This window comes from Anomaloglossus baeobatrachus, chromosome 3, assembly GCF_048569485.1.
Source record: "Anomaloglossus baeobatrachus isolate aAnoBae1 chromosome 3, aAnoBae1.hap1, whole genome shotgun sequence".
Lineage (NCBI taxonomy): Eukaryota > Metazoa > Chordata > Amphibia > Anura > Aromobatidae > Anomaloglossus > Anomaloglossus baeobatrachus.
In genome coordinates, this window is record NC_134355.1 from 353,026,002 (window position 1) to 353,098,090 (window position 72,089).

Here is a 72,089-nt window from a genome sequence, read left to right on the forward strand (position 1 = left end):
TATGATCGCTGGTGCCCAAGTGCTCCCGGACCTGTAGATCTGAAATTGTATCCGGTCTATTTGACAGGACCAGATCTAGCAAATTATCTCCCCTGGTCGGTTCACCTACCATCTGAGAGAGGAAATTGTCTTGAATGGTAGATAAGAACTTACAGCTTTTAGCAGAACCAGAAGATTCTATGTCCCACTGTATGTCTGGATAGTTGAAATCCCCCATAATAAGAACCCGATTATTATTATTAGCTGCCTTTTCAATTTGTTCCAGCATTTCACCCTCTATTTGTTCAGGTATGTTAGGAGGCATTATAGCAAACTCCAATTAGCATTTTTCCATTATTCCCCTCCCCATGTACATTTACCCATACTGACTCTACATTGTTGCTGTTCCCCTCAATGTCATCATACAACACAGGTTTTAGGTTAGATTTGATAAATATACACACCCCACCACCTTTTTGGCCTTTCCTGTCCTTCCTAAATGTACTATAACCCTGTATGTTTGTCACCCAGTCATGGCTTTCATCCAGCCAGGTTTCCGTAATGCCCACCACATCATAATCTATGGTTGACATAAGAGTCTCCAATTCATTCATTTTGTTTGCAAGACTTCTTGCATTTGCCAGTAGACATTTAATCCTATTAACACCTTTATTACTCCTAGCCTCCCTACATTCCTTGCATGTCCCATCCCCCCCTAATCCTTCATTGACCCCTACCGTCTCCCTGTCTCTATCTGCTCTATCTATCCCCTTATTTGCTCCACTACCCTCCCTCCCCCCCGATCCTAGTTTAAAAGCTCCTCCATCCTTCTGACCATTTTCTCCCCCAGCACAGCTGCACCTTCCCCATTGAGGTGCAGCCCGTCCCTACCGTAGAGCCTGTAGCCGACTGAGAAGTCGGCCCAGTTCTCCATGAACCCGAACCCTTCCTTCCTGCACCAATTTCTAAGCCACATATTTATCTCCCTAAGCTCCCGCTGTCTTTCTAGTGACGCTCGTGGCACCGGTAGTATTTCTGAAAACACCACCTTGGAGGTCCTGGACTTCAGCTTCTCTCCTAGTTCCCTGTAATCATTTTTAAGGACCTTCCACCTGCCTCTAACTTTGTCATTAGTACCAATGTGCACCATGACCGCTGGGTTTTCCCCAGCCCCACCCAGCAATCTGTCTATCCGATCCACAATATGCCGAACCCGAGCACCCGGCAGACAACACACTGTTCGGCATTCACGGTCTCGGCGACAGATGACCCTGTCTGTCCGCCTAATTATAGAGTCCCCTACCACCAGCATCTGTCTGGGCTTTGCTGCACTCCTATTTCCCTCCTTCCTACAGCAGTTGTTTTCCTGGTTGCTAGGAGCAACGTCCTGCTGTAGTGACCCTAGTCCAGGCCCTTCATTCCTAATATCAGCCAAACAGGCATATTTACTAGGTTGTGCCAGGTCAGGACTAGGCTCCCTGACACTTTTCCCCCACCTCTTCTTCTAACTGTTACCCAGCTACCTACCTCTGGGTCCTGATCTTCCCCACTTCCACCCTCCTCCATATCACTGGCCCCAGCCAGAGAAAGCTCAGTGAGCTCTAAACTCCTCTCCAGGTTTGCAATGCCCCTTAGTGTTGCAAGCTGCTTATTTAGATCAGTTACCTTGGCTTCCAAATACGCAACATGCTTGCATCGAGTGCAGACATATTCACCCTCGAACGGCTGCTCAAGGCATGCATACATCTGACAAGATACACACCTGGTAGCATTGTCCATGGAGCACCTATCAAATGGGGATCAACAGTAAAGTAGAAAAACAAAGAGAAAAAAACGAAAGAAACCCAATGGGAAACGTATAAGGATAAATTCAAACTATGTGCTTGTGTCAAACTATGTAATTGTGTTGAAACTATGCACTTATCTTAATTTCAGCACTTTACTTCAGTTCAGCACCTCGCTCGCTCAGCCCCTCGCTAGTACTGGCTGGTTTATATAGATGTACATTGACTATCAGAAGCTGCTGGAAGCTTCTAGAAACAGGTGTGACTAATCCTACTAATTAAATCACAAGACTAACCTTTTTTTTTCCCCTTTTCACAGAATCACAAACAGACACACAATTCCCTAATGAAATTCAACAATTACAGTTATCACCACTATGTAATTGTGTTGAAACCATGCACTTATCATAATTTCAGCACTTTACTTCAGTTCAGCACCTCGCTCGCTCAGCCCCTCGCTAGTACTGGCTGGTTTATATAGATGTACATTGACTATCAGAAGCTGCTGGAAGCTTCTAGAAACAGGTGTGACTAATCCTACTAATTAAATCACAAGACTAACCTTTTTTTTTTCCCCTTTTCACAGAATCACAAACAGACACACAATTCCCTAATGAAATTCAACAATTACAGTTATCACCACTATGTAATTGTGTTGAAACCATGCACTTATCTTAATTTCAGCACTTTACTTCAGTTCAGCACCTCGCTCGCTCAGCCCCTCGCTAGTACTGGCTGGTTTATATAGATGTACATTGACTATCAGAAGCTGCTGGAAGCTTCTAGAAACAGGTGTGACTAATCCTACTAATTAAATCACAAGACTAACCTTTTTTTTTTTTTTTCCCTTTTCACAGAATCACAAACAGACACACAATTCCCTAATGAAATTCAACAATTACAGTTATCACCACTATGTAATTGTGTTGAAACCATGCACTTATCTTAATTTCAGCACTTTACTTCAGTTCAGCACCTCGCAGTGTTTACAAGTGTATCCAGGCGACCGGATAAACATCCCCACACGTCCACGTACAACAAAGTGGCAGCCCCGTGCTTCTGGGCACGTGAATAAGGATATGTATCCGGCACCAGAGAAAACACTGGAAAGTAACAATAAAGATATTCTCCACGCCCCATATCGGAGGTTCTTACACCGGAAGCACAGGTGACGCAAATATCATGTCGCTCCCACCAGGGCATCCCCATCAAGTGACTCATAGGGGGGGGGGGAGATTCTGTATGTGTACATGTATGTATAACCGCGATGTTCGCATTACCGCCACGCCTCTAAGAAACGCGATATGTAATTACTGTAACAGCGCGCCCCATTCACTAACACCGCACCAGAAGTAGGGTGACGTGAGCATCATATCGCTACCATGGAGACGTATATCACGTCACTCAAGGAGGCGCGGCTGTCAGATACATATAGAACGATATCTCCAGCAGCCGTGGCACAAGTGCCAGCGTTTGCAGATGCGTCACGGCCACCGGATAAGCGTCCCCACACACCTAAGTGTATTAAACGTCACGGCCCCACACACGTAAATAAGGATAAATGTATTGCACCAAGGGGAACACTGGAGAGTGACAATACCTCAAAGGACATAATGTGGAACGCAATCCACTCGCGGTTGCCACTATGGCGCGCAAGTGAACACTAAAACCCTTGAGGAGGTGGAGAAGGAGTTGGACACTACTTATCTGGAATTAAAAACAATGTCCTCGGCTGAGGAGATTGCAGTCTTTGATGCTATGATAGCTACCAGTTCTGAGGAATGGGAGAAAACAATCAGGGAGACTCACTCCAAAAAGATTGCACGGGACATGGCAGATTACCAACAGCTTAAGGTCTACAGATGGCGTAAGCCAACACCACGATTTGTTCGCGGGAGATCTGTGTCGGTGTCTACGGTCTCGTCCACGGGTGAGGTGTCGGACCAGTCCGTGTCCCCTATGACCACAAGATTTGGGGCCAAGAGAAAGGGAGGCCCAAAAGCAATTGGCAATTACAATAAGAAGCCCCCAGTGGTGGGGAACTCCGGTGGTACCCCTAAGGTAATAAATTTATCTCAATATACTTTCTCTAGGTTGGAGAATGCGGTCCTGGCTCGGGGCCTCACCTTTTCACCCAGCTCACGATTTGATCCTTTTACAGCCGTGAAGGATCTACACATCTTTCCCCGGGCACTAATGATGAAAAGGTGGTTTCATGATGATGATCTACAAAAAACTTTTCCAACAGAGGCTGAACAATCTGCTCTGCGTACTCTCGAAGAACTATCGGAAGAGCATTCTTCTAGTGCCCTAGGTAAGATCCCTTCACGGCTGCGGATCAGATCAAAGAAATTCCCCCCCTTGTCGGCTTGTCCCAATATTGACCTGTTCGTGCGGCTCGTATCTAACGAATTCTCTAAATTCCCCACTAACATCTATAATGATAATCTTACAAGGGAGGAGAGGAGCTGCAGTGACAGGATCAAAAAATTGGATGATATTGTCATCAAACCAGCCGACAAGGGTGGGAATATTGTGGTGTGGCCCTGCGCACTATATGAAAGGGAAGCATTTAGACAACTAAGGGTGAGTGATTGTTACCAACGTCTCACATTCAACCCTCTCTGCAAGTTCACGAAAGAGCTACAGTATCTGCTGAGAGAGGCTTTGGATAGTGGGATCATAGAGAGGGGACTGTTTGACTCACTGCTTGTTGCTGAGCCTAAAGTTCTGACACTGTATCTACTGCCCAAAGTGCACAAAGACGTAAACATGCCACCTGGGAGACCTATAGTGTCGGGGGTGGGCAATTTTTTAGAACGAGTATGCATTTACATTGATTCTTTGCTCAAACCCCTAGTAGAATCTCTCCCCTCATATACACGGGATACGAGTAGTTTTCTTCAAAAAATTGACTCCATACATGTAGGTGAGGGTTCCCTGTTGGTCTCTTGCGATGTCGAATCGCTCTATACGAGCATTCGACATCGCGATGGTCTACGGGCGACCTCGTATTTTTTGTCTATGACCAGCATGTCCGGAGTGGAGAGGGAGTTCGTCATGAGCCTTTTGAGTTTTGCCCTAACACACAATTTTTTCTTTTTTGGGGGGTCCCTGTACCTACAGCTCCAGGGTACAGCGATGGGGGCGGCTTTTGCGCCCTCGTACGCTAATTTATTCCTGGGGCTGTGGGAAAGGGACCTCCTCCTGTCAGATACGTTGTCATCGGTGGACCGCATCCCCTTTTGGACACGGTACATCGATGACATCTTTTTTATCTGGCAGGGGGATGCCCAAGAGCTTAATTTATTTATTCAGAGTTTGAATACGAATGAGATCAATTTAAGGCTAACACATAGGTTCAGTGATGTATCCCCCGAATTTCTGGATGTGCTAGTCGTGCGGGATAGATTGGGCCAGTTACAAACTGATCTTTATCGTAAAGATACTGCAGTTAATTCGGTTCTGTATGCTACATCTGCCCATCCCGCCCATGTCATACGTGCGGTTCCCGTGGGGCAGTTCCTCCGTCTGCGGCGGATCTGTTCCTCGGATTCTGCATTTGAATCAAGGGCTTTGGAGCTCAAGGACAGGTTCCGCAAACGTGGATATAGTAATAGGTCTATTAAAAAGGCCTATAATAGAGCCAGGAACTCCCCACGGGTCGAGCTATTATATGGCAACCAAATGAAGAAAACCTCGAATGATGTGAGAATGATTACCCAGTAGCACTCACATTGGGGTAGGATGATGGATGTGATGTCTCACTTTTGGTCTATTCTCACTGTTGATCCCATTCTAAGGAACTATTTGCCTGATAGACCGATAGTTGCGGCCCGTAAGGCTAAAAATTTGAAGGATATTCTGACTTCCAGTCATTATGACAAAAAAGATAAAAGTGTCCTCCCCTTTTTGCCGCTCTCTACTCTCACTCGGAAGTCTAGATTTGGCTGTTCACCTTGCGGCTCGTGTGTTGCGTGCCCCAATATTGATACAGTCACTGACTTTACCTCTTCGGATGGGAAAGTTTTCAATATCAAGAGAAAAATCAATTGCCTGTCTAAGGCTGTTGTATATTATGCTGTTTGCCCCTGTCCGCTCATCTATGTCGGCCTAACCAAACAGGCTCTTAAGGTCCGTGTGATAGAGCATGTACGGGACATCCAGGCCGCCATGAATGAAGTGGACGTTGAGGGCCTCAAAACAATACCTAGACATTTCAAAAGGCATCATCACTGTAACCACACTTTATTGCGGATACGAGGGATCGATCAGATAATAACAGGGATTCGGGGCGGTAACATCAGCCGACTCCTTGCACAACGTGAAACGGAGTGGATATGGACCTTGAAAACTCTACAGCCCGATGGGCTGAATGAGTGTTTAAGTTTTGTGTCCTTTTTATAAAAACATTCTAGATTATGGCCCCTTTCTTCGGCCTTTAGTAGCAGGAGGGCGGCACATCTTGTAATTGTTTATTTTCTGTCCCATTTGCTTTGCTCTGCACCATATTGGTCTTGATTTTAATTGTTTTTAATTTTTTCTTTTAGTTTTGTCCTATCACCCATGTTGTATCCTGATCCCTATGTTATCCCTGTATGGAACTGGAGAAGTCTACTACCCGTTTGGAACTTGTTGGAAAACTGCATGGAGTCTATGCATTACACATGGACATAAGTTTTTACATACCAAGCGGAATATGATGTACGGCTCTTTATATATTGGTTGGACAGAAAGTGTGTACATGTGTATACGGGGAGTTCCATTCAAGGTTTTTCCATTTGATAGAATATATGAGATATATGGTCGTTTGATATACCTCCCCTTTTTATGACATCCCCCGCGGTACCGGTGCGCGCGGGTGTTCGCCCTGGTCGCGCTGTGCGGCTGCTGGCGCGTCCATTTGGGCTACTCTCGTGGCAACTCTGTTCCCATTATTGTGGCCTGGACGTGCCCGCTGCGGCTTGGTGCCTTCTGGGCGTTCACTTGCGCGCCATAGTGGCAACCGCGAGTGGATTGCGTTCCACATTATGTCCTTTGAGGTATTGTCACTCTCCAGTGTTCCCCTTGGTGCAATACATTTATCCTTCTTTACGTGTTTGGGGCCGTGACGTTTAATACACTTAGGTGTGTGGGGACGCTTATCCGGTGGCCGTGACGCATCTGCAAATGCTGGCACTTGTGCCACGGCTGCTGGAGATATCGTTCTATATGTGTCTGACAGCCGCGCCTCCTTGAGTGATGTGATATACGTCTCCATGGTAGCGATATGATGCTCACGTCACCCTACTTCTGGTGCGGTGTTAGTGAATGGGGCGCGCTGTTACAGTAATTACATATCGCGTTTCTTAGAGGCGTGGCGGTAATGCCAACATCACGGTTATACATACATGTACACATACAGAATCTCCCCCCCCCCCTATGAGTCACTTGATGGGAATGCCCTGGTGGGAGCGACATGATATTTGCGTCACCTGTGCTTCCGGTGTAAGCACCTCCGATATGGGGCGTGGAGAATATCTTTATTGTTACTTTCTAGTGTTTTCTCTGGTGCCGGATACATATCCTTATTCACGTGCCCGGAAGCACGGGGCTGCCACTTTGTTGCACGTGGACGTGTGGGGATCTTTATCCGGTCGCCTGGATACACTTGTAAACACTGGCAATTACGCCACGGCTGCTGGAGATACCGCCCCATGTGGGTTTGACAGCCGCACCTCATTGAGCGACGTGATATACGTCTCCATGGTAGCGATATGATGCCTACGCTACCTCACTTCCGGTGAGACGTTAATGAACTGGGCGCGCGGTAATAATGAATACATACCTTGTCTTCTGGAGGCGTGGTTGTAATGCGGACATCGCGGTCACACACACATGCACACACCCCTCTATGAGTTATTTGATGGGGATGCCCTGGTGGGAGTGACGTGATGGTTGCGTCACTTCCGCTTCCGGTGTAGCGTCTCTGATATGAGGCGTGGATAAGATCGGCACTTGGAAACATCCTCCAATCAGGATGTTTGTTGTATTGTATCAGGAGGAATTTCCATACATTTTAGGATGGGATTGGTGGAGACTTAAATAGATGTGATTGGGTAGTTACCATTTAAAAGGGCAGCTGTTTTAATCAGAGACCACCCCCGGAAGAAGGATTGACACCGAAACCTATAGGTCGGGGTTTTGGGCTCTCACTACACCCATAGGTATGTTCTAATGACTGCAGTTGATTCAGGGCTATGCATCTATTTATTTTGTACATTGTGTTCATTATATTCTGGATTAACTGCATAGGAGCACTGTTGGTTTGCTTGTAATCAGTCCAGCCTTGGGCTGCCTACTCTATGAGTAGGCCCTGGCTGTGTACTCATGAACTCATTTACTATGTGCTCCTATCTGCCTTGTATGTGGTGAGGGCGCCATCTGCTGGCATATACCACCTGTCTCTACTTTTTATAGATTGTCTATTTGCTATCATGCTTTTGTATTAATAAAATTCAAGTCTTTTGCATTAAGTCGTTGTACAGATTTGTTCTTTCTTTGTATATTATACATTTGCACGCTTTTAATGTCTTTCTTGTTTCACTAAAGATGTTAAGCATGGTTTAACCAAATACATAATTAAAAAAAAAAAACGGTGTTCCCTTTTTTTGATAACCAGCTAAGTTAAAGCAGACAACTGTGAGCTGATACTATCAGGCTGGGAAGGTCCATTATTATTGGGACCTTCCCAGCCTAAAAATAGCAGTCCACAGTGCTCCAAAAGGGGTATATCACATTAGATGGGCCACTTCTGGCACTTCTTCTTGGTTCTTTTTAATTGCCCTGGTACAGTTGCAATTGGGGTAATGGTAGTTGGGGTTGATGTCAGCTGTGTAGTGTCAGCTGGATTCAAGCCCTGGTGTTAGTAATGGAAAGGAGTCTATCAGAAATCCCCATTACTAAGACAGTAAGTTAAAAAAAAAAATATTTTAAAAAACACACTCCAACTCTACCCCTGGTTCAGCAATTTATGGGTAAAAACCATGCAGATCTAAAGTAGTCCAGTGAATCTGACACTGGTAGAAAATTGAAAGACAAAGAAGATAGAAAGAAAGACAAGATACTGTCCCTCGTTTACAAATTATTAACAAAATAATCTCCGCTCCTACATAGTCAATGGCATTCATACTACTCCACTGATTCTGTAGTACAATCTATGGAGCCTCATTCTGATAATGATGCTTCATAGGTCACTCTTGGTCAGGCTACGCTCTGTGACTGTGATGAGTGTCATTACTGCTTTCACCGAGTCACAAAGAGGAGAGGGTGATACCCAGAATGTCTCATGAGAGATGAGATCCGTAACTGAGTAATGTCACCGCTTTTCAGATACTTTGATAGTCCCTCCTGATTGACTGTGATATACTCTGTGATGTGATAATGGAAAGGCATTATGAGGAAGCTGAAGCGGTCATTTGTAAGGTCATGTGAATCCTTCATAGCTGATGCAATTTTTGGCAATGTGTAAAATTGTTGGGGGGGGGCCTTTCGCATGAATTAAATAAAACAATTTTGCAGTCACTGGGACCTGTTAATTTCATGAAAATCGACACAAATTTGATTTACATTAAATTAATTTGTTTATTTCTAGTTTAACAAAGGTCCCCGATCCATAGATATCAGCCCCAGCTCAGGTGTTTCAAATCCCCTTGTATCTATTTTGACAGAGTATTTCCAGGTGAGTTGATGCACACGGCATTTGTGGGGTGGTGCTCAAGTAGGGTCCAAAACCGTCTCAAGTAGATGTAGAAACTTGGTACTTAAGATAAATGTGAATAGTGGTCTTTTATTGAGCAGAATTTGTAGGACCAGCACAAGAACAGACGTTTTGGTCAAAGACCTTCATCAGTGCAGGTGCAGAGGGTCCTCAGAAGGTATAGCAACTTGGCAACTGGCGTAGTCAGGTATGACGCGGTGTCCACCGCTGTTTATATGACCATTATCCACATTTATCTTGAGTGCCAAGTTTCTACATCTACTTGAGAGTATTTCCAGGGACCAGCACTGTGTATGAAGGGTTCTGGTTGATTTTCATCATTTCAATACCTAAGCCATGCTCATCTCTGTCTATACATTGGCTGTGATAGAACTGTGTGGGTAATAACCATTGCACATCATAGCATAATTAAAATAATTGAAGTTATAATTATTCTCAGCGTGTCATGTAACCTGGCAACATCGTTATGTGCTGCCATTCACCGTTCAGTTTCTTTGACATCAAAGTAACTGAAATAGATATCTAATTTTACATTGGCGTGCCCTTTATGTGGTCTGTGTCTGTGACAGGATTCAGTCTTCACAACTGCAGATATTTGTGTCATACATGTCGTTTATTAAGACAAAGGTGGAAGGGGACTATTAACAGTGCAAGCTCCAAGTAATCTTTGCTAAATGACATTTTTTGGCTCTTCCAAAAATATAAATGTCACTTATCTAGTGAGTTTCGAGATATTCTATAAATCTAGTCCTAGAAAGAGTTGAGAATCAGCATAGGAGCCTTACATTTATTGATCATATAGGAATGGGGTGTCCTAAACTAATCACTAATTATTCAGTAAGTTTTTTTTGGATAATCTTCCCACCAATGTTAAACTCTAGATTAAATTTGAGGTTTACATACAATTTCTGTTCACCGTTAAATGCCCCTACTTAGGTACAGTTGGAATTCTCCATGTTCTTATTGTAATTGTAAGGATTGCACTTTCTCAGAAAATATATCATGCACTATGGTTGATTGATGAATCAGTGTGACATTGTATTTAGATGTCACAAAGTGTTTTCGAAAAGGAAGATGCTTCAAAAACATCACGGGATACTGGAAATTGTAAATTTTCCTTTATCATAAGTGCTCTGGCTGTCTTCTGTCTTTTATTAATACTAAAAGAATAGTTAGAATACACATAAAATAGATCCTGGCCTTCTTTTGAAAATTCATTATGAGTGCTGGAACAAGTGAGATATTGTTACAGACTACAAATTGCAGCCAAAAAGTATAGGCTTTTCCAAGAGTAAAGACAAATCATTTTAATGTTCCTGTGAATTGCCTGGAAACACTTAGACTGTGAGAATACACTTTTTGGGTGGTTGTTTTTCAGGTAACTTTTAGGCAAGCTCAAATGACTTCTAATTATTAAAACTGTTTAAAATAAAAGAAAGTGTTCTATGCGCTGAGTTTTAACACTTGTAGCCTTTTAAAATGCTGTTAATTTGCTTCTGTCCAAACTCTAAGAAAATGCAGAAATACATTTTAAAGGGAATCTATCAACAGGTTTTTGCTCCTGTCACATCCGTGCTTGTTCCATCTATTCCTGCTTTGCCCTTGGCTGACGCAGTGACTACTCAGTAGCCCTGTTTTGTTCCTGGGGCTTATGCTCTTGCCAGTCCAGAAGCTATGGAGTTAATTATGTTAGATTGGGTGTCTTCCATCAGTCAGCACTGGGTAGGGCCACTCTCAATTTAAACCCCTGAGAATCAGTTACCACTGGCAGTCAATAACTCTGCCATTCTGGCATATACATCTGTGCTGTGCGCCTATGTTTTGTCCTAATTTTTCCGTTTTTTGACCTTGACTTGACATGTGACTTCTCATTTGCGTTATGAGTTTTTCCCAATGTTACCCCCTGGTTCTGACCTGACTAACTGACAATCCATGGTCCAGCTCAAGAACCTTCTGCATAACCCTGCCCTCACCACCGATTGGCATCTTTCCGCTTATGTAAAGTTTATACAGGAACTTGCCAATCAGTGGTGAAAAGAGGGGTTTATTCAGAACTTATGAATATGTTTGGCTACTTGGCAGCTGGTTTAAAGTGAACCTGTCACCAAGAAAGTGCAGTCCAATCTGCAGGCACCATGTTATAGTGTAGGGGTAGTAGAACAGATTGATATTTATTATTGTGAGAAAAGACTTAGGGCTACTTTGCACACACAGATAAATCTTTGGCAGATCTGTGGTTGCAGTGAAATTGTGGACATATTATTCCATTTGTACACAGCCACAAACCTGGCACTGATTGTCCACAATTTCACTGCAACCACAGATCTGCCGCAGATTTATCTCTGTGTGCAAAGTACCCCTTAAGGCCCCGTCACACTAAGCAACATCGCTAGCAACATCGCTGCTAACGAACAACTTTTGTGACGTTGCTAGCGATGTCGCTGTGTGTGACATCCAGCAACAACCTGGCCCCTGCTGTGAGGTCGTTGGTTGTTGCTGAATGTCCTGGGCCATTTTTTAGTTGTTGCTGTCCCGCTGTGAAGCACAGATCGCTGTGTGTGACAGCGAGACAGCAACAACTAAATGTGCAGGCAGCAGGAGCCGGCTTCTGTGGAGGCTGGTAACCAATGTAAACATCGGGTAACCAAGAAGCCCTGTCCTTGGTTACCCGATATTTACCTTTGATACCAGCCTCCGCCGCTCTCACTGCCTGTGCTGCCGGCTCCTGCTGTGTGCACATGTAGCTGCAGGACACATCGGGTTAATTAACCCGATGTGTGCTGTAACTAGGAGAGCAAGGAGCCAGCGCTAAGCAGTGTGCGCTGCTCCCTGCTCTGTGCACATTTAGCTGCAGCACACATCGGGAAATTAACCCCATGTGTGCTGTAACTAGGAGAGCAAGGAGCCAGCGCTAAGCAGTGTGCGCTGCTCCCTGCTCTGTGCACATTTAGCTGCAGCACACATCGTGTAATTAACCTGATGTGTGCTGTAACTACGAGAGCAGGGAGCCAGCGCTCAGTGTGCGCTGCTCCCTGCTCTCTGCACGTGTAGCTCCGTGCGGTGGTAACCAAGGTAAATATCGGGTTGGTTACCCGATATTTACCTTAGTTACCAAGCGCAGCAGCTTCCACGCGGCGCTGGGGGCTTGTCACTGGTTGCTGGTGAGCTCACCAGCAACTTGTGTAGCCACGCTCCAGCGATCCCTGCCAGGTCAGGTTGCTGGTGGGATTGCTGGAGCGTTGCAGTGTGACATCTCACCAGCAACCTCCTAGCAACTTACCAGCGATCCCTATCGTTGTTGGGATCGCTGGTAAGTTGCTTAGTGTGGCTGGACCTTTAGTATAAGCAATGTTTTATCTTTTAAACTTCTGCTCTTTCAGGAACGTGCAGTCCAATCAGCAGTCTTTTCAGTAATTGACAGCTATCTTTCTTTGCACACCCATACAAAGAAAGTTATCAATCACTGATAGGACCGCCCATTGGACTGAACTTACCAGAAAATACAGAGATTTAAATGAGTAGAAGACAGAATATAGTGAATCTTTTCTAGCAATATTATACGAGCCATGTTTCTCCACAAAATAAGCCATAGCAGGAATGTTTTGACTTTTCAGAGCAAGGTTTAAATATAAGCCCTACCTTGAAAATAAGCCCTAATCACAGTTCAATAATGAAGTGTCCATGCACTAAAAAAATTAAAGAATACTGAAGGACAGTTCAGTATAGATAGCAGACATTCAGAAAAGAAAGAGGACAAAAGGAACTGCACTCATACTCACCAGACACCGAACGGGAAGACCTGCAGTGGAACACACACCCACACACATCAGATTGCACACACACACTCATCAGACCGCACTCCCACACACATCAGACCGCAGACCCACACACATGAGATCACACACACAATCAATCACATATGAGATCCTACACACTCACCACATCCAGCGATACAAATTGTTTCTGGCTGGAAGAGAATCCTGGGAAGCAGTGCAGTGGAACACAGAGGACCTGCAGTGGAATGTATCGATGTGTTCCACTGCCGAGTCCTCCATGCTTTCCAATGCACTGTGTCCCATATTCCCCTGCTGGCCAGAAGCAATTCGTATCACTGGATGTGGTGTGTGTGTGTGTGCGATCTCATGCGTGATTGTGTAAGCGATCTGATGTGTGATTATGTGTGTGATCTGATGTGTGTGTGTGTGTGTGTATGAGTGTGTGTGCGCGATCTAATGTATGTGAGTGTCGGCCAGAAACAGGGGAGGATGGCATGCAGCATACTTGGCAGGAGCGCCTGCCAAGGATTGCACAGGGACCTGGGAGCCACATAGATGTCCGGGGTTTGGTAAGTATGATTCACCTGGGAAGGGGGAGTCTGCTTTTTTTGAGGGGGACTTAACCCAACCATGTTTCCCCAAAAATAAAACCTACCTGAAAATAAGCCCGGTTGATATAAATTGGACAGTTTCATGGTGACAGGTTTTCTTTAATATCTATAGTGATAAAACTGTAATTTTATCAAAACGACACTAAGCAGCCCAGTAAGTGACACATCGCTGGAATCTAGGTCTCTATTTCTCTGTAATGCTGCTCTCAGAAAGAGCTCACGATATATAAAATCTAATCTCTACTATTATTTTAGTTCCCTTAATCATGTCACTGCTATGTTATGGTTCATAATGCTATATAACCAGGGGGGCCAATTAGTGACATGAGAGACCGTCTTATGAGTCCCTTTTGAGTAAATCTCTACCCCACAATCACATTAATGTGTTCAGAAGAGAATAATATGGATTCAAATTTGGATGATAGACCCATGATTAGAGGTGAGCGGACCTGTAGGAGTTTGATTCGGCGGGCTCAGACGGACTTTAGATAAAGTTCTGTTTGGGACATGGACTTGACCTGAACACCATTGGAAGTCACTAATTGGGCAGTTCAGGTCTCCGCCCACATGCAGCCAGCCATAAACAGATCACCTTCAGGCTTGGGTGGGTGAGGTTTTATTTTTTTTTTTTTTAGTGCACACTACATTCCAATATGCTGTTATTGCCCCCAGTACGAGCCGTTCAAATACTGCAAACAGTTCACACTGAGCAGAGGAATGAGCGTACCCGAGCACTAGAACTCAGATTTTTTGTTAAGGGTACGCTCACACGAGCGTATAACTCGCATGAGTATCGGACCGCATCACCCGGCGCGGCTAGCTTCTCTGCTGACAGGAGCGGCTCAGTTGCATGTATTTCTATGCGGCTGACATGCTCCTGTCCGGAGAGTGTGCGGCCGCACCGAGAGATGCGGTCCGATACTCATGCGAGTTATACGCTCGTGTGAGCGTACCCTTAGTCTGTAATCAGTACAAATACCGAACACAGAACCTTGGGTTCGTTCAACTCTATTCACTCCAGATTAAAAATATTGCTTCTGAGGCGTGGCCTGGCCATGGTGGAGACAAGACGCATGTGAGCACTGCTCCTGACCCGAGCCAAGAATAAACGGAGAAACAGAGCAGTAAACACAATCAAAGCCAGTCCATGGGAGTCAGGAAGAGGCAGAGATCAAAAGCAGCACCCGTTAGACCACCTGCAGCGACAACGGGAGACATAACCAGATACCTGACAGGCCCCAGTCAGGCAGGCATGACAGACCGTGCAGCAGCTTCAGAGGCCATCCACCCACGCATGTCCCTGAGGAGTGCTGCAGACAGGCAGGGGACAGAAGCGATGCTCAGCACAGCCCCACAGGCCTCCGGTGGAGTGAATCAGGAGCTGCAGGGACCTCCGATGAGCAGTGAGTCAGTGCCCACGTGGAGGGAAGATGGCGCCGAGAGTGCAGAGGAGACGCTGCTGATAACACAAAGGTCACCACTTGAACGTGAGTCTCTGTCTGGGAGGGAGAAGGGGTTAATTGTTTCATGCAGCAGCGGCAGGAGACAAGCAGAGCAGCCACACGCACTGACATTAAACAGTGATAAGATAGAAGCCTGGATGACAGGAGCTGGCACACAGAGTGAGATAACTGCTGAGAACAGGAATGTGCTGAGGGGGGAGGGGAATGAAGGAGCAAACAGCAGACCACATAGCTCTTCCCAACAAAGCCCCCCCTCTCACTCTAATCTACCCCACATGAATGCACACCAGGAACCGGGGCAGAAAGCAGATACCATCATAATGCCACATACCAATATAATAACAAGCTGGGAGCTCCCTCCACAGCTCCAAAGCACAGAAGCTGAAACAGACAACAGAGCCGCTCTAGGGGGCCATACACTGGCCATGGATATTCAAAGCCTGGCTGCTCATATCAGAAACATCCCAACCAAACATGACATGGAGAAATATGTTGAAAGACTGGAAAGTTCTTATAAAGCTGAATTGACAATGCTGAAAGATGAGGTCCAGCACTGGGGTGAAAGAGTCACAGCAATCGAGGCTGCTGCATCCACATTGTCTGCCCAAATTACAACACAAAAAGAGGATACATCTATTCACTCTTTTCAACTCCACTACCTGGCGGATATGATAGACGATGCCGAAAACAGGGGACGAAGAAACAACATAAGGGTCAGAGGGCTCCCAGAATCTGTACCCACGGGAGAGCTGCATGCAACACTCAAAGAAATCTTTAACCCCCTACTCGGTTCCCCCGGGGAGGCACACCTGGAGCTGGATAGAGCCCATAGAGCCCTGGGCCCTAAACCCGTGGATCCAAACTTCCCACGGGATGTAATCTGCAGAGTCCACAGATACCAAGTGAAAGACTCTATAATGACCCAAGCTCGGGCAGTGGGAGATGTTCGTTTCCAGGGAACCCGCCTGCAGATCCTTCCGGACTTATCGAGATGGACCCTACAGAAAAGGAAAGCTCTAAGGCCATTGCTAGACGTCCTCAGGGAACGCAATATACCATACTCATGGGGCTTCCCATTTCGTCTGAGAGTACACCAAGAGGGCCGGATGCATATGCTTACCCATCCCAGAGGTCTTCAGGACTTTACGGCAGCATTGAATCTACCGCGGGTCCAGATAACAGAGTGGCCGGAGCTACCATCGGGTCTGCAGGCAGATGGTCCGAATCACCCGCAGCCACAACGGCGCAGAGACCCGAGGAGAAGGATGAGACGAGAGGAAATGGAGCAGTAGTGAATGAGGCTCTGAGCGAGTGGTCTTTATCACGGTTATACTGATAAAATTTATAATTGATGGTCGGGCTGCGGAGGCCGGTCACACACGTCCCAAGACAACCCAGTTATGCTTATTTTCTAAGGATTAGAGGCAGTTGCCTCTCATTAAGGGCCCCACTGTGACCGGCCTCTGTGAGCACAAACCTAGGAGTAACACAGAAGAGCGGAGGAGCAAGTGGAGAGGGACCGTCGCTCCCTCATAATAAAGAAAGTGTATAAATATATGCATTGATAACATGATCCGCAAAGGAAGACCAACAGCAAATACTGGTACCATTATATAGTTTTGACACCTGTAGGGGGCATCGGTTTAAATGCTCGCAATAATATTTAGTTAAGCTTACATATATTGAAAGTTCTTGGCTCGGGGGGAGATTCTCCCCTTGGAAAGCACAACCTCTATAGAGGGTTCTATTCCTCACGTTGCGAGGATTAGTTAAAAGTATCACCCTCCTTTCTTGTGGCTGGGGGTGAGGAAGACGAGAATTTGAAGTTTTTTTTTTTTTTGTTTTTTTTTGTTTTTTTTTTTATTCTCCTCTGACCCACCCTTAGAGGAAAGTCAGGGAGACAGAGGTGGACTCGAAGTGCTGACTTCTTGACTTTCTTGTATTCTTTTTTCTTTTTCCTTTTTTACCTTCATCTTCCTCCTAAAGGAACTCTAGTCTTCTCCCCACTTATAACCATAACCTTTTCTTCCCCCTCCTTTCCCTCTTCCCTGTGTTAATCCCCTAGTACCCGGAGTGTTCTTTACCTTAGGAGATAGTGCTGCGCTGGGATAGAATGCCGGGGTTAAAAATAGGCTCACTGAATGTTAGGGGATTCAACGTGCCCCAAAAGAGATCACATATCCTATATGAGATGCACAAACAAAGAGTTCAAATTTTCATCATTCAGGAAACGCACTTTAAAACTGGCCACATACCAAATCTACATAACAGATACTTTGCACATTGGCTTCACAGCACGAACAATGAATCAAGATCGAAAGGGGTCTCAATCGCAATACACAAAAACCTGGTCCACACGGTTTTAGACTCTAAGATAGACGAGACAGGCAGATATGCTTTGCTAAAAGTTAAAATAGGCTCGGTGGTCTACACGATCGCGGGCTGGTACGGACCAAATATTAATCAAACTAATGCATGCTGCTCTTTTTTAAAGGATCTATCAGAATTCGCGGAGGGGGAGGTGCTGGTGGGAGGAGACTTTAACTTTGCACTGAATCCCACAATGGATGTGTCAACGGGGAGGAGCGCCATACCTCAGAGACGCTTGAGCGCCCTAAAACGTAAGTTAGCAGATCTCCACATGGTTGATGTGTGGAGAATCATGCACCCCACAGATAAAGATTATACATTCTTCTCTAATCCCCACCAGACTTACAGTCGCATTGACTTTATTCTGGTCAGCCAAAGAGTTATTTCGTGGCACCCGGTCGCGGCTATAGGGAATGCGGTCTGGTCTGATCATGCTCCAGTGTTCCTGGAGATCTCCCCACCGGACTACCCAAACAGGGCGTGGACGTGGCAGCTCAACGATTCCTTATTAAGAGACGAAACATGTGTAACAGACCTAAGGGAGACAATGGACGTCTTTATGTCCACCCACGCGACGGACTCTACACCCCTACCATTTCAGTGGGAGGCATTTAAATGTGTAATAAGAGGAATCCTAATAAAACACGGGACAAGGATCAAAAAAGAGAGAACACAGGAGGTGGCCCAACTTCTCCGAACGATTAATTCACTAGAGACAACACACAAAAATAATCCCTCTTCGGATATTCTAGCCAATCTGACAACAACAAGGGACAAATTAAGAAAGCTACTGGATTGTAGACTTCTTAGGTTTCAAAATCAATTCAAAAGGCTATTATATAATCACTCGGACAAAAGCGGGCGACAACTTGCGCGGCTATTACACCCACGAAATCAAGCTTCGCACGTTACTAAAATAAAGACTCGGGGAAACTCAGACACGCAAGACCCCGCAAAAATTTTAAATCACTTTAAAGAATACTATGCAGAACTATACAATATACGGGGCACATTCTCAGATATGGCCCCGGGTGAATTACAGGCCCGAATTGAGTCATACATTTCAGAGACAGCTCTCCCTACATTAGACGGGGAAGATGCCAGGGGACTGGACAGGACAATCGAGGAGGGGGAGGTGGCCACAGCGATAGAGATCTCCCCAAGCGGTAAAAGCCCGGGACCTGATGGGTTCTCTCCTGCTTTTTATAAACTTTTTAAAGCCCAAATCACTCCATTCCTCACAAAAGTATATAACTCGGTATCAGAATCGTCCCCTTTCACCCCACAATCCTTAGAAGCCCACATCACAGTTCTACCTAAACATGGTAAAGACCAAACAATGGTAGCCAACTACCGCCCGATCTCACTAATAAATATTGACGTAAAAATCTTCGCAAAAGTACTGGCTAGCCGGTTGGCACCTCTGTTGCCCTCCATTATACACACAGATCAGGTTGGGTTCGTGCAGGGTAGGGAGGCCCGCGACAATGTGACCAAAACAATTCACCTAATAGCCAGAGCCGCGTCGAGAAGGGAGCCCCTAGGGCTGCTCTCAATAGATGCAGAAAAAGCATTTGACCGTGTTCATTGGGGATTCATGAACTCAGCATTAAGACAAATTGGTTTAGGCCCGAACTTTGTGAGTAAGATAATGGCCTTGTACTCTAGACCGTCGGCACGAGTTCGGGTTAACGGGGCCCTCTCGGATCCGGTGGAAATCAGAAACGGCACCCGTCAGGGGTGCCCTTTATCCCCCCTTCTATATGTCATTGTTATGGAGCACCTTGCAGTGGCCATTAGACAGAACCCCAATGTACACGGTCTGAGCATTGGAGACAGGGAATTTAAGACGGCTATATACGCAGATGACCTCCTGCTCTATACGTCCCAACCTTTGATCACATTACCTTCACTACTAAAAGAATTCGAACGATTTGGAAATTTGAGCAATTTTAAAATAAATTATTCCAAAACAGAAGCGCTAAACATCTCCCTTAAAATAGAGGAAGTCGCCCTACTAAAAGAAAAATTCCCGTTTCGATGGCAGGCATCCTCCATAAAATATTTAGGGGTAACGATCCCATCTAATCTGGGGACACTTTATTCCCTGAATTACCAAGTCTTATTAAACAGAACCCTAAAAGATATGGAAGAGTACAACAAACGACCCCTTTCGTGGTTCGGCCGCGTAAACACATTCAAAATGGACATACTACCACGATTCCTTTACATCTTTCAGGCGATACCTATAAATCCCCCTCCGGCCTTCTTTAAGACATTGAGGTCCGCACTGGTTCGCTTTGTGTGGAAAGGGGGAAAACCAAGGATCAAATATCAGACTTTGATACGACCCAAACAGAGGGGGGGAGCCGGATTGCCTGATTTACGTACCTATCACCATGCTGTCCTGGTGGCTAGGTTGTTAGACTGGCATTTTCACCGGCAGACCAAGCAGTGGGTGGCACTAGAGCAGCTTTATTCCCCAGTTCCGCTCCCCGGATACATCCACCCCATTTGAACACTTATTCCTGCAGAGTTTGCCTCCGACGCACCAGATCTCCCTCATTTGCAATATGATGAACAGGAACCTCTATTCTGAGGACCCCAGTTACATTGGAAGATGGGAATCGGAATTAGGTTTCAGCCTTACTGAAGAGGAAAAACGAAAGGCGTATGTGTTCTCCCACAAGATCTCAGTAGCATGCAATGCCCAGGAAAAGAGCTTTAAGCTACTGGCAAGATGGTATCAATGCCCGGTCAACCTCCATAGAGCCTTCCCTATGGTCCCGGAGGAGTGTTGGCGCTGTAGCTCAGACAAAGGTACGCTGCCACACATTTGGTGGGGTTGTAACAAACTATCCAACTTTTGGACTCAAGTGTTTGCGACCTACAACCAAATGGCAGGAGAAAGCGTAACTCCTTCCATTAAGATCGCCCTACTGTCTATTTTACCCGGTTCACTGGGATGCCAAAAGAAGCGCCTGTTGCGGTTCTTTTTGATTGCGGCCAGAGCAGTCATTCCACGACACTGGAGGACCACAGTGACCCCCGGAATAGGGGAATGGCTGACAGAGTTAACGCATCTTTGTCACATGGAGGAACTCTCCTCTTGGGTATCGGGCACAAATGAGAAGTTTACCAAACTATGGCAGCCGTGGATACTGTTCAAGGAGTCCCCTGCATTCAGGAGCCTGTTCTAGTGACAGTGCATAAACAACCCCCGTCTTACCTCCCTCCCGCAACCCCTTGTATAAGTCCCTTCTTTTTCCTTCTCCCCTCTCTTTCTATTCTGATATCTACTCACTCTATATCTTGACCACTTTTCTAGTAAGGTTCTTCATATAGACAGGCGGGTCTAGCCCTTTGGAAGTAAAAGGCGACAAACAGTAACCTATGAATATGGTATAGTCACAGATAATCTATCAAAACACGGGTGGAAATACATTCTTGTCAGTAATGTATTATGTAGATTGTATAAACACCAAGGGTAGCGGCCCACCTACGGAACTTTAAGTGGCTAATATTCTCTTATTTTTCTTTCTGTATGCTTGTTATGTTTAATCTGTTTCTGTTATGGAAATCTTCAATAAAAACTGATTGGTTAAAAAAAAAAATATTGCTTCTTTTTATTTGCATAAGTGGATGCTGAATGGCTGGCCAAAAATATTTTTCTTCTGTTAGTGTATTAGAGAATGAAAGGTGATTATTTAGGCGTGCTCTTTGGAGGAGATGTTGCAGTTCTACAGTATATCACAAAAGTGAGTACACCCCTCACATTTTTGGAAATATTTTATTATATCTTTTTATGGGACAAGACAGAAGATATGATGCTTTGATACGATGTACTCAGTGTACAGTTTGTATAACAGTGTAAATTTGGTGTGCCCGATAAATAACACACTGTCATTAATATCTAAACTGCTGGCAACAAAGGTGAGAACACCCTCAAGGGAAAATAGCCAAATTGTGCCGAATTAGCTATTTTTCCTCCCCAGTGTCATGTCACTCATTATTGGTATAAGGTCGTAGGTGTGAGTGGGGCGCAGGTGTTTTAAATATGGTGTTATTGCTCACACACTCTCTCATATTGGTGATTGGAAGTACAACATGGCAAATCATGGCTAAAAATTATGTGAAGTTATGAAAAAAAATGTGTTGTTCTATATAAAGATGGCGTAGGCTATAGGGATATTGCCAACACTCTGAAACTGAGCTTCTACAAGGTGGCCAAGACCATACAGTGGTTTCGAAAAACAGGTTCCACTCAGAATGGAAGCCAAAGCAAGGAGAGCAGACAAATGCAGAGAGAGATTCAGTTCATTTTAAAATATCACATTTATTGGAGAATAAGTTAAAAAGTGGGGTAAAAAAATTACATCATGATTATAGATGGGTGTAGAAGCAGATGTTTGGGTCTGGGTAAGACGTAAAAAAAAAAAAAAAAAAAGTTGGGTTCGAGACTGTACTTGAACCCAAACATGAACACATATGCCGATCCCTAGATAAGTTAATGAGAACCAGAACATGAGTGCTGTAAGATGGTGTTAGTATGAGCAGGAGAATAACAAGGGACTTTTTGTTTTAGGGTGCAGCAGCAAGAACTGTAAGGCAAAAATCCCTGCCTATATGCCTCTAATCCAAACCTAACAGACAGAAAATACCCAAAGTGACCCCATTCTAAAATCTGCACCCCTCACTCTGCTCAAAATCACATCCAGAGAGGGATAGAAGAAGGGTCTTAATTCCGCGCCAAGGACTCAATGGATCCAGGAAGAGATTAATGCTTCTTAATAACATGCACAAGTCTTGAGTCCTTGGCGCGGAATTAAGACCCTTCTTCTATCACTCTCTGTTATCAGCCAACTTTGGGACCGCTGCCTGGACCTGGATCTTATATATGCCTGTATAGTGGTTGTGACTGACACAACCATTATAGGTGAGTGTGTTTTTATTACATATCTTCCTCCCTTTTTTGGGGTAAGACCCTATTGCACTTTTCTTTCCACAGTTTCTCATCAAAATCACATCCAAGAAGTTTATTAACCCTTTAGGAGCTTCACAGCAACCAAAGCAATGTAGAAGAAAAAATTAAAATTTTACTTTTTTAACACAAAAATGTTACTTTAGCCATAAAAATTAGTATTTTCACATGGGTATCAGGAAAAATGCATCATAAAATGTATCGTGCATTTTCTCCTGAGTACACAGATACCTCATATGTGGTGGAAATCAAATGTTTGGGCACACGGCAGGACTCGGAAGGCAAGGAGCGCCATTTGAATTTTTGATTGCAAAATTAGCTGCACTCATTAGCGGACACCATGTCGGGTTTGAAGACTCCCTGAGGTGCCTAAACAATGGAGCTCCCCCATAAGTGACCTCATTTTGGAAATTAGAGCCCTCAAATAATTTTTCTAGATGTTTGATGTGCACTTTTAACCCCTGGGGGCTTCACAGAAGTTTATAACGTTGAGCCGTGAAAAGAAAAAAAATTTTTTTTACCACAAAACTGTTGCTTCAACCAGGTAGCTTTTTTTTATCACAAGGGTATCAGGAAAAATTGCAGAATTACATGTAGTGTGCATTTTCTCCTGAGTACGCAGATACCTCATATGTGGTGGAAATCAAATGTTTGGGCACACAGCAGGACTCGGAAGGCAAGGAGCGCCATTTCACAGCAAAATTGGATGGAATTATTAGCGGACGCCATGTTGCGTTTGGAGACCCCCCTGAAGTGCCTAAACAATGGAGCTCCCCCACAATTGACCCCATTTTGGAACCTAGACCCCTCATGGAATTTATCTAGCTGTTTAGTGAGCACTTTGAACCCCTGGAAGCTTCACAAACGTTTGTAATGTTCAGCCGTGAAAATATTTTATTCTTTTTTTTACCATAAAATTGTTTTTTCAAACAGGTAGCTTTTTTTCACAAGGGTATCAGGAAAAAATGCACCATAAAATGTATTGTGCAATTTCTCCTGAGTACACAGGTACCTCATATGTGGTGGAAATCAATTGTTTGGGCGTACGGCGGGGCTCAGAAGAGAAGGAGCGCCATTTCACAGTAAAATTGATTGGAATTATAAGCAGACGCCATGTTGCATTTGGAGACCCCCTGAGGTGCCTAAACAATGGAGCTCCCCCACATATGATCCCATTTTGGAAACTAGACCCCCCATACAAAAAAATTAGTTTGGCGAAATAAAAAATACAGACATCAGTAAAAAAAAAAAATGAATAAAAAAAAAATATGAGCGCCTGCCACTAGCACTAGCACGAGTCTCGCATCGCATCATCCACTCCAGTCTGGAAGCGAGCAATTGCGCTGGATAATGCGATGCGAGAGGGCGGGACGGCAGATGAGAAAGGGCGCAGCGGATGGATGATGGGAAATGGCGCAGCGGATGGAGGAGCGGCGGAGGATGGGGGGAGGGAGGTGAGATGGGGATACCTACCTTACAGGATGGATCTAGGCAGCAGGATCACAGCAGACAGAAGAGGCAGCAGATGAGGAGACAACAGATTGAGGAGTGTGAGAGGGGGCAGTAGATGAAGAGGATGGGAGAGAGCAGGCAGCAGAACGGGGAGGGGGGCAGAATCTGATGGGAGAGAGAGATGGCACATGGAGGAGGGGGGGCCCCAGGGTGAGGGGGGCCCCCAGAACATGGAGGCCCCCAGAACATGGAAGGGGGAGGGTGGCTTGCAGCACATGTGGGGGGAGGGTGGCTTGCAGTACATGGAGGGGGAGGAGGTGTAGTGGCGATGGAGAAGGGGCAACCGATGAAGGAGGCGATCGGGAACAGTGGGGGCCGATTCGGGGGCAGCAGCAGCTGAAAAAGGTGGGTACGACGGCGGCGAGGACAGTGGCGAGCGTGGCGGCAGGGACAGTGGCGAATGTGGCGGCGGGGACAGTGGCGGGTGGGGCGATCGGGGACAGCGGTGGATCGGGAGCAGCGGCGGGGCAATCGGAGACAGCGGCGGGGCTGGCGGTGTCGATCGGAGCTGCGGCGGGGCTGGCGGTGGCGGGCAGGGCGATCGGAGACAGCGGCGGGGATGGTGGGCGGGGCGATCGGAGACAGCGGCGGGGCTGGCGCTGGCGGGCGGGGCGATCGGAGACAGCGGCGGGGCTGGCTGTGGTGGTCGGGGCGATCAGAGACAGCGGCGGGGCTGGCGGGGGCGGGCGGGGCGATCGGAGACAGCGGCGGGGCTGGCGGGGTGATCGGAGACAGCGGCGGGACTGGCAGTGGCGGGCGGGGCGATAGGAGACAGCGGCGGGGCTGGCAGGGCGATCGGGGACAGGGGCGGGCAGCACCTTACCGATGGGCACCCGCAGAGACCGCTCTCCTCGGCTGGAACATTACAGTGACTGTAATTGGCTGAGCGGCGTTCGTCAGCCAATCATAGCCTCTGTAGGTTCGGGGAGGAGGCACCACCCCTCCTGAGGTCAGGTAGAGGTCCCCTCCTTCCCGAATCTACTGTTTAATTAAACAAATTGGACTCCCCGGGGCTCTGGGACCGCGATTTCGCCATGACGTACTGGGTACGTCATGGGTCATTTAGCACCATGTCACCATGACGTACCCAGTACGTCAAGGGTCGTTAAGGGGTTAATAAGGAATAGAATAGATGTAGACCTGACAAGGGACTTTTGGTTTTAGGGTGCAGCAGCAAGGTCTGTAAGGTAATAATCCCTGCCTATATACCTCTAATCCAAACCTATCCCTTCTGCAGCAGCTAGCTCTACACTGTTTCCAGTGTAGAGTATGCCAAGCATTGCGTCTCCAACTTTTATATAGACCTGATGAAGTATTGCTGTCGGTCAATCACAGTAATGTCAGTAGCCAACATGGCTATGGCATTACCGTGACTGGTAGGCAATCCCCACATGTTTACTGGCTAAAAAACTGCCGCAAAACATGCCGAGTGGCGACTCGAGCATGGCCATCAAGCAACCCGATATGTGAACGAGTACTGAGTGAGCCCTAGCACCTCAAAGATTGATTATCGAGCAGTGGAGAGCATGCTCACCCATCACTACTAATCGTATTTTTTTTGATAATTGAAAACATCTAGAATTGCATACTTTGCTAAACTAAATGCATTTCAGAAACTTTTGGGGTGAACTTACATAAAATTATAGATTAAATTAACTAGATATATTTCAAGAATTGCTCTGCTATATAAATTAAATGTTGAAATGCTCAGTAGACAGTCTTTTCTTCAATTTATCTTTACATAGAAACAAAAATATGTAGCAGAGTGGACATATCTGGGTTATGTTCTATCCCTTCAAGCAACTGTAATGTCAGCAATTCTCTGAAGGATAAAATTATAATTTTCAAATCCATTTTACATTTAAATAATTATCTTAGTGTGTCTATTTCTGAACACTTAGCGTCCTAAAAACCAAATACTGGACATATAAAGCTACATATTAAGTAAGTTAGATATGTACGAAAGCAAAGCCAAATACTATATACCATGACTTAATATGTTGTAATTCTATACTGAAAATACTTCTAAGTTCTAATTTGCCAGGAAAGGCTATTTTACTATTAGGCATCCTAATTAGATTTTATATAGAGTATCTGAAAACGTAAGTACACCCCTAACATTTTTTAAAATACTTTATTAAATCTTTTCATGGGACAACATTGAAAAAATGACAGTTTTATGAAATGTAAAATAGTTAGCTTATAGAACCACACATTTCACATCTTCAGAATAAGGAGACAAGAAGTGCCATAAATGAGGGCTCACCAAACAAATAAATCAATAATTATAAATAAGTTTATTACATATCAAAAACATATTTTTGTTATGTAATAAACAACCATAGCCAAACCATTAAAAACATTTAAAACATACAAAACACATTGCTTTTGCATGTTTTAAATGTTTTTAATGGTTTGGCTATGCTTGTTTCACACCATAGGTGCTGTGTGACACAAAAATGTTTTTGATATGTAATAAACTTATTTATAATTATTGATTTATTTGTTTGGTGATCCCTCATTTATGGCACTTTTCTCCTTATTCTGATCACATGCTTCTAGTGCCAGGGGTGATCCCAGGGGTTAATGCCCTCCTCTTTTCTTAGTACATTCCACATCTTGCAATTAAGTGACCAGGGTAGCATCCTATATGTGAATCAAACCACTTGTATCCCCAAAGGAATACTCATGATGCTGATAAATCCTTTTTAAAAGATTATATCTTTATTAGATACTCAATCAAAAATAAAAACATACAAACAATAGGTATAGTAGGGCAAAAGAGACTGCAAGCATAACCCCCCAAAGAATTGGGAGGGGTGGGTGGAGACACAAATAGCCTGCGGTAAAGCCGGTTAGTAGTAAATACAAAGATCTGTTCACATAGGTCTAATAGGTGTTATGATGATCAAAATATTAATATATGGGCGAGTGCCTGAATCACAGACTTATGAAATGTCAGGTTATAGGGTCAGTCCCACAGGGATTGGTAGCAGGGGATTTCTAATATAGAATAGCATGCAGAGTATTTAGATAAAGTTGTTGGAACAACCCCCGACCTTAAACATAAATCGCTATGGGTCATAATAGTCCTCCCAGGCTCAGCATAGCAATGATGCCTGCCTCCTGATGAAGCCCAGGTGAAATGCGTTGAGGTACGGTGGGATGAGAGATACAGCTACTTTATGGTCAGGTCTGTGTTTTCATATCTGTTAAACAATTGTTATGCAGTTGTGTCAGGGATATTATCTCAGTTTGTTTACCCCGACTAGGGTGGCAATTCTGATCTTTGCTACTTTTAGTGGGAGTGTATTGCTATGCTGAGCCTGGGAGGACTATTCCCCATTCTTTGGGGGGGGGTTGTTTGCAGTCTCTTTTGCCCTACTATGCCTATCATTTGTATGTTTTTATTTTTTATTGAGTATCTAATAAAGCTATAATCTTTTAAAAAGGATTTATTAGCATCATGAGAATTCCTTTGGGGATTACAAGTGGTTTGAATGTAAAATAGTTAGTCTGTAGCTAGTAAAACAGGGAAAATTTGGTGTGCCCTCTAAATAACTTAATACACAATCATCATTTTGAAACCGCTGGCAACACAAGTGAGTACACTCCTAAGGAAATATAGCCAAATTGTACCCAATTTCTTATTTTCCCTCCCTGGGGGTCATGTGACTCACTAGTTTTATAAAGTCTCATGTGTGAATGGGGTCATGTATGTTAAATGTGGTGTTATCGGTCAAACACTCTCTCACACTTGTCACTGGAAGGAAGTTCAACATGGTCCCTCATGAAAAAGAATTCTCTAAGGATCTGAAAAAAAGAATTGTTGCTCTACATGAAGGCTACAGGAAGATTGTCAACACTCTGAAACTGAGCTTCAGTATGGTGGCCAAAGACATATGGTTATCAAGACATTTTCCACTCAGAACAGGCTTTTCCAGTGTCTACCAAACTAGGTGAGTGCACATGCTCAGCATCATATCCTGAGGTTATCTTTTTAAAATAGGCATACAAGGGCTGTCAGCATTGCTGCAGAAGTTAAAGGGGTGGGGTGTCAGCCTGTCAGTTCTCAGACCATACACTGCACACTGCATCACACTGGTCTACATGGATGTCATCCCAGAAGGAAGCCTCTTGTAAAGATGATTCTCACAAATAGTTTGCTTAAGACAAGCAGACTAAGAATATGGATTACTGGAACCATGTCCTATGGTCTGATGAGAGTAAGATAAACTTATTTTGTTCAGATGGTGTCAAGCAGTATCCATGTGAGGAATACAAAGAAAATTGTGTATTGCCTACAATCGAGCATGGTTGTGGGAGTGTCATGGTTTATGGCTGCATGAATGCTGCCTGCTGTAGGGAGCTACAGTTCATTGAGAGAACCGTGAATGCTAACATTTACTGTGAAATACTGAAGTAGATCATGATTCCCTCTCTTCTGAAACTGGATTGCAAGGTAGTATTCCAACATGATAATGACCCCAAACACACATCTAAAACCACCTCTACCTTGCTAAAGAAACTGAGGGTAACGTGCTGGACTGACAAACCATGCCTCCAGGCCAAAAACCCTATTGAGTATGTGTGGGACATCCTCAAATGGAATGTAGAAAAATGCAAGGCCTCTAACATCCACCAGCTCAGGGATGTCATCATAGAGGAGAGAAAGAGGATTCCAATGGCTTCCTTTGTTTCTCTAGTGAACTCCATGGCCAACAAAGTTAAGGCAGTGCTTGAAAATAATTGTGGTCACACAAAGTACTGACAGTTTGGGCACAATTTCGCCATTTTTACAGGGGTGTACTCACTTTTGAAACCAGCAGTTTTGACATTAATGGCTGTGTTATTTAGAGGACACACCATGTCTATACCTTTATACAATCTGTACACTGCCTACTTTACATTGTATCAAAGTGTCATATCTTAAATGTTGTCCCATGAAAAGATAATAAAATATTTACAAAAATTTGAGGTGTGTACTCACTTTTGTTATATATACTGTAATTGTACAGGGATGGAAAACAGAAATTTCTCATATCCAACATCCCACAGCATTTGTAAAAGAACACCGCCATGTGATGGTGCAACAGAACTGACAGGTAATGAAGTGCAAGTAGTGTGTTTCCTTGAGGGAAAAGTTAGAAAGGAACATCAGTTCAGGTGACAACTGTTATAAAATACAAAAAAGGCTAGACCGGCTGCAAAGAAATGGAGTTGGTGCCACAATTAGCAGGGGAGCGGACACCTGCACAGCGGGGTTCAAAGATTGCCTGACATGTTCTGTTCTTCAGAGATAACCAAAGACCAGACTCTGTGGTCAAGCAACAAAGACAGAAAATCAAGCACTGTCTCCAAAACATCAAATACCATCTCCAGAGGAGGACCAGACTTTTCAGTCCATCACAGAAGAGTGAATACTAAGGGAAGGTTTAACACCATCACTAGCATCCCACACTGTCCTGCTCCTCTCCCCTTGCCGGGATGCCGACACACTCATCTTCCCGTCCGCTCATCAGTGGTTGCTCTGCCCCTAGTCCCTGCTGCCAACACTCAAGGCCTATATAAGCCACATAGGTCTAGTGGGAGCGTACCTATTCTAAAATGGCAAGCACGCCTTAATCCCAGGGCTAAGACGCACTTGATATCTAAGGCACCCTCCCCTTTTGGGAGGTGCCTGGGTAATATGGTCTAATCCTATATACACATTGCTAGTTGGTCTGGTCCCTTACCTATGTGCTGTTGCTATGTTACTTATACCTGTCTGTTTCATAGTTCCGGCCATTCTGGTTGCATCATTCGAAATCAGGCAAAAATGATGTACCAGTTGATTTTTTTGTGTCATTCCATATCGGCCCAACCTGCTGTACCAGCCACTCCTGCTGCATCATTCCATACTGGCTAAGCTTTCCACATCAGCCATCCTGGATGGACTTGCCTTTTTAAGGACTGTCAGTCTCCATAACCCTGGGGCCAACTGTTGAAGTACCGTGTCTCCCTGAATAGCACTTGGTTGCTACCTGCAGCCAAATTCACCCTCACCATCAGAGGCTCTGGTGAAAACATGGGGTGCACCTTAGTCAAGCCCCTCAGGTGTACTATGTACTGCGACCCAGTGGGTCCAGTCCCCACTCGCACCTGCAAGCATTACAGTTTAGCTAGGCCATGGATCCCCTGGCTCCAATTCTATTCTGCTTACCTACCTGCAAAAAGAGGTGGTTTGGCAGCGATAACAACAGGACTGGACTGGATTCTGACCCATCTGCGGTCAATAGCCATTCATCTGCACGCCTTGACTCAAGCTCCTTCATCTGCCTCGACACCTGTTGTTGTTCCTAATCTGGCTGTAATTCTGGCTCCAAGTTCCGTCTCTTGTTTGTCTACTCTTCTGTGGCTTGATGGTGATCCTCAACAATGCAGGGGATTCATGAACTAGTGGACCAATCCTATCATCCAGAACCTGCAGATCTTTCTTGATGCATTTTGCAAGATGTTTCATGAGTCGGGTCAAGTCTCCTCGGCAGCTTCCTCACTCCTTAGAACCCACCAGGAGAGTCTCAATGTGGGCCAGTATACTGTTCGTTTCCACACCCTGTCCTCTGAACTGGGCTGGAATAATGAAGCACTGGTGGCTGCATTCTGGGAAGGATTGGCCGATAGGATCAAGGATGACCTGGTAACACTGGCTATCCACATCAATCTAAGTTCCAAGAACGAACCAGAGAGTCGAATCAAGAGAGAAGGTCATTAAATCTGGTTCCTTCATTCCAGACGCCCATCATGCCGCAACCCACTGTCTCCAAGAATCTTCCTGAGAATATGGTGGTGGATCAGGTGCATCTTGCAAAGGTCCGCCAAGATCCATTGAAGCGGAGAAGGATGCTTCTACTGTGAAAGCACTTCTCACCTGATCTGTTTCTTCCCAACAAAACCAGGAAACTTCCAAGCCAAGGGTTTGTAGGTGAGGCTACCCTAGGTGAGAGCAAGTCCTCTTCACTCGTTATTCATATCCATGACATGTGGCAATGCCCAGTTCACCAAGTCGACCTTTCCGGACTCTGTTTCCTCCAAAAACTTCATACAACAGGCTGTTGAAGAACGATGCCAGATTGCCATTCATCATCTTTAAGTTTCCCTCTGTGACATCTGTGGACAGAAAACCTTTGACCAAGGTTATCCAGTTCATCACTGAGCAAGTTGAACTTAAGGGGGAGAATGCTGCACAACGAGAAAATCGCTTTCCACATGCTACCTCTGATGTGGCACCATATACTTTTGGGTCTGCCGTGGCTTCAGAGACATGAGCCTGTCTTGGCCTGGAGATCCGGTGATGTGCTCAGATGTTGTCAGTCCTGTCATAAAAATTGTCTCTTACCAGTTTGTCCTCTTCATCAACCGGTGATGCCCTCTACCTTTCTGGGCCTGCCATCTGCCTATTTGGCATACATGGATGTCATCAACAAGAAGGAAGCTGAGACACTGCCATGACATAGGCTGTACGATTGCCCAATCGACCTACTTCCAGGTTCCTCTTCTCCATGTGGCAAACCTAACCATGTCCAAATACATCAGGGATAATCTGGCAAAGAGATTCATGCAGAAGTACTCCACACTGGCTGGAGCTGAGTTCTTCTTTGTAAAGAAAAGAATGGCTCCCTGCAACCCTGTATTGATTATAGAGGTCTTAACAAAATCACGTTCAAGAAAAAGTATCCGCTGCCGAATTGTTCTGGAGTATCCAAGGCTCCAGGATCTTCTCCATGCGTGACCTCTGAGGAGCTTAAAATCTTGTCTGTATACGGTCAGGGCGCGAATGGTAAACTGCCTTTAATATTCATGATAACCACCATGAGTATCAAGTGATGCCTTTTGGTCTCAGCAATGCTCTGGTGGTCTTCCAGGAATTGACATCTTCTGGCATCTTCTTTACTCATTTATGGTAGTGTACTTGGATGACATTCTTGTGTTCTCTCCTGCTCTGTGTACCCACAGGAGGAATATTTGCCACATACTACTAAGGCTAGTTTCACTCTTGCGTTTTGCGGTATCCATCACATTGAGTTGTGTGACATATGTAACGGATGCGTTGCATATCGTGGCACAACTGATGCGATGGATCTTGCAAAACAACGGAATCAGTTGTAACTTTTTTCAGCAATTACTTAACTGAGCATGCGCAGTTGTGTAAAGACGGATCCATCACAGGAATCTGTCAAATGACGGATTCTGACGGATTCCGCCACCATAGGCTTCCATTATAAAATTGGCGGACGCCAACGGAATCCAGCACATTAAGTTTTTTTTTTACGCTCTGGAAGCGCAGAAAAACGCTACAATGCAGCGTCGGCCAGCAGATGCAACGCAGGACCATCAATTGCAATGCGTCATCCATACAAGTCTATGGAAGTAGCGGAATACGTTACCGGATTGCGCTGTTTTCCAAAACGGCGGATTGCGACTGATGGAAAAAATGCAAGTATGAAAGTACCCAAAGGCTGAGGGAGAAGGGCATCATTGAACGGAAGCCCCTTCTCTCCATGGGCTATATAATCTCTGACACCAGCCTGAAGATGGACCCAGAGAAGGTGATGGCAGTTCTAACATGGCCTCATCCTGATGGTCTGAAAGCCCTTCAGCAGTTACTGGGGTTTGTCCAACTGTTATCGCCAATTCATTCTTATTTTGTCTCTGACCTGCAAGGGGACAAATCCCAGGATGTGGACTCCTGAAACTGAAAGTGCATTTTTCAACCTCAAGCAGGCCTTCTCATCGGCTCTGGTGCAGTAATGACTAGAGATAAACAGATCATTTTTTTTTGTTAAACATCAAGTCCTAAATTAATCATATGTCACAGACTGCCTTTCAGTTTTCATAGTGGCTATTCTTGATTAGAGATGAGCGATGTTCAAGTCGAACGGTTCGCCAATTTCATGTTCGAGTGATTTTGGTGGGTGTTCTAGTCATTCGACGAACTCGAACGATTTGCTAAAATTTCGGCATAGCTAGTTACTAGCTGGCTTTTCACTGTGATAGTGTGAGTCACTGTGAATCATGATATTATCAAAATTCAGCATATAGTGTGCGGGGGGGACGGGGTTTAGATCAGTGCTGCTGCTGAGTGCTGAAAGAATGGCGATCGACATTTTTTTTTCCTAACCGCGCGTATAGTGAGGCGGGCCAGGCTGTCGGCAAATCACAGACACACACACAGCAAAGTGGATTTTTGCCAGACAAGCAAGGGCATGTGTCATAGGCTGTGCATTTCACATGTCCTTGCCATTTTCCCCATCGCCGCCATTATCTGTCTGCTGCGGGTGGGTGACAGTCACCGCTCCCACTGCTGCTGCTGTGTGCACTATAGACATACAGTGCAATCTACACAGTGCATAGCCATTGTTGCTTGGCAGGTCTGTGCCAACGTTGTGCAGGGGTTTGTATAACAGCGTCTGGCTACATCAGCTCAGGCAATTCCTCGGTGCAGTTTTTCATTGACAGGTACAGAAAGTGAGGCTTCCTTTGCAGTCCAGCTAGCTACAGCACCTGTGCATTCTACACACCTGCCCATTTTTGGTACGTAATTTTAATTGCAAACAGTGCTGACACTTTTTGTGGCATACAAAAAATGTCTGGGATACTAACTTAGTGTTCCTTCGCTGTCCAGCTAGCTACAGCACCTGTGCATTGTACACACCTGTCCATTTTTGCTACGCAATTGTAAGTGCAAACAGTGCTGACAGTTTTAGAGGCATACTAAAATTGTCTGGGATACTAACTTAGTGTTCCTTTGCTGTCCAACTAGCTACAGCACCTGTGCATTGTACACACCTGCCCAGTTTTGCTACGCAATTGTAATTGCAAACAGTGCTGACACTTTTAGTGGCATACTAAAATTGTCTGGGATACTAACTAAGGCGGGCTTTGCACACTACGACATCGCAGGTGCGATTTCGGAGGGGTCAAATTGAAAGTGACGCACATCCGGCATCGCATACGACATCGTAGTGTGTAAAGCCTAGATGATACGATTAACGAGCGCAAAATCGTCGTAATCGTATCATCGGTGCAGCGTCGGCGTAATCCATAATTACGCTGACGCGACGGTTCGATGTTGTTCCTCGCTCCTGCGGCAGCACACATCGCTGTGTGTGAAGTCGCAGGAGCAAGGAACATCTCCTACCGGCGTCACCGCGGCTTCCATAGGATATGCGGAAGGAAGGAGGTGGGCGAGATGTTTACATCCTGCTCATCTCTGCGCCTCCGCTGCTATTGGCCGCCTGCCGTGTGACGTCGTTATGACGCCGCATGACCCGCCCCCTTAGGAAGGAGGCGGGTCGCCGGCCAGAGCGACGGTCGCAGGGCAGGTGAGTGCATGTGAAGCTGGCGTAGCGATAATGTTCGCTACGCCAGCTATCACACGATATCGTACCTGCGACGGGGGCGGGGACTATCGCGTGCGACATCGCAGCATCGGCTTGCGATGTCACAACGTGCAAAACCGCCCTAAGACTACTTTCACACATCAGGTTTTTTCCATCAGGCACAATCCGGAAAAAAGCGGGTAAAACGGATCCGATACCGCATCCTTTTTATCCCCATAGATTTGCATTGTTACCGGATTGTGCCTGATGGCTTTGCGTTGCATACGTTTTTTTCCAGATGCGACAAAATTAATTAATGCGGCGGCCGGATGGAACGTTTCATGTAACGTTTTTTGGCCCCTTAAAATAACCGCATTGCGCCGGATACTGCGCAATGCGGCGTGCTCGGCGCGATGCGGTTAAAACCGGATGCGGCCGCCGCTTCTGGTTTTGTAAATGAGCATGCTCCATTTTTTTTTCTTTTTCCAAAACATATATAAGCCCTTCAGTAAACATTGTCCACACTACCTGCCATTCTGTCCAGCGTTCCAGTCCAGTGGTACTGTCGTCCAGTCCAGTGTTCCTGTGCAGTCCAGCGGTCCTTTCCAGCAGTCCAGTGCAGTCCAGTAGTCGGGTCCGGTCGAGTCCAGCGGTCTGGTCCATCGGTCTAGCGGTCCGGTCCAGCAGTCCTGTCCAGCGGTCCGGTTCAGTCCAGCGGTCCGGTCCAGCAGTCGTGTCCGGTCCAGCAGTCCTGTCCAGTGGTCCAGTCCAGCAGTCCAGTCCAGTCCAGCGGTCCGGTCCAGCAGTCCTGTCCAGCGGTAAGGTCCAGCAGTCGGGTCCAGTCCAGCTGTCCGGTCCAGCGGTCTAGTCCAGCGGTCCAGGGCAGAGGTACTGTCCAGAGTAATGTCCAGAGATCCTGTCCTGAGGTCCTGTCATCCTACTTACAGGTCTAGTTTGTTTCCAGGTCCTGTTCTGCGCTCAAGTCCAGCGGTCCAGTCCAACGGTCCGGTCCAGCGGTCCAGTGGTACTGTCGTCCAGTCCAGTGTTCCTGTGCAGTCCAGCGGTCCTTTCCAGCAGTCCAGTGCAGTCCAGCAGTCGGGTCCGGTCGAGTCCAGCGGTCTGGTCCATCGGTCTAGCGGTCCGGTCCAGCAGTCCTGTCCAGCGGTTCGGTCCAGCAGTCGGGTCCAGTCCAGTGGTCCGGTCCAGCAGTCATGTCCGGTCCAGCAGTCCTGTCCAGCGGTCCAGTCCAGCAGTCCAGTCCAGCGGTCCAGTGCAGCGGTCCGGTCCAGCAGTCCTGTCCAGCGGTCCGGTCCAGCAGTCGGGTCCGGTCCAGCTGTCCGGTCCAGCGGTCTAGTCCAGCGGTCCAGAGCAGAGGTACTGTCCAGAGTAATGTCCAGAGATCCTGTCCTGAGGTCCTGTCATCCTACTTAAAGGTCTAGTTTGTTTCCAGGTCCTGTTCTGCGTTCAAGTCCAGCGGTTCAGTCCAGCGGTCTGGTCCAGCGGTCCTGTCCAGTGGTCCGGTCCAGCAGTTCAGTCCAGCGGTCCAGTCTAGCGGTCCGGTCCAGCAGTCCAGTCCAGCGGTCTGCTCCAGCAGTCGGGTCCGGTCCAGCGGTCCGGTCCAGCAGTCTAGTCCAGCGGTCCAGGGCAGAGGTACTGTCCAGAATAATGTCCAGAGATCCTGTCCTGAGGTCCTGTCATCCTACTTACAGGTCTTGTTTGTTTCCAGGTCCTGTTCTGCGCTCAAGTCCAGCGGTCCAGTCCAGCGGTCCGGTCCAGCGGTCCAGTCCAGCGGTCCGGTCCAGCAGTCCAGTCCAGCGGTCCAGTCTAGCAGTCCAGTCCAGCAGTACAGTCCAGCGGTCCGGTCCAGCAGTAGGATCTGGTCTAGCAATCCAGTCCAGCGGTCCGGTCCAGCAGTAGGGTCCGGTCTAGCAGTCCTGTCTAGCGGTCCGGGCCAGCAGTCTGGTCCAGTCCAGCGGTGCAGTCCAGTCCAGCAGTCCGGTCCAGCAGTCCAGTCCAGCGGTCCGGTCCAGCAGTCGGGTCCGGTCCAGCAGTCCTGTCCAGTGGTCCGGGCCAGCAGTTGGGTCCAGTCCAGCGGTCCGGTCCAGCCGTCAACCACAGTCCAGCGGTCCAGTCCGGTCCTGTCCAGCGGTCCTGTCCAGCGGTCACATCCTGAATAGGCAAGTTTTTTTGTCTTTTTTTTTTTTTCTGATTTTAATTTCTGTAATGTAATTTTATTTTAATAAAGAGCTATCTGGCTCCGACCTTGTTTAATTTATTTTGAATTTTTAAAAAAAAAAATATTAAATTTATACAAAACCTTTGCATGCGTTGTCTGATTTAACCAAGGTAACTTTATATTTTTTGGTTGTGTATAAAAGCCAAGCACCTGTGCGTTTCTGGATGTTACTTTACTTTGTACAACATTAAATCGGTGTTAAATGATAAAGTGCGGTTTTAGAGGTGTGCAGTTGTTAGGATAGGTATAATCGTGTTTATTTCTTGCAGAAATTTGCATGGAAAAAACAAAAAAATACAGCTATGTCTTCTTCTGGGAGCCCTCCCTCATGGTCTCAACAAACTGAGGAATTTTTTTTTTATTTTTTGGGTTTTTGGTTAAAAAAAAAAAAAAATTTCAAATAAATAAATTTGTTTGTAACAGGTAGCTGAACAATCACAGGTGCTTCCAGAAGGGGACGAAAGTGGTGGAGAAATCCACGGAGCGGGCGGTCAGATTGTAAGTTTCATTTTACAGTAATTGCTTCTCACAGCACACCCAACACATAAAAGCGCATAATTTTTATTATTTTTTTTCCTAAAGGCTTCCACTTCTAGGGCTCACGATAGAGCTCCTCCAAGATCGTCCCAGGGTCGGCGTCGAGGTGGCGGAGGTCATAGCGTAAGTTAATATATATATTTTTTTTTTGTTTGTTTTTTTGGTTTAATTTCTACTTTCTGTGCATTTCAGTGTACATTTCTTTATTTTTTTTTTTTTGGGCCAACAGGCTTCACAACGTGCTCCCGAATCTGACGGTGAGGAGGCCGGATGTATCAACATCGACCTCCTCATCGATGAAGTTCGAGAGAGGGAGCCGCTGTGGAACATGGGTGACCGCCGCCACGCTGATACCATCGTAACCCGTTGACTCTGGGACGAGGTCTGCCACGCAGCGGTACAAGGTTGGGAGGACCTCAATTCTCGGGCCCAGAAGAAAGCGCATAAGTATTCGCAGTTTAGTAGGTTATGCTGCAGGATTTAATGTGTTGTATACTAACCACTTTGTACTTTCACCTTCCAGGTGACAAACTTCAGAAGCGGTGGCGGTCTATCAGGGATCGCTTCAAGAAGGAGTTGAATCTAGAGATGCAGGTCCCGAGTGGATCCAGAGGATGCAGATCCAAATACAGATACTTTAGAGCGTTGTCGTTCCTCCGGACAACTATGGTGTGCAGAAGGTAAATATTCCCAACAATATGTATTAAGTAAAATTGTTTACATATCTAACCTTTTTTGTCTTTTAGCCAGGGCCAATCAATAGCAATGTAATTAATATTTTTTTTTTCTCTTTGTAACAGCACCGTCTGCAGCACTTTGGAGCCTGCATCGAACCCTTCTGGAGCGATCCCACCAGAGTCCGCCACTGGGGAACACATGGACATACCTCACCCATCTGCACCTTCCCTCACATCTGGTCCCTTGGTCCCATCCACCTGCGCTGGAGCATCTGGTGAGACTTCATTACCTGAAGCTGCTGGTGATGAGGTAGCTTTTCCCCTACCCCACCCCTCTGACACTGCTGCCCTCAGTAGAACACCTTTGGGTTCTGGGCATCAGCGTCAGAGGGGTAAGGATAGGAGATTGCGCCAGAGTTCTTGCATCTAAATGCAGCCTTTCAGAATGCCAGTAAATTGTTAGCAGAACAAATGAGTGCTGGTTTTAGCCTCATGCAGAACACTATGGAGAAAAATACGCACGAATTGTGCACGCGTCCGGACAGGATGCATTTAGATGTAAGTAAATCGCCAAATCATTGTTTTTTTCAAGCCGTACTCGAGCGCATGGAAAAGCTGTCTCCTGACCAGCAGATGCATATAATGCAAGCCACACAGCATGCACTGGCGCAGGTTTGCTCCCAACCACCTCCACCCACCCCTCGTCCTGCAGCTGCCCCCCCTCCAGCCAATGTCCCTCCTCCCCCTCCTGTACAGTACCAGCCTCCTGCCCAGTACCAGCCTCCTGCCCAGTACCAGCTCCCAACCACATCTGCCCCACCATTTCCTACCCACTACCACCTCTCGCCTTCCACACCCATCATGACCCCAAGACAAGCCTTTACTTCACTCACCACCTCTTCTGTCTCCCAATTAGAGATGAGCGAACCGGTCGCGGTTCGGCTCGAGGTCGGTTCGCCGAACGGAGCTCCCGTTCGAGTTCGGTTCGTCGAACATTCGACGAACCGAACTCGAACCAATAGGGTATAATGGGAGGCAATCACAAACACATAAAAATGCATTATAAATGTACACATACAGTTAATAAACATTGCCATAACACTTACCGGTCCCCGCGATCCCTCCTGCACTCTATCTCCTGCCGCTATTCCATCCGATGATTGCTGAATCCTCCCGGTGACCGGCAGAGATGCAGGACCTATCGTGACGTCAAAATAGCCATGTGACCAGTCACGTGGCTATTATCTCATTGGCTACAGACTGGTCACATGACTATGACACGTCATGTAGGACCTGCGAGTGCATCTCTCCGGTACACGGTGCACATTTGTGTATCGCCGTGTACCGGCGACATGCTCTAGCACACGGTCGACTCCCTGTTCCGTTAGGGACCGGCTGACACAGCCGGTCATTAACGGAGATCACCGTTGCCATAGCAACGCAGTTAGCGGTGACGTCCCCGCTAACCGCAGCTCCGGGAGCACCGTTGCTATGGTAATGCGCCTGTCAGCGTTACCGCTGTTACCGCTAGCAGCACTGATCACTCACGGAGTGAAGGCTGCACGCTGCTTCTCGTGCAGCTTTCACGGAGTGAATGCTCCACAGGAAGCAGCGTCTTCCCCCATGCAGCAGTGATGTAGCAGAGCTGCATTTGTTGAACGAGAAAGACAGAAGATCATGGATCGTGGAGGGCTGACAGGGGGTAATAAAGATGGAGTCTCTAATGTGTCTGTGTATTTATTTCTATTAAAGTATTTTTTCTCTGTGTGGTGTCTTTTTTTTAACCCTTTATTGGAGATTCTTAATGGCCAGGTCAAACGTGCCTGACATTAAGAATCTCTGGCTTAATACTGGCTAGTAAAACAAAGCCAGTATTAACTTATGATTACCCAACAAGCCACCTGGCTCCAGGGCTGTTGGAAGAGTTGGATAGAGCGCCAGATGATGGCGCTTCTATGAGAGCGCCATTTTCTGGGACAGCTGCGGACTCAAATTCGCAGCAGAGGCGCCCAGAAACCTCGGGCTAACCTGTGCTGCGGATTCCAATCCCCAGCTGCCTAGTTGTACCTGGCTGGACACAAAAATCGGGCAAAGCCCACGTCATTTGTTTTTTAATTATTTCATGAAATAAGTGAAATAATTAAAAAAAACGGGCTTCCCTATATTTTTGGTTCCCAGCCGGGTACAAATAGGCAACTGGGGGTTGGAGGCAGCCCGTGGCTGCCTGCTGTACCTGGCTAGCATACAAAAATATGGCGAAGCCCACGTCATTTTTTTGGTGGGCAAAAAACTTCTGCATACAGTCCTGGATGGAGTATGCTGAGCCTTGTAGTTCTGCAGCTGCTGTCTGCTCTTCTCCATACAGACAGACAGCAGCTGCAGAACTACAAGGCTCAGCATACTCCATCCAGGACTGTATGCAGAAGTTTTTTGCCCCCTGAAAAAATTATGTGGGCTTTGCCATATTTTTGTATGCTAGCCAGGTACAGCAGGCAGGTACGGCTGCCCCCAACCCCCAGTTGCCTATTTGTACCCGGCTGGGAACCAAAAATAAAGGGAAGCCCTTTTTTTATTATTTCATCAATTTCATGAAATAATTAGAAAACAAATTACGTAGGCTTCGCCCCATTTTTGTGTCCAGCCAGGTACAACTAGGCAGCTAGGGATTGGAATCCGCAGCACAGGTTGGCCTGAGCTTTCTGGGCCCCACTGCTGCGAATTGCAGTCTGCAGCTGCCTCAGAAAATGGCATTTTCATAGAAGCGCCATCTTCTGGCGCTGTATCCAACTCTTCCAGCACCTGCCTGCTATACCTGGCTAGCATACAAAAATATGGCGAAGCTCACGTCCTTTTTTTGTAGTTTTTTGGCAAAAAAAATAAAAAATGCTTCCCTGGATTTTCCATTGCCAGTGAAGGTAACACCAAGCAGTGGGGGTTAGCAGCCAGTAGCTGCTTGGATTACCCTTAGCTAGCAATACAAAAAATGCAGCGGGAGCCCATATATATTTTTTTTAATTATTTATTTAAATAACTAAAAACAAAATGAGCTTCCATGTATTTTGATTGCTGGACATCACAGTGCTGTAAAAATAAATCTTTAAAAAAATGACGTAGCGCTCCGCGGTATTTTTGATTCTCAGCGCAGATAAAGCAGACAGCTATGGGTTGCCACCCCCATCTGCCTGCCATTACCTTGGTTGGCAATCAAAATACAGGGAAGCCCATTAATTTTTTCTATTTAAAAAATAGTTAAAAATAAATATGACGTTGGGTCCCCCCATTTTTGATAGCCAGCTAGGGTAAAGCAGACGGCTGTGGTCTGGTATTCTCAGGGTGGGAAGGTCCATAGTTATTGGGCCTTCACAGCCTAAAAATAGCAGGCCGCAGGCACCCCAGACGTGGCGCATCCACTAGATGCGCCAATCCTGGCGCTTCACCTCAGCTCATCCCGTGCCCTGGTGCAGTGGCAAACGGGGTAATAAATCGGGTTGATACTAGCTGTAAAGTCACCTGAGATCAAGCCCAGCAGTTTGTGATGTCATGGCGTCTATTAGATACCCAACATCATAAACTGTCAGTACTAAAAAAAAAAAAAAATCGACAAAAGAAATTTATTTGAAAAAACAGTCCCCAAAACATTTCCTCTTTCACCAATTTATTGTAAGAAAAAAAATAAAGGGGTCCCACGACGACTCTGGACCGTCTAGAATATGGGGGGGAGACACTTAGGGAACGTATCCCCCATTTTCTAGGAGTGCGGACCCTTCATGTGAGGAGTGTGGGTGCAATGAATCTGCACTCACTCTCCCCGGGTCCACAGCAGCAGAGTCCATGTCGTAATGGTTGCTACCAAAGCTGCAATGCCCTGCTCATGAGGTAAGGGCATGCCTAATCAGGAGAACTACTGTAGAGGAAGCTCTGCTCACTGGTATATAGGTGCTCAGAGGTAATAATAGATAAAATTAGTGAGTAACCTCGGCACTCTAAATCTCCCAGACTAAGTCAGTAAGTCACAACGGATAGTAATGCAAAATCACTCTTAATTGGTCCGTATTAAGAAAAAGTTTTTTTCAAAAGCATATATGTTTTTGTCCAAAACAAGTTACAAATGACGTTACGGCCTGAGCCTTCGTAAGATTGGACTTATCTGCATGTAATCATGAAAAATGACAATAATCAGTATCACATAAGAGTGAGAGAACAATAACATAAACTCGAACAATGTAGAGGTACAATTGGGATGCAGCTAAAAAATTGCAACACAGCAAGAAATGAAACACATGATACAAATGTCATAATACAGTACAAGGACAATATAGTAATGACAAATATGGTGTCAGAGTAGGCTTAGACAGCTCTGGTACGAAAGAGATGTCAATCATAATGTAACATGTGCAGTAGGTGTAGAGCTACACTATGCATGGCAGAGCTAATGGGTAGACTGACCATAGAAAAAGAACGGAGAAAAAGTGGAGAAAAAGTGGAGAAAAAATGGAGAAAAAAATGGAGAAAAAGTGGAGAAAAAGTGGAGAAAAAGTGGAGAAAAAATGGAGAAAAAGTGGAGAAAAAGTGGAGAAAAAGTGGAGAAAAAGTGGAGAAAAAGTGGAGAAAAAGTAGAGAAAAAATGGAGAAAAAGTGGAGAAAAAATGGAGAAAAAGTGGAGAAAAGTGGAGAAAAAGTGGAGAAAAAATGGAGAAAAAGTGGAGAAAAAATGGAGAAAAAGTGGAGAAAAAGTGGAGAAAAAGTGGAGAAAAAAATTTAGAAAAGTGGAAAAAAAATGGAGAAAAAGTGGAGAAAAGGTGAAGAAAAAGTGGAGAAAAAATGGAGAAAAAGTGGAGAAAAAGTGGAGAAAAAGTGGAGAAAAAATGGAGAAAAAGTGGAGAAAAAGTGGAGAAAAAGTGGAGAAAAAATGGAGAAGAAGTGGAGCAAAAGTGGAGAAAAAGTAGAGAAAAAGTGGAGAAAAAATGGAGAAAAAGTGGAGAAAAAGTGGAGAAAAAGTGGAGAAGAAGTGGAGAAGTGGAGAAGAAGTGGAGAAGTGGAGAAGTGGAGAAGAAGTGGAGAAGAAGTGTTTGTTCATGCCAGATGGGAGATAAATAATTTTTTACCGGCGCTTTCATTTACTGTAACGTGATAATCGGTGTACGGTGTATACCTGTGATCACGTGAGCGGGGACCGGAAAAACCGTCCTGAATCATGATCTCCAGGGTCTCAGCTAGCCCTGAAACCCCGGAGATTTTCTGACGCCGGGGGGCGTTATTCACTTATTTCTGCCTGCTGTTTATAAACGGCAGATCAGAATAAGGCTACATTAACACGACCGATCCATTTTTGCGGTCTGCAAAAAACAGTCCGTTTTTTTTCACGGGTGCATCCGTGTGGCATCCGTTTCCGTTCCGTAGACGGTCCGTATGTCATCTGTTTGTCATCCGTGTGCCTTCCGTTTTTTTTGTGTACTGCAAAAAAACTGAAGGAGGGTAAATGCATAAATTTACCCAGGATCCATAGCTTCATCCTACATGAGGCGGTCACATGTTCACTCCAGTGCCATTTTCTACGGCTTTTCACAGCGTAGAGCGCTCTGGTGATTTTCTTGTGCTTGTACACTGCATATCAGTCTTTTCTGTCATTATAATGGCAGAAAGAAACATAATGTCCCACTCTCCTGCATTTTGTAATTTTGCACCCTTTGGTGTCTTTCATGTGGCACTAAGGGGTGCTTAGCTTTGTATTTAGCCAAAAAAATGAAAAAAAAAAAATGACGTAGGGTTCCCCCTAGTTTTGTAGCCAGCTAGGGTAAAGCAGACGGCTGCAGCCTGCAGACCACGGCTGGCAACCTCACCTTGGCTGGTAATCCAAAACTGAGGGCACCCCACGCTGTTATTTTAAATTAAATAAATAATTAAAAAAAAAAACCACGTAGGGGTCCCCCCAAAATTGGATCACCAGCCAAGGTAAAGCAGACAGCTGGGGTCTGATATTCTCAGACTAGGGAGGTCCATGGTTATTGGACTCTCCCCAGCCTAAAAATAGCAGGCCGCAGCCGCCCCAGAAGTGGCGCATCCATTAGATGCGCCAATCCTGGTGCTTCACCCCAGCTCATCCCGCGCCCTGGTGCGGTGGCAAACGGGGTAATATATGGGGTTAATACCAGATGTGTAATGTCACCTGGCATCAAGCCCTGGGGTTGGTGAGGTCAGGCATCTATCAGATACCCGACATCACCAACCCAGTCAGTAATAAAAAAAAATAGACGACAAACACATTATTATTTGAAAAAACACTTCCCCAAACATTCCCTCTTTAACCAATTTAGTAGAAAGAAAAACAAATCCAGGTCTGGTGTAATCCAAGGGGTTGCCATGACGATCCACACTGTCCCAGTCAATGAAGAGCAGAATGTTCCCCATTGGCTGGGAGAGCAATGCAGTGACCTGAGCTAACATCAATAGGTCAGCCCAGGTCACTGCAGGGCATGACAAGTGCTGCTGTCAGCGAGGTACATTACCTGCGCTGATCTCCAGCACACTGACAGCACCTGTCCCTGAGTTCAATGACCGCCACCTTCACAGCCAAGTATCGCGAGAGGCCCGTGACGTCACCGCTAGTCAGTCTCGGGTCGGAAGCGAGAGAAGGTGATGTGACAAGCGGCGGCCATGGAGGACAGTGACAGCGCAGAGGTCGGGATGGCGGGACTTCATCACCGCAGGTAAGCCGAGCGGGGCCATGTGTGCAGAGTGTGTGTGTGTGTGTACGTGTGTACATGCCGCGGGCAGGAGGGGGCAGAGCGAGCTGAGCGGGGAAGTGTGGGCTTCCTGCACGTAACTAGGATAAACATCGGGTTACTAACCAAAGCGCTTTGGTTGGATACCCGATGTTTATCTTGGTTACCAGCTTCTGGCAGGCTGCCAGCGATGGCTCCTGCACACTGTAGCTGTAAAAAGCCCTGCTTTTTGCTGCTAGAACCATTCTCGAACGTATCTAGAACTATCGAGCTTTAGCAAAAAGCTCGAGTTCTAGTTCGATCTAGAACAGCCCCCAAAATCACTCGAGCCGCGAACTGGAGAACCTCGAACCGCGAACCGAGCTCAACTCTACTCCCAATCCCTCCACTCCACCCCTCAATCCTTACAAAATCCCATCCCATCTCTTGTTTTCCCTCTCGGTTTCTCCACCACCCCTTCACCTTCTGTTACTTCCCCACCACCAACAACACCTCTTTCCACCCTCCATACTCCCATTGTGCATGTTTTCACATCTGACAGCCCCTACAGTTCTATCTCCACCTCAACCCCAAGATATACGAATTTATAATTTTTTTTATATGTATGTAATAAAAAAATAAATCATTTTTGTTGAAATGATTTATTTGTTCTGGGGTTTTTTTTGTAATTAGATTTTTAAAGTTTGGATGGTAATAAGGTATAATACACAATATAAAAGGTACCATACTTTTAACATGTTATAATAATAAGGTGCAATAATTAAAAAAATTTACAATGTACAAAAATTTTAAAATTAACAAGGTTAACAAGGTACAGAAATCTTTTCAAAAATATTTTTTTTTTAATAAAACTACAGAGAAATATTAGATCATTTTATCTTGCCAATCTACTCTACCTTCTGGGGACACAAAATATTCTGCATATTTGTCACGGATTGTTGAACTGGCAACACTACTCCTAAAACCAGGATTAGTGTAATCAGACAAAGAGGTTGATTCCACACTCATTTCATCCATGGACATTGGTTCCTTTGTTAAAACAAAATTATGTAGTACCACACATGCTTTGACTAACTCATCAACAGTTTCAATGTTTAAATTGATTGCAGTTAACAACACTCGCCATTTGCTGGTTAGGATCCCAAAGGAGCATTCCACCAGTCTTCTTGCTCTGGATAATCGATAATTATATATTTTTTGGGTTTGCGGCAATCCACGGCTTGCATATGGCTTTAGAAGATGTGGTGATAGTTGAAAGGCTTCGTCTGCCACAAAAACAAACGGCATTGTGCCAGGAAGTGGTCTTGCAGTAGGGAAATCAAAAATGTTACCATATAATCGCCGCTCCATAGGGGACATTTGAAAGACCTGAGAGTCATTTGATCTCCCATAAGCGCCAATGTCCACTGCGATAAATTTGTACTCCGCATCCGTTATTGCCATGAGGACAATTGAAAAAAACTTTTTATAGTTGTACTATTCCGAACCCGAAGCTGCTGGTTTAACAATTCTTATATGCTTTCCGTCAAATGCGCCCAGGCAATTGGGAAACTGACATATGTTGTTGTATTTTTCGGCAATCGCCAGCCATCTGTCCCTGGTGGGCTGTGGGATGAATTCCTCCTGGAGACAATCCCACAAGGCTCGGCAAGTCTGTCTGATGATTCCAGAGATGGTGGAAATACCGAGTCTAAACTGGTAATGGAATGATGACAGAGACTCTCCTGTTGCAAGGAATCTGTAAAGGAAAGACAATAATTAATAAAAAATACCAGCAACCACATTACAGTTAAAAGTCAAGTTAACAAGAGGATAAACAATTTATACAAAAAAAGCTTACCTAAGCGTAACCAGCAAACGCTCCTTGGGTGATATTGAGTACCGGCAGTAGGTGTCCAACTTCCGTATCTGGTCTGCAACTAGGCCAACGAGGATGTAAAAATTCTCCACTACCATCCGTACATAGTTTGAAAATTTTTCAAGGTTTCCACGAAGCTCCACGTACAGTGTGGAAAAATCCCCATGGGTCAGTCTCTGGGCAGTCACTGGATGAATCCAAAATCGACGATGGCGCTGACACCTCAGACGCTGTCACTCCTTTTCGTGGACTAAGACACCCAAGCGATTGGCCTCAAATGCAAAGTCAGCCGATATCTTTGTGATATTTTCCAGAACACCTTCCATGTTTTCTGCTTGCCTCTCTCTTCAATCTGTCAAATATGCTTCAAACCACTGTATATATACTGTATTTTTCCATTAGCCAATCAAAGTACGGAACGCGTTAATTGTTTGTTTTGTTTTTAAAAAACCGGATCCATCAAAAAACAGACGAAACGGATAGAAAATGTATGCAAAACAGATCCACCGGATCCGTTTTTTACCGCATCCAGCATAACGAATTCGTTAAAAAACGGATCCAGTGGATACGGTTTTCACAATTTTCTCCGGATCCGTTGGAGCCGGAAAAAAAATGACTGTGCCTGAATACAGAAAACTGATGTGTGAAAGTAGCCTAAGTGTTCCTTTGCTGTCCAGCTAGCTACAGCACCTGTGCATTGTAAACACCTGCCCATTTTTGCTACGCAATTGTAATTGCAAACAGTACTGACACTTATAGTGGTATACTAAAATTGTCTGGGATACTACGTTAGGATTCCTCTGCTGAAAATTTAGCTATACCACCTCTGCATTGCACAGCACCTCTCCATTTGTGCTACACTATTTTATATTGCAAAAAGTGCTGCCAGCTTTACGGCCATAGTTTCATTGTCAGGGATAGTCAGCGTTGGTTCTTCAGCTGTCAATAAAGCTAGACCACCTCTGCATTGTACACCACCTCTCCATTTTAGCTACGACATTTTAAATGTCCAATCTGGTCACAAACAAAATGAGTGGACAGTGAGTGAGACAGATGCTGGTAGAAAGGGGAACAGGCGTGTTGGAAAGGGAAAAAAAGTTTGTGTCCGTGGGGTAGGTGGTAAAGCTACAGTAACATCTGCTGAAGAAAGGCCATCTTCCAGCAAAACTAAGATGTCTACTACTTTCCGTGGACAATCTGATGGGATCCCTTTTTTACGGAACCGAACAACTCTAACAAAGGTGAATGATGCACAAAAAAAGAACATGCTTGAATGGATCTCAAGTGCTCCAACAAGTGGCCTCTCCTCCACCTCAACTCTAACATCCAAAAAACAACAGTCCCCTGAGTTGTCACCCAAATCACACTTGCTTTCTACCAGCTCTCAAGTTTCCACCCGCCCTGCAGAGTATGGTGTAACAGAGATGGGTGAGTCTGCAGAGCTGTTCAGACACACTATAGCCTGGGAATCAGAGGTCTGCTCCCAAGGTACAGTGAGTACAGACCAGGAAATGATCTGCAGTGATGCCCAGAAGCTTTGTGAGACAGATTCAGGCCCTGATGACCAAGTTTCTGAGCATAATGTAGACCCTCATTCCCAAGCTGTAACACCTCTTGGTGGAGACAATGAGGAACATACTGATGATGATGAGACTCAGATACCTGATTGGAATGACAACTTAACTATTCAGTCAGGGCAGGAAGAGGTTAGGTCTGAGGGCGAGGGGAGTGCAAATACACAGGTTTATGATGAGGTTGTAGATCCCACTTACTGTCAACCCACACTCAGGCACTCGAGGAGGTCAGCAGAGGCGGTGGAGGAGGATGCGACTGACGACGAGGTTACCTTGCGCCTTCCTGGACAAAGGAGGAGTACTGGAAGCAAGTCAACAACTGCATCCTCAGCCACAACTCTGCCTCTGAGCACAAGTTGTGGTGGCTCTGCAGGTCGCATGGGCTCTAATACTTGTCTAGCCTGGTCCTTTTTTGACATTGCAGAGGATCTCCCAACTAGAGATGAGCGAACCGGTCCCGGTTCGGCTCGAGGCCGGTTCGCCGAACGGGGGTCCCGTTCGAGTTCGGTTCGTCGAACGTTCGACGAACCGAACTCGAACGTATAGGCTAGAATGGGAGGCAATCACAAACACATAAAAATGCATTATAAATGTACACAAACAGTTAATAAACATTGCCATAACACTTACCGGTCCTCGCGATCCCTTCTGCACTCTGTCTCCTGCCGCTATTCCATCCGATGATCGCTGAATCCTCCAGGTGACCTGCACTGCCAGCAGAGAAGCAGGACCTATCGTGACGTCAAAATAGCCATGTGACCAGTCACGTGGCTATTATCTCATTGGCTACAGACTGGTCACATGACTATGACAGGTCATGTAGGACCTGCGAGTGCATCTCTCCGGTACACGGTGCACATATGTGTATCGCCGTGTACCGGCGACATGCTCTAGCACACGGTCGACTCCCCGTTCCGTTAGGGACCGGCTGACACAGCCGGTCATTAACGGAGATCACCGTTGCCATAGCAACGCAGTTAGCGGTGACGTCACCGCTAACCGCGGCTCCGGGAGCACCGTTGCTATGGTAACGCGTCTGTCAGCGTTACCGCTAGCAGCCAGCAGTGATCACTCACGGAGTGAAGGCTGAACGCTGCTTCCCGATTGTAGTGAGCATTGTAGTTAGGATGGAGGTTCCCCAGCCCCAAGTGATGCCCCTCACTACAATCGTCACTACTACTACACTAGAAAGAAAGAAGACAGAAGAGCAGGATCGTGGAGGGCTGACAGGGGTAATAAAGATGGAGTCTCTAATGTGTCTGTGTATTTATTTCTATTAAAGTATTTTTTCTCTGTGTGGTGTCTTTTTTTAACCCTTTATTGGAGATTCTTAATGGCCGGGTCAAACGTGCCTGACATTAAGAATCTCTGGCTTAATACTGGCTGGTAAAACAAAGCCAGTATTAACTCATGATTACCCAACAAGCCACCCGGCTCCAGGGCTGTTGGAAGAGTTGGATACAGCGCCAGATGATGGCGCTTCTATGAGAGCGCCATTTTCTGGGACGGCTGCGGACTGAAATCCGCAGCAGAGGCGCCCACAAACCTCGGGCTAACCTGTGCTGCGGATTCCAATCCCCAGCTGCCTAGTTGTACCCGGCTGGACACAAAAATAGGGCGAAGCCCACGTCATTTGTTTTTTAATTATTTCATGAAATAAGTGAAATAATTAAAAAAAACGGGCTTCCCTATATTTTTGGTTCCCAGCCGGGTACAAATAGGCAACTGGGGGTTGGAGGCAGCCCGTGGCTGCCAGCTGTACCTGGCTAGCATACAAAAATATGGCGAAGCCCACGTCATTTTTTTGGTGGGCAAAAAACTTCTGCATACAGTCCTGGATGGAGTATGCTGAGCCTTGTAGTTCTGCAGCTGCTGTCTGCTCTTCTCCATACAGACAGACAGCAGCTGCAGAACTACAAGGCTCAGCATACTCCATCCAGGACTGTATGCAGAAGTTTTTTGCCCCCTGAAAAAATTATGTGGCTTCGCCATATTTTTGTATGCTAGCCAGGTACAGCAGGCAGGTACGGCTGCCCCCAACCCCCAGTTGCCTATTTGTACCCGGCTGGGAACCAAAAATAAAGGGAAGCCCTTTTTTTATTATTTCATGAATTTCATGAAATAATTAGAAAACAAATGACGTAGGCTTTGCCCCATTTTTGTGTCCAGCCAGGTACAACTAGGCAGCTGGGATTGGAATCCGCACCACCGGTTGGCCTGAGCTTTCTGGGCCCCACTGCTGCGAATTGCAGTCTGCAGCCACCTCAGAAAATGGCATTTTCATAGAAGCGCCATCTTCTGGCGCTGTATCCAACTCTTCCAGCACCTGCCTGCTATACCTGGCTAGCATACAAAAATATGGCGAAGCTCACGTCCTTTTTTTGTAGCTTTTTGGCAAAAAAAAAAAAAAATGCTTCCCTGGATTTTCCATTGCCAGTGAAGGTAACACCAAGCAGTGGGGGTTAGCAGCCAGTAGCTGCTTGGATTACCCTTAGCTAGCAATACAAAAAATGCAGTGGGAGCTAACATATATTTTTTTTAATTATTTATTTAAATAACTAAAAATAAAATGGGCTTCCCTGTATTTTGATTGCTGGACATCACAGTGCTGTAAAAATAAATCTTTAAAAAAATGACGTAGCGCTCCGCGGTATTTTTGATTCTCAGCGCAGATAAAGCAGACAGCTATGGGTTGCCACCCCCATCTGCCTGCCGTTACCTTGGTTGGCAATCAAAATACAGGGAAGCCCATTAATTTTTTCTATTTAAAAAATAGTTAAAAAAAAAAATTACGTTGGGTCCCCCCATTTTTGATAGCCAGCTAGGGTAAAGCAGACGGCTGTAGCCTGAAAACCACAGCTTGCAGCTTTACCGTGGTTGGGGATCCAATGTGGAGGTCCCCTCAGGCTCTTTTTTATAATTATTTTATAAATATTAATAATTACACAATAAAAGTAGGGGACCCCCCAAATTGGATCACCAGCCAAGGTAAAGCGGACAGCTGTGGTCTGGTATTCTCAGGGTGGGAAGGTCCATAGTTATTGGGCCTTCACAGCCTAAAAATAGCAGGCCGCAGGCACCCCAGACGTGGCGCATCCACTAGATGCGCCAATCCTGGCGCTTCACCCCAGCTCATCCCGTGCCCTGGTGCAGTGGCAAACGGGGTAATAAATCGGGTTGATACTAGCTGTAAAGTCACCTGAGATCAAGCCCAGCAGTTTGTGATGTCATGGCGTCTATTAGATACCCAACATCATAAACTGTCAGTACTAACAAAAACAAAAAATCGACAAAAGAAATTTATTTGAAAAAACAGTCCCCAAAACATTTCCTCTTTCACCAATTTATTGTAAGAAAAAAAATAAAGGGGTCCCACGACGACTCTGGACCGTCTAGAATATGGGGGGAGACACTCAGGGAACGTATCCCCCATTTTCTAGGAGTGCGGACCCTTCATGTGAGGAGTGTGGGTGCAATGAATCTGCACTCACTCTCCCCGGGTCCACAGCAGCAGAGTCCATGTCGTAATGGTTGCTACCAAAGCTGCAATGTCCTGCTCATGAGGTAAGGGCATGCCTAATCAGGAGAACTACTGTAGAGGAAGCTCTGCTCACTGGTATATAGGTGCTCAGAGGTAATAATAGATAAAATTAGTGAGTAACCTCGGCACTCTATATCTCCCAGACTAAGTCAGTAAGTCACAACGGATAGTAATGCAAAATCACTCTTTATTGGTCCGTATTAAGAAAATTTTTTTTTCATAAGCATATATGTTTTTGTCCAAAACAAGTTACAAATGACGTTTTGGCCTGAGCCTTCGTCAGATTGGACTTATCTGCATGTAATCATGAAAAATGACAATAATCAGTATCACATAAGAGTGAGAGAACAATAACATAAACTCGAACAATGTAGAGGTACAATTGGGATGCAGCAAAAAAATTGCAACACAGCAAGAAATGAAACACATGATACAAATGTCATAATACAGTACAAGGACAATATAGTAATGACAAATATGGGGTCAGAGTAGACTTAGACAGCTCTGGTACGAAAGAGATGTCAATCATAAAGTAACATGTGCAGTAGGTGTAGAGCTACACTATGCATGGCAGAGCTAATGGGTAGACCGACCATAGAAAAAGTAGAGAAAAAGTGGAGAAAAAGTGGAGAATAAGTGGAACATAAGAGGAGAAAAAGTGGAGAAAAAGTGGAGAAAAAAGTGGAGAAAAAGTGGAGAAAAAGTGGAGAAAAAGTGGAGAAAAAGTGGAGAAAAAGTGGAGATTAAGAGGAGAAAAAGTGGAGAAAAAAGTGGAGAAAAAGTGGAGAAAAAGTGGAGCATAAGTGGAGAAAAAGTGGAGAAAAAGTGGAGAAAAAGTGGAGCATAAGAGGAGAAAAAGTGGAGAAAAAAGTGGAGAAAAAGTGGAGAAAAAGTGGAGCATAAGAGGAGAAAAAGTGGAGAAAAAGTGGAGAAAAAGTGGAGCATAAGAGGAGAAAAAGTGGAGAAAAAGTGGAGAAAAAGTGGAGCATAAGAGGAGAAAAAGTGGAGATTAAGAGGAGAAAAAGTGGAGAAAAAGTGGAGCATAAGAGGAGAAAAAGTGGAGAAAAAGTGGAGAAAAAGTGGAGAAAAAGTGGAGCATAAGAGGAGAAAAAGTGGAGATTAAGAGGAGAAAAAGTGGAGAAAAAGTGGAGAAAAAGTGGAGAAAAAGTGGAGCATAAGAAGAAAAAGTGGAGAAAAAAGTGGAGAAAAAGTGGAGAAAAAGTGGAGAAAAAGTGGAGATTAAGAGGAGAAAAAGTGGAGCATAAGAGGAGAAAAAGTGGAGAAAAAAGTGGAGAAAAAGTGGAGAAAGTGGAGAAAAAAATGGAGAAAAAGTGGAGAAAAAGTGGAGAAAAAGTGGAGAATAAGAGGAGAAAAAGTGGAGAAAAAGTGGAGAATAAGAGGAGAAAAAGTGGAGAATAAGTGGAGAAAAAAATGGAGAAAAAGTGGAGAAAAAGTGGAGAAAAAGTGGAGCATAAGAGGAGAAAAAGTGGAGAAAAAGTGGAGAAAAAGTGGAGCATAAGAGGAGAAAAAGTGGAGAAAAAGTGGAGAAAAAGTGGAGAAAAAGTGGAGAAAAAGTGGAGCATAAGAGGAGAAAAAGTGGAGATTAAGAGGAGAAAAAGTGGAGAAAAAGTGGAGAAAAAGTGGAGAAAAAGTGGAGAAAAAGTGGAGCATAAGAGGAGAAAAAGTGGAGAAAAAAGTGGAGAAAAAGTGGAGAAAAAGTGGAGAAAAAGTGGAGATTAAGAGGAGAAAAAGTGGAGCATAAGAGGAGAAAAAGTGGAGAAAAAAGTGGAGAAAAAGTGGAGAAAGTGGAGAAAAAAATGGAGAAAAAGTGGAGAAAAAGTGGAGAATAAGAGGAGAAAAAGTGGAGAAAAAGTGGAGAAAAAGTGGAGAATAAAAGGAGAAAAAGTGGAGAATAAGTGGAGAAAAAAATGGAGAAAAAGTGGAGAAAAAGTGGAGAAAAAGTGGAGCATAAGAGGAGAAAAAGTGGAGAAAAAGTGGAGAAAAAGTGGAGAAAAAGTGGAGCATAAGAGGAGAAAAAGTGGAGAAAAAAGTGGAGAAAAAGTGGAGAAAAAGTGGAGCATAAGAGGAGAAAAAGTGGAGAAAAAGTGGAGAAAAAGTGGAGCATAAGAGGAGAAAAAGTGGAGAAAAAGTGGAGAAAAAGTGGAGAAAAAGTGGAGCATAAGAGGAGAAAAAGTGGAGAAAAAGTGGAGAAAAAAGTGGAGAAAAAGTGGAGAAAAAGTGGAGAAAAAGTGGAGAAAAAGTGGAGAAAAAGTGGAGATTAAGAGGAGAAAAAGTGGAGAAAAAGTGGAGCATAAGAGGAGAAAAAGTGGAGAAAAAAGTGGAGAAAACGTGGAGAAAACGTGGAGAAAAAGTGGAGAAAAAGTGGAGAAAAAGTGGAGAGAAAGTGGAGCATAAGAGGAGAAAAAGTGGAGAAAAAAGTGGAGAAAACGTGGAGAAAAAGTGGAGAAAAAGTGGAGAAAAAGTGGAGCATAAGAGGAGAAAAAGTGGAGATTAAGAGGAGAAAAAGTGGAGAAAAAGTGGAGAAAAAGTGGAGAAAAAGTGGAGAAAAAGTGGAGAAAAAGTGGAGCATAAGAGGAGAAAAAGTGGAGAAAAAAGTGGAGAAAAAGTGGAGAAAAAGTGGAGAAAAAGTGGAGATTAAGAGGAGAAAAAGTGGAGCATAAGAGGAGAAAAAGTGGAGAAAAAAGTGGAGAAAAAGTGGAGAAAGTGGAGAAAAAAGTGGAGAAAAAGTGGAGAAAAAGTGGAGAAAAAGTGGAGAATAAGAGGAGAAAAAGTGGAGAAAAAGTGGAGAAAAAGTGGAGAATAAGAGGAGAAAAAGTGGAGAATAAGTGGAGAAAAAAATGAAGAAAAAGTGGAGAAAAAGTGGAGAGAAAGTGGAGAAAAAAATGGAGAAAAAGTGGAACACCCTTTGGTACCTTTCATGTGGCACTAAGGGGTGCTTAGCTTTGTATTTAGCCAAAAAAATGAAAAAAAAATGACATAGGGTTCCCCCTAGTTTTGTAGCCAGCTAGGGTAAAGCAGACGGCTGCAGCCTGCAGACCACAGCTGGCAACCTCACCTTGGCTGGTAATCCAAAACTGAGGGCACCCCACGCTGTTATTTTAAATTAAATAAATAATTAAAAAAAAAAACACGTAGGGGTCCCCCAAAATTGGATCACCAGCCAAGGTAAAGCAGACAGCTGGGGCCTGATATTCTCAGACTAGGGAGGTCCATGGTTATTGGAATCTCCCCAGCCTAAAAATAGCAGGCCGCAGCCGCCCCAGAAGTGGCGCATCCATTAGATGCGCCAATCCTGGTGCTTCGCCCCAGCTCATCCCGCGCCCTGGTGCGGTGGCAAACGGGGTAATATTTGGGGTTAATACCAGATGTGTAATGTCACCTGGCATCAAGCCCTGGGGTTGGTGAGGTCAGGCGTCTATCAGATACCCGACATCACCAACCCAGTCAGTAATAAAAAAAAAATAGACGACAAACACATTTTTATTTGAAAAAACACTCCCCAAAACATTCCCTCTTTAACCAATTTATTAGATTGAAAAACAAATCCAGGTCTGGTGTAATCCAAGGGGTTGCCATGACGATGCACACTGTCCCAGTCAATGAAGAGCAGGATGTTCCCCATTGGCTGGGAGAGCAGTGCAGTGACCTGAGCTAACATCAATGGGTCAGCCCAGGTCACTGCAGGGGGGTGACAAGTGCTGCTGTCAGTGAGGTACATTACCTGCGCTGATCTCCAGCACACTGACAGCCCCTGTCACTGAGGTCAATGACCGGCGCCTTCACATCAAGTATCGCGAGAGGTCCGTGACGTCACCGCCAGTGTCAGTCTCGGGTCGGAAGCGATAGGTGATGTGACAAGCGGCGGCCATGGAGGACAGTGACAGCGCTGAGGTCGGGATGGCGGGACTTCATCACCGCAGGTAAGCCGAGCGAGCGAGCGAGCGGGCGGGCGGGCGGGGGGGGGGGGGGGTGGATGTGTGTGTGTGTGTGTGTTTGTGTATGTGTATGTATGTGTACATGCCGCGGGCAGGAGGGGGTGGAGCGAGCTGAGCGGGAAAGTGTGGGCTTCCTGCACGTAACTAAGATAAACATCGGGTTACTAACCAAAGCGCTTTGCTTGGATACCCGATGTTTATCTTGGTTACCAGCTTGTGGCAGGCTGCCAGCGATGGCTCCTGCTCACTGTAGCTGTAAAAAGCCCTGCTTTTTGCTGCTAGAACCGTTCTCGAACGTATCTAGAACTATCGAGCTTTTAGCAAAAAGCTCGAGTTCTAGTTCGATCTCGAACAGCCCAAAAATCACTCGAGCCTAGAACTGGAGAACCACGAACCACGAACCGCGCTCAACTCTACTCCCAACTCATGTGATCTGTAAGATTTGTCGCCAATCTGTAAGTAGAGGCCAAAAACTCACTAGTTTGACTACGTCGTCCATGAACCGTCACATGAATAACAAGCATAAGTCCCAGTGGGAAGCTCACTGTGCTACAATGCGGCCTAGCAGAGCGAGCCAACCACCGTCTGCCCCTTCAAGTCATGTCTCCGCCTGCACTTTCCTCACAAACCAGCAGTTTTCCAGGGACACCCTACTCAACGCCGTCTCCTCACAGCAGCCAGATCTCGGTCCCTCAGATGTGAACAATTAAAAGACCATTTCCTCCTAGCCATGACAAAGCTAAGAGGTTGACTTTCACCTTCTGCAAGCTGTTGGCTACAGAAATGCTGCCTTTTCGCTGGGTGGACACAAAGGATTTTCGAGACCTTATGTCCGTCGCTGTGCCTCAGTACCAGATGCTCAGTCACCACTACTTCTCTAAGAAAGGCGTGCCTGTGCTACACCAGCATGTTGCATACAACATCACCGCTTCCTTGAGAAACTCTGTGTGTGACAGGGTGCATATCACCATCGATACTTGGACCAGTAAGCATGGACAGGGGCGTTACATGTCGCTGACTGGGCACTGGATAACTATGGTGAATGATGGAGAAGGGTCTGCTGTACAACTCTTGCCGTCCCCACGAGTTGTGCGTCAATCCTCTTTATGTCGAAGTTCCTCCACTGCTTCTGCCTCCTCAACCTCGTCTGGGTCCTCCACCTACGCCCAAAGCCTGTCTGGTCAGGCCATCCGCGTTGTAACTGCGCACAAGAAATCCCGCACACCTCCTTACTATGCTGGCAGCAGAGCTCAACGGCATCAGGCGGTCTTTACGTTGAATGTCTGGGAAATAAGAGTCACACAGCTGAGGAGTTGTTGTCAGCTCTGGAGACCGAGTTTAGTAAATGGTTGTCTCCACTCAACCTGCAGCCAGGGAAGGCCGTGTGCTACAATGCTGCAAACTTGGGTGCGACCCTTCGCCGGGGCAAGGTGACCCACGTGCCTTGAATGGCTCACGTGTTGAACCTTGTTGTCCAGCAATTTTTAACCCACTATTCCAGCCTCGATGGGCTTCTGCACAGGGCACGGCCACTATCTGCTCACTTCCGCCGTTCAACCAGCGCAGCTGACCGACTTGCATCATTCCAGAAGTTTTTTGGCCTGCCGGTTCACCGCCTGAAATATGATGTGGTGACATGCTGGAATTCGACTCTCTACATGTTGCAGTGACTGTGGCAGCACCGCCGAGCCCTGGTGCAACGTTATGACATATAGCCTGTGTCAACGAGATGCAGAGGTGGGGCAGATCATGCTGATGTAGTGGTCCCAGATCAAGGACCTATGTACCCTTCTGCACAGTTTTGAAATGGCGACGAATTTGTTTAGCGCTGACAATACCATTATCAGCATGACAATTCCAGTCATTTACATGCTGGAGCACACTCTAAACACTATTCGGAGTCGGGTGGTGGGACAAGAGGAAGGGGAGGAAGTACAGGAGGATTTATATGTGGAAGTAATACCAAGATCTACAAGGTCCAGACGTTCAGCATCACTAAGGTGGCAGGCATGGGACAGTGGGGGAGAGGGATTAACAAGGGCGCATGGTAGCAGCGAAACTGTTGAGGAAGGTGCAGGAGCTCAGGAAGAAATGGAGGATGAACTGGCGATGAGCATGGAAGACTCAGCAGATGAGGGAGACCTTGGTCAAATTTTGGTTACTCGAGGTTGGGGGAAGATCTCAGAGGAAGGAAGTACGGTTATCACCTCGCCGACACATACACAGCAAGGACTTGGTCCGCATTGATGCGCAAGACACATGAGCTCCTTCTTGTTCCACTATCTACAACATGACCCTCGGATTGTCTGAATTAAAAGTACTGATGACTACTAGGTTGCCACACTCTTAGATTCCCGGTACAAGTCCAAATTTGGCGAAATAATTCCAGCCATATAAAGGGACAAACGTATGCAGGAGTATCAGCAGAAGCTGTTTTGCAATCTTAGCACGGCTTTTCCACTAAACACCAGTGGAGCACAGAGTGAATCTGCCAGTTGTAACTTGCCAAGCATGGGATTGTCTCATCATCATCAGTAAAACCATACCAGAAACACCGTATCTAGTGGTAACAGCAATTTTATGGAATCGTTTCATAATTTTTTTAGACGATCCTTTGCAAGGCCACAAAAGACAAGAAGTCTGACATATAGTCAACGGCTGGAGAGGATGATACAGGAGTATCTCCAAATGAACATCGATGCCATGACTGTGACACTAGAGCTTTGCTCATTTTGGGCTTCCAATCTTGAAAAATGGCCTGAGCTCGCCACTTACGCCTTGGAGATCTTGTTGTGTCCTGCAGCCAGCGACATCTCGGAACGTGTCTTCAGTGCTGCTGGGTGTGTGCTGACAGATAAGCGCATGCGTCTGTCCAGTAACAATGTGGACAGACTAACGTTCATCAAGATGAACAAGTCATGGATCAGCAAGGACTTTGCTACCCCGGTATCATCTTGGGGAGAGTAAATGCTGGCGTATTTTTGAATGTGCTTGATGCAAATCAACATGTGTAGTTTGCAACTGGGGCACAAGTGATACCACTGAAGTGGTGTGTGTGACCCAATTTGTGTATAAAAGGGAGACTCTGTTCGGAGTCCCCTTGCTGTGTTTTTAAAAATAATCCAAGATGAACAAGTCATGGTTCAGCAAGGACTTTGCTACCCCGGTGTCATCCTGGGGACAGTTAAGGCTGGCGTATTCTTGAATGTGCTTGATGCAAATGAACATGTGAAGTTTGCAACTGAGGCACAAGTGATGCCACTGAAGTGGTGTGTGTGGCCCAATTTTTAGAAAAAAGGTAGACTGCTTGGAGTCCCCTTGCTGTGTTTTTAAAAATGATCCAAGATGAACAAGTCATGGTTCAGCAAGGACTTTGCTACCCCGGTGTCATCCTGGGGACAGTTAAGGCGTATTTTTGAATGTGCTTGCAACTGGTGCACAAGTGATGCCACTGAAGTGGCGTGTGTGGCCCAATTTTTGGAAAAAAGGAAGACTTTGCTTGGATTCCCCTTGCTGTGTTTTACATGATTTTAGAAGGGCATGACATACCTATATCTGTGTCTTCTCCTCTTTTTACTCATCCAGCTCTTTTGTTTTCGCATGAGTATATGTTCTTGTCACTTTCTCATGTGTTAGTGGTGTCTTGTGAGTTGTTTGTCACCTTTTGGACACCTTAAAAGGTGTTTTCTATGTGTTTGTATGTGTTTGTGTTTGCCTGCATTGTTTTCAATGGGGTTCGAGTTGGTTTGTCGATTGTTCGTCGAACGTTCGACGAACTTGTCCTCAGTTTGACGAACCGAACCGAACTCAAACTCTAGGGGGTGTGTTATGATCCGGAACCATGAAAGACCACCACAAATCATTGGTAAAAGGTGACAAGAGCATTTGCAACTATTCTGGCCACCATCCCCTTACTAACCATCAACATTAGAAGTAGCCGAGGGGTGAACTAACATCCTGTGCACCGCGAACCCAGCCGGAGAACTAACTATCCTAAAGGAAGGAAAGATGAATAACTCTCTGCCTCAGAAAATAGACAAGAATAGCAAGCCCCCCACATTCAAAGACTGCGGTGATATAGGAATAACACACTACACAGATAGATGACAGGATTAGCAAAAGGTGAGACCCCCACTGACTAAAATAGGAAAGGACAGGAAAGGGGCTGATGGTGGTCAGAGAAAAACCCTGCAAAATTCCAAATTCTTGATAGTACAAAACGGCCCTCAGATCGCACGATCTGAACTCCGTCCTATACCAGGTGCTCTTGTCATACCAATGAACAGAAAACAAGAATCATAACAAATAGTGATGAGCGAGTACTAAAAAGCTCGGGTGCTCGAAGCTCGGGCCGAGCCTCCCAAGATACTCGTGTACTCGGCCCGAGCAACGAACCCAATGTTATCCTATGGGAGACCCGAGTATTTTTGTGAAATGACCCCCCGGCAGCATGGAGAAACCCTAAAAATGTCACAAAAGTCTCAGAAGAGTGCTCAAATGACATGGCAACAGCATGGGGAAGACCCCTTGAAGCATTTATCACTGAAAAGTCACAGCTGTGAACAATTTTGTCCGCGTTTTACGCCATTTTTACGGACTCACCAGAAAACCTTCCAAAATGACCCCAAAATGATTTTTCATGGCGGAAATGTTAAGGGCACATACCCAATAGTGAGATAGAGCTGGTGTATGTTACTTTTTGAGATTAATACATGAAAGATTTTACGTGAAAACATTGTGTGGCACTCCGATGTCCCTGAGAAGAGACGTACATGAAGGCCTCTTGAGTCTAATGTGCCCATTTTTTTATGGAAGTGAGTCTTTCTAGTATTTTCCTTTGCCAGGGCAGTCCAAAATTGTGAGGTTCACCAATGCCCCTGCATACAGACGTGCATGAGGGCCTCAAAACATTAAGTGTCCATTGTCAGGAAGTGGGTGTATTATAGTATAGCCCTTAGGCAGGGCAGCCAAAAATTGGGAGGCTCCACGTTGTCCCTGGATAGAGACGTGCATGATGGCCTGTAAACCTGAAGTGCCCATTGTAAGGAAGTGGGTCTATTGTAGTATAGCCCTTAGGCAGGGCAGCCAAAAATTGGGAGGCTCCACGTTGTCCCTGGATAGAGACGTGCATGAGGGCCTGTAAACCTGAAGTGCCCATTGTAAGGAAGTGGGTGTATTATAGTATAGCCCTTAGGCAGGGCAGCCAAAAATTGGGAGGCTCCACATTGTCCCTGGATAGAGACGTGCATGAGGGCCTGTAAACCTGAAGTGCCCATTGTAAGGAAGTGGGTGTATTATAGTATAGCCCTTAGGCAGGGCAGCCAAAAATTGGGAGGCTCCACATTGTCCCTGGATAGAGACGTGCATGATGGCCTGTAAACCTGAAGTGCCCATTGTAAGGAAGTGGGTCTATTGTAGTATAGCCCTTAGGCAGGGCAGCCAAAAATTGGGAGGCTCCACGTTGTCCCTGGATAGAGACGTGCATGAGGGCCTGTAAACCTGAAGTGCTCATTGTAAGGAAGTGGGTCTATTGTAGTATAGCCCTTAGGCAGGGCAGCCAAAAATTGGGAGGCTCCACGTTGTCCCTGGATAGAGACGTGCATGAGGGCCTGTAAACCTGAAGTGCCCATTGTAAGGAAGTGGGTGTATTATAGTATAGCCCTTAGGCAGGGCAGCCAAAAATTGGGAGGCTCCACATTGTCCCTGGATAGAGACGTGCATGAGGGCCTGTAAACCTGAAGTGCCCATTGTAAGGAAGTGGGTGTATTATAGTATAGCCCTTAGGCAGGGCAGCCAAAAATTGGGAGGCTCCACATTGTCCCTGGATAGAGACGTGCATGAGGGCCTGTAAACCTGAAGTGCCCATTGTAAGGAAGTGGGTCTATTGTAGTATAGCCCTTAGGCAGGGCAGCCAAAAATTGGGAGGCTCCACGTCCCTGGATAGAGACCTGTTAGGTTCTTAGTGCCTCCGTGCTTGCATTTAAAAACCGCACGTGTGTGCCTGTTGGTGGCAGCTTTCCGCTGCATTTGTGTGAGTTTTGCAAAAACTTGGATATAACGCACAAGTCTAGTGAATACACATCAGCACAGCATTGCAAAATGCGCAAGGGCGTTGTCAACGAACAAGGAAGTGGACGTGATGGTGGTGCAGGCAGAGACCGAGGTTGTGTGCAAGCTCTAATTTCGCCACAACAAAGGGCCACATCTAGTCGCTCGCACGTCCTGTCCCAAATTCTTGGGGACCGCAGCAGTACACCGCTCTTGAACCAAGACCAGTGTCAACAGGTTGTTAGTTGGATAGCGGATAATGCTTCCAGTCAGATTGGCACCACCACAAACACTCTGTCTTCCACACGGTCAAGTGTCAGTAGCCGTGATACTGCACCGCACATTTCAGAACCTGATCCTCCTTCCTACCACCAGGCCGAGTACACGTCCACGGACATTACTGATCCCACACTTGGACACTCGGAAGAGCTGTTCGTTCACGTTTCCATTCACAAATTCTGGCCTCTCGCCAGCTCCTGTTGAAGTGGGCCATGACGAGATTGTATGTACAGATGCCCAAATATTTGAGCAGCCACGTTCTCACGAAGTTGGCAACGTGTCTCAACAAGGGGTGGACGATGATGAGACACAATTGTCAGGAAGTCAGGAGGAGGAGCAGGGTGCGGAAGAGGAAGACGATGTGGTGGATGATCCAGTAACTGACCCAACCTGGCAGGAGGATATGCAGAGCGAGGACAGCAGTGCACAGGGGGAGGGAGGCATAGCATCACAACAGGCAGTAAGAAGCAGAGTGGTGGCCCCAGGCAGACGTCAGGCAACTGTTCCCCGGAACAACACGACACAAGGTGCCTGTACAAATGTTAGGTCTTCCCGAGTCTGGCTGTAATACTATTGTATGTATTGAGGATTTCGATTGCGTTAGGGCAATGACAACCAGAGACGAGTTCTTGGTGCAAGACGTTTATAATATGCAACCAGCAAATATGTACATAAACGGAACAAAAACACAGTAGAACATAAATACAGGAAATACCTTCCAGGGACGGAGCGAAAGGGAATTCCCGGGACCGCGCACCGGACTCCCCCAGGGAGACCACCAAGAGCGAACCCCTATACAGGGACTGTCTGGCAATCACCCCAGAAGCCCTAAATGCGCAGCAGCCGGGACACAAAAGGGCAATAGGTAAGTCCAAAAATGTCCGTACGTGATGTGAGTCCAGAGTGGTATTAAACGGAAGGAACCGGGCAGAAGTGCCGACCAAAGACGGCAAACGGAGTCCGGGCACAGCTAGATGATACCAGATGAAGTCCAGAGTCGGTGTCGGTTGTTTTCCAAGAGGATCCGAATAACAATCAGGAACCAAAAGCAGCAGGGCAGGAGCACACAGGAAGCAGTATACTCAGGCACTGGACTAAGCTTTAGGGGCGGCTTTTAAACAGATGGACAGGAAGTAGGGCAACAGAACAGAAAACTCCATGTTAACAAAGGGCAAGCTCTTTCAAAAGAAAACTGGAAAACCCGGAACTCTGACACTGGCAGTTTTTTAAGTTGGCTCCAGATGATTCTAAAAAGGCCATTTGCAACACCTGGCATGCCAGCATCAGCAGGGGTACCAAAACTAGCAGCCTGACCACCACCAGCATGATCAGGCACATGTCAGCCAAGCACCCGACTTTGTGGGAAGTACAACAGAGTCGAGGAGCAGTGCTTGCTGATGTCACTGCTACGTCTTCGCTGGTTGTGCATGCGAGCCAATCCCCTGTCCATGCTGCCTGCGAACAAGCCTCCTCCACTCCTGCACCTGCAGTTGCCTACGCAGAAAGAACACCATCATCAAGCACGTCCTTGTCCCAGCGCAACGTTCAGTTATCCATTCAGCAAACCTTTGAACGCAGGCGCAAATACACTGCCAACACCCCACATGCCACAGTTCTAAATGCTAACATTTCACGACTGCTTGCGCTGGAAATGTTGCCTTTTAGGCTGGTTGAGACAGAAGCATTCCACGACCTGATGGTGGCAGCTGTCCCACGTTACTCGGTCCACAGCCGCCACTATTTCTCCCGGTGTGCCGTCCCCGCATTGCATAACCACGTGTCACAAAACATCACACGTGCCCTGAACAACGCTGTTTCAGCCAAAGTCCACCTAACCACAGACACGTGGACAAGTGCATGTGGGCAAGGCCGCTACATCTCGTTGACGTCACACTGGGTTAATATTGTGCAAGCTGGGACCCAGTCTGAGCGAGGGACGGAACACGTCCTTCACACACCAAGTTTTGCAGGCCCTACCTCAGTCAGGGTTTCACACACACTCTACAGCTCCGGAATGTCATGCTCCTCAGCCTCCTCCTCCTCCTGCGCATCCTGATCCACTTTACCCTCCACACCAGTCCCAAGCTGGAAGTGTCGCGGGCGGAGGAGGGGACGGTGCGCTCTCCCACTGCTCGGGTCCGGCTGACGCTGCTCTACGGCTGCTGCTGCTCGTTGGCTCGAGCGATGGCCGGATCCCGGGGACTCGAGCGGCGCTACTCGCCCGTGAGTGAAAAGGGGTGGTTTGGGTTTTGGGGATATTGTCCGTGACGCCACCCACGGTTGTGGTGATTGTGTGGACACCACCGCTGCTCTGGACGGGGATCCCGGGAGCCTGTGACAGGGAGCAGCTTTGTTGTTATTTCTCCCCTCCGTGGGTAGGGGGGTTGGTTGTCCCGGGGCCTGGTGATGGGGTAGACATGGATGACAGGCGGGTTGCGGGGCCTGATGAGGTGCAGGGTCGCAGGGGCAGCGCTGTGCCGCACGGCACGGAGGTACTCACTCAGCCCAATGATGATGACACAGTTCACGGTAAAACAAGTGGCTGGATGGACGGGTCACTCGGACGGCTGCGGTTGTTCCTCCCTGCAGGTTAGTGATGACTGTCTCTCCCTGCACCTAAGTTAAGTGTTGGTAGTGATGGTTTCCCAACGGTAACCCGCTCCCCGACCTGGATATGGGCCGGAGGAGCCCCTTTTGCCCACAGGCGCTGGCCCTGGGAGACGGTTGCCCTTGGCGGTGGCTGTGTCTCCCCTTCACGGTTGTACGGTTGCCTTCTATCTGGACTTGGCTGTTTGGAAACCCTGAGGTTCCCTTCACTAACGGATTTGTCAAATTCACGGCGACACCAAGCCTTGCCGGGATCCGAAAGTCCTCTGCCAATGGTGCTGGCTTCTCTTTGTATACCGGTCCGGTACGGCCGGGTCACCACCCGTCCACGGTCCTTACGGCAGACTCCAATCGGCCTCCACTGCAGACGGTCACCACATCCTGCCAACCTTGCTGTCCTGTCCGGGCCACACACCCGGACCAACTTCAGGCTCTTTGCTGTCACTTTTCTCCTCTCTACTACTTTCCTCCTTCCACTTCCTTAGCTTAACTCTCACTGCCTGTGTTTTCCCTCCTCCTCGGTGGGTGGAGACCAACCGCCTGGCTCCACACCCTGGTGTGGACAACAGCCCCTGGGGAAGGCAACAAGGATTTTGTGTTTTGACTATGATATGCCTGCAGGGAGTGTGGGGTGTTTAAGTGTTGTGCTCTGTGGCCCCTGGCTTGTCCAGGGCGACACAGAAGCACTGCAGCACTGCCTCGGCGAAGCGGCAACAGGCAGTGCTGAAGCTAATCTGCATAGGTGACAAACCCCACAATGCAGAAGAGGTGTGGACAGCTCTGAAACAGCAGGCAGATCACTGGCTCACAACTCTGAACCTAAAGCCAGGAAAGGTCGTGTGTGACAATGGCCGGAACCTGGTGGCGGCTTTGAGGCGAGGCCAGCTGACACATGTTCCATGCGTGGCCCATGTGCTCAACCTCGTGGTTCAGCGGTTTCTAAAGTCATACTCAGAGCTGTCTGATCTGCTGGTAAAAGTTCGCCGCTTGTCTGCACATTTTCGAAAGTCACCTACTGCTTCAGCCGGCCTTGCCGGCTTAAGACGCCGTTTGCATCTTCCGGCACACAGACTGGTGTGTGATGTCCCCACGCGTTGGAATTCAACTCTGCACAAGTTGGTCAGGATATGTGAGCAGAAGAGGGCAGTTGTTGAGTACCTGCATCACCTAAGCCGTCGGGAAATGGGTCAAACTCCACACATAACACCTGAGGAGTGGAGATGGATGTCCGACCTATGCACCATCCGCCAAAACTTTGAGGACTCCACCAAGATGGTGAGCGGCGATGACGACATTATTAGCGTCACCATACCGCTTCTCTGCCTTCTAAAATGGTCTCTGCTCAAAAAACAACCATGATGCATTGCAGGCGGAGCGCGATGAGTTTGAGCAAGAAACAGTAGTGGGTGTGGGTGATGATAACACACAGCCCAGCCTCGTCTCATCACAACGTGCAGTGGAGGACTATGACGAGGAGGAGGATGAAGACATGGAGCAACTCTCTGGCCAAATTGAGGATATGACATGCAGTCATATCCTCGGTTCAGCGTGGCTGGCCAGAGAACAGGGTAGATGATGAGGAGGAGGAGGACAGCATGTTCAGTCATCGTGTTGGTCAGGATACTGAAGTGAGGGCTGTTAAGAGTCTGGCACACATGGCTGACTTTATGGTAAGCTGCCTGTCTCGTGACCCTCGCGTTAAGAACATCTTGGCCGACAATCATTACTGGTTGGTAACACTGTTAGACCCACGCTAAAAGGAGAACTTTATGTCTCTTATTCCCGAGGCGGAGAGGTCAGGCAAAATGCAGCAGTTCCAGAAGGCCATAGTCACGGAAGTAGGCAAAGCATTCCCCTCACAAAACGCTAGCGGCATAGGTCAGGAATCAGTGAACAACCAAGGCGTACAGCCGAGAGGGGCACAAGTCCAATCCGCCAGAGGTAGGGGAACAGTCTTTAAGATGTGGGACAGTTTTCTCAGCCCCTCACATACCACAGCCCCTGAGGTGAGGGGTAGTGCCACAAGAAATCCTAAGTTTGCCCAGATGCTCAAGGAGTACCTTGCAGATCAAACAACTGTACTCCGACATTCCTCTGTGCCTTACAATTAATGTGTATCCAAGCTGGACACGTGGCATGAATTGGCTCTCTACGCCTTGGAAGTCCTGGCCTGCCCTGCCGCTAGCGTTTTGTCAGAGCGTGTTTTTAGTGCCGCAGGTGGAATCATTACAGATAAACGCACCCGCCTGTCAACTGTAAATGCTGACAGGCTGACTCTGATCAAGATGAACAAGGGTTGGATTTGGCCAGACTTCACCACACACACCAACAGCAAATTACAGCGGAATTTAAAGTTTGTAACGGGAATTTGCCATGTACCTCCACTCACCCATGGTAACACACTTCTGGACTTTGGCTACTCGCTGGACTGCTCCTCCTTCTCCTCATGCGCCATCATGGTGACCGTTACAATAGTTAAGCCGTTGTTTCAGGTATACCCCCAGTGGTAAATTTTTTCGCCCATTCTTTCTGAATGGGCATTACAACGACAGGAGACCCGCTCCTTTGCAATGGGAACAATGTTTTGAGGCCCTCATGCACATCTCTATCCAGGGACAATGTGGAGCCTCCCAATTTTTGGCTTTCCTGCCTAAGGGCTATACTACAATAGACCCACTTCCTTACAATGGGCACTTCATGTTTACAGGCCATCATGCACGTCTGTATCCAGGGACAATATGGAGCCTGACGCTGCCACCGACTGCCACACACGTGCTGTTTTTAAATGCAAGCACGGACGCAATAAGAACCTAACTGGTTTTTAGGAGCGACAATTACTGAGAAGTCTGACACTATCAGACACTGCTGACTGACGTGTATTATACACTAGACTTGTGCGTTATATAATAGTTTGTGCAAAACGCGCACCTGTACCCTGCCACCGACTGCCACACACGTGCTGTTTTTAAATGCAAGCACGGACGCAATAAGAACCTAACTGGTTTTTAGGAGCGACAATTACTGAGAAGTCTGACACTATCAGACACTGCTGACTGACGTGTATTATTATACACTAGACTTGTGCGTTATATAATAGTTTGTGCAAAACGCGCACCTGTACCCTGCCACCGACTGCCACACACGTGCTGTTTTTAAATGCAAGCACGGACGCAATAAGAACCTAACTGGTTTTTAGGAGCGACAATTACTGAGAAGTCTGACACTATCAGACACTGCTGACTGACGTGTATTATACACTAGACTTGTGCGTTATATAATAGTTTGTGCAAAACGCGCACCTGTACCCTGCCACCGACTGCCACACACATGCTGTTTTTAAATGCAAGCACGGACGCCATAAGAACCTAACTGGTTTTTAGGAGCGACAATTACTGAGAAGTCTGACACTATCAGACACTGCTGACTGACGTGTATTATACACTAGACTTGTGCGTTATATAATAGTTTGTGCAAAACGCGCACCTGTACCCTGCCACCGACTGCCACACACGTGCTGTTTTTAAATGCAAGCACGGACGCAATAAGAACCTAACTGGTTTTTAGGAGCGACAATTACTGAGAAGTCTGACACTATCAGACACTGCTGACTGACGTGTATTATTATACACTAGACTTGTGCGTTATATAATAGTTTGTGCAAAACGCGCACCTGTACCCTGCCACCGACTGCCACACACGTGCTGTTTTTAAATGCAAGCACGGACGCAATAAGAACCTAACTGGTTTTTAGGAGCGACAATTACTGAGAAGTCTGACACTATCAGACACTGCTGACTGACGTGTATTATACACTAGACTTGTGCGTTATATAATAGTTTGTGCAAAACGCGCACCTGTACCCTGCCACCGACTGCCACACACGTGCTGTTTTTAAATGCAAGCACGGACGCAATAAGAACCTAACTGGTTTTTAGGAGCGACAATTACTGAGAAGTCTGACACTATCAGACACTGCTGACTGACGTGTATTATACACTAGACTTGTGCGTTATATAATAGTTTGTGCAAAACGCGCACCTGTACCCTGCCACCGACTGCCACACACGTGCTGTTTTTAAATGCAAGCACGGACGCAATAAGAACCTAACTGGTTTTTAGGAGCGACAATTACTGAGAAGTCTGACACTATCAGACACTGCTGACTGACGTGTATTATACACTAGACTTGTGCGTTATATAATAGTTTGTGCAAAACGCGCACCTGTACCCTGCCACCGACTGCCACACACATGCTGTTTTTAAATGCAAGCACGGACGCAATAAGAACCTAACTGGTTTTTAGGAGCGACAATTACTGAGAAGTCTGACACTATCAGACACTGCTGACTGACGTCTATTATACACTAGACTTGTGCGTTATATAATAGTTTGTGCAAAACGCGCACCTGTACCCTGCCACCGACTGCCACACACGTGCTGTTTTTAAATGCAAGCACGGACGCAATAAGAACCTAACTGGTTTTTAGGAGCGACAATTACTGAGAAGTCTGACACTATCAGACACTGCTGACTGACGTGTATTATACACTAGACTTGTGCGTTATATAATAGTTTGTGCAAAACGCGCACCTGTACCCTGCCACCGACTGCCACACACGTGCTGTTTTTAAATGCAAGCACGGACGCAATAAGAACCTAACTGGTTTTTAGGAGCGACAATTACTGAGAAGTCTGACACTATCAGACACTGCTGACTGACGTGTATTATACACTAGACTTGTGCGTTATATAATAGTTTGTGCAAAACGCGCACCTGTACCCTGCCACCGACTGCCACACACGTGCTGTTTTTAAATGCAACCACGGACGCAATAAGAACCTAACTGGTTTTTAGGAGCGACAATTACTGAGAAGTCTGACACTATCAGACACTGCTGACTGACGTGTATTATACACTAGACTTGTGCGTTATATAATAGTTTGTGCAAAACGCGCACCTGTACCCTGCCACCGACTGCCACACACGTGCTGTTTTTAAATGCAAGCACGGACGCAATAAGAACCTAACTGGTTTTTAGGAGCGACAATTACTGAGAAGTCTGACACTATCAGACACTGCTGACTGACGTGTATTATACACTAGACTTGTGCGTTATATAATAGTTTGTGCAAAACGCGCACCTGTACCCTGCCACCGACTGCCACACACGTGCTGTTTTTAAATGCAAGCACGGACGCAATAAGAACCTAACTGGTTTTTAGGAGCGACAATTACTGAGAAGTCTGACACTATCAGACACTGCTGACTGACGTGTATTATACACTAGACTTGTGCGTTATATAATAGTTTGTGCAAAACGCGCACCTGTACCCTGCCACCGACTGCCACACACGTGCTGTTTTTAAATGCAAGCACGGACGCAATAAGAACCTAACTGGTTTTTAGGAGCGACAATTACTGAGAAGTCTGACACTATCAGACACTGCTGACTGACGTGTATTATACACTAGACTTGTGCGTTATATAATAGTTTGTGCAAAACGCGCACCTGTACCCTGCCACCGACTGCCACACACGTGCTGTTTTTAAATGCAAGCACGGACGCAATAAGAACCTAACTGGTTTTTAGGAGCGACAATTACTGAGAAGTCTGACACTATCAGACACTGCTGACTGACGTGTATTATACACTAGACTTGTGCGTTATATAATAGTTTGTGCAAAACGCGCACCTGTACCCTGCCACCGACTGCCACACACGTGCTGTTTTTAAATGCAACCACGGACGCAATAAGAACCTAACTGGTTTTTAGGAGCGACAATTACTGAGAAGTCTGACACTATCAGACACTGCTGACTGACGTGTATTATACACTAGACTTGTGCGTTATATAATAGTTTGTGCAAAACGCGCACCTGTACCCTGCCACCGACTGCCACACACGTGCTGTTTTTAAATGCAAGCACGGACGCAATAAGAACCTAACTGGTTTTTAGGAGCGACAATTACTGAGAAGTCTGACACTATCAGACACTGCTGACTGACGTGTATTATACACTAGACTTGTGCGTTATATAATAGTTTGTGCAAAACGCGCACCTGTACCCTGCCACCGACTGCCACACACGTGCTGTTTTTAAATGCAAGCACGGACGCAATAAGAACCTAACTGGTTTTTAGGAGCGACAATTACTGAGAAGTCTGACACTATCAGACACTGCTGACTGACGTGTATTATACACTAGACTTGTGCGTTATATAATAGTTTGTGCAAAACGCGCACCTGTACCCTGCCACCGACTGCCACACACGTGCTGTTTTTAAATGCAAGCACGGACGCAATAAGAACCTAACTGGTTTTTAGGAGCGACAATTACTGAGAAGTCTGACACTATCAGACACTGCTGACTGACGTGTATTATACACTAGACTTGTGCGTTATATAATAGTTTGTGCAAAACGCGCACCTGTACCCTGCCACCGACTGCCACACACGTGCTGTTTTTAAATGCAAGCACGGACGCAATAAGAACCTAACTGGTTTTTAGGAGCGACAATTACTGAGAAGTCTGACACTATCAGACACTGCTGACTGACGTGTATTATACACTAGACTTGTGCGTTATATAATAGTTTGTGCAAAACGCGCACCTGTACCCTGCCACCGACTGCCACACACGTGCTGTTTTTAAATGCAACCACGGACGCAATAAGAACCTAACTGGTTTTTAGGAGCGACAATTACTGAGAAGTCTGACACTATCAGACACTGCTGACTGACGTGTATTATACACTAGACTTGTGCGTTATATAATAGTTTGTGCAAAACGCGCACCTGTACCCTGCCACCGACTGCCACACACGTGCTGTTTTTAAATGCAAGCACGGACGCAATAAGAACCTAACTGGTTTTTAGGAGCGACAATTACTGAGAAGTCTGACACTATCAGACACTGCTGACTGACGTGTATTATACACTAGACTTGTGCGTTATATAATAGTTTGTGCAAAACGCGCACCTGTACCCTGCCACCGACTGCCACACACGTGCTGTTTTTAAATGCAAGCACGGACGCAATAAGAACCTAACTGGTTTTTAGGAGCGACAATTACTGAGAAGTCTGACACTATCAGACACTGCTGACTGACGTGTATTATACACTAGACTTGTGCGTTATATAATAGTTTGTGCAAAACGCGCACCTGTACCCTGCCACCGACTGCCACACACGTGCTGTTTTTAAATGCAAGCACGGACGCAATAAGAACCTAACTGTTTTTTAGGAGCGACAATTACTGAGAAGTCTGACACTATCAGACACTGCTGACTGACGTGTATTATACACTAGACTTGTGCGTTATATAATAGTTTGTGCAAAACGCGCACCTGTACCCTGCCACCGACTGCCACACACGTGCTGTTTTTAAATGCAAGCACGGACGCAATAAGAACCTAACTGGTTTTTAGGAGCGACAATTACTGAGAAGTCTGACA